Source organism: Macrobrachium nipponense, chromosome 30, assembly GCF_015104395.2.
Source record: "Macrobrachium nipponense isolate FS-2020 chromosome 30, ASM1510439v2, whole genome shotgun sequence".
NCBI classification, from domain to species: Eukaryota; Metazoa; Arthropoda; class Malacostraca; order Decapoda; family Palaemonidae; genus Macrobrachium; species Macrobrachium nipponense.
This window is the reverse complement of record NC_087218.1, coordinates 1,445,011-1,517,099: the sequence shown is the minus strand read 5'-3', so window position 1 is coordinate 1,517,099 and position 72,089 is coordinate 1,445,011. Positions and strand designations below refer to the sequence as shown.

The 72,089-nt window shown below is 42.7% G+C and overlaps 1 protein-coding gene and 1 long non-coding RNA gene across 2 annotated transcripts in view; both read right to left on the bottom strand.

Annotated features, from left to right (window-relative positions):
• The window catches only part of LOC135202220 (uncharacterized), a 10,969-nt gene extending 6,895 nt beyond the window's left edge, over positions 1 to 4,074 (bottom strand). Inside the window, exon 1 of the long non-coding RNA XR_010311684.1 lies at positions 1 to 4,074. This exon is cut by the window's left edge and continues 5,740 nt beyond it. This is a non-coding gene — a long non-coding RNA (uncharacterized LOC135202220).
• Positions 4,075 to 28,904: 24,830 nt separating this feature from the next.
• On the bottom strand, positions 28,905 to 71,306 carry LOC135201954 (UPF0764 protein C16orf89 homolog; the record flags this gene model as incomplete). Its single annotated transcript, XM_064231234.1, has 7 exons — positions 70,898 to 71,306; positions 67,274 to 67,375; positions 66,599 to 66,775; positions 55,686 to 55,840; positions 53,896 to 54,067; positions 46,851 to 46,997; positions 28,905 to 29,077 (listed from the first exon to the last, which is right to left on the bottom strand). Coding segments are annotated over exons 1-7 (1,248 nt in total), but the record flags the coding sequence as incomplete, so codon positions are not given.
• Between the last annotated feature and the right edge of the window lie 783 nt (positions 71,307 to 72,089).

Below are 72,089 nucleotides of genomic sequence, written 5' to 3'. Positions count from 1 at the left end.
CTTTGTGCCAATTTCTAACTGTGTGTGTGTGTGTGTGTGTGTGTGTGTGTGTGTGTGTGTGTGTGTGTGTGTTTGTTTAACAGCACACTGTGCTATAAATTTAAATTTTTTTACATAATTGTTTATGCACCTTGCTAAATAATACTTTGTTTTTTATATTCATTCCATTCTCTTTGGTCTCTTCCTTCTGGCACCCTTGAGAAGTTACAACTGTGAATCTTTCCTCTAGTTAGCCTACCCAATAATTGGGGGTTAGGTGTCTCATGACTTTCCTCCCCTCTGTTTTATCTTGCATTCATTTCCTATCTAGCCCAGATTTCATCTTTCACAATAAGAAAATCCTTATTTGTCCTTAGTTTGATTGATTGATTATGGAATTTTGGGCATAGCCCAAGCACTGGGACCTGACCCTCATTACTTTGCATATAGTACAGTCATTTCATTACCAATATCCCAAATTTTTTTACCAGAGTGCTACACGTCCTATCTCAACAAATACCTAAATCATCTCAAGTGTATTTTTCCACTCTACCTGCATTAAGTCTGTTAATCAGCTTGCAGTTGGAAGACCTAGAAATCACTTACAACAAGAATTGTTGTCACTCATTTTCACTCACTTTCATTGTGTTTGGGTGCTCCAGCAACAAAGCCTTGAGTATTTCATGAACTGATTTTAAACTTAGGGGACCTGTTCTCATATACCGTAGAAAATTAAAATGTTCTGTGCTGGTTTTATATGCCACACTTACATTTCAGTCAGTGATTAGCTTCTGATATTCTGATGTTTGTTTGTTTGTATGGTGCTTTTACATTGCATGGAACCAGTGGTTATTCAGCAACGGGACCAACGGCTTCACGTGACTTCCGAACCACGTCGAGAGTGCACTTCTATCACCAGAAATACACATCTCTCACTCCTCAACGAAATGGCCGAGACTCGAACCTGCGACCACTGAGGTGGGACGCTAATACCATACCAACCACGGCGATGAGGCGCTTTGATATTCTGATGATTTCACTTCTTAGCAAATGTTTCCATCATTTAGTTACCTTCATCACATATATAAAAGTGCACTGGCTTATTCTATGAGCATTTTCCTTTAAATTACTGAAGTAATCTCATTAAGACACTTCTACCTATAAGAAGGACCATTAAATTTAATATTTTATCTTTCAGTAAATGGGGAACAGTGGATCACTAAACTGTGTTACGGGCTCCAGTCCATCTCCTTCATAACTCCCTTCGTTACCTGATTAATTACTGTTCAACTATGTGGTTGATTTTACTATGATTAATTACTGCTCAACTATGTGGCTGAACTGTTATCTACTATAGCATACCACATTACCAACTAGCAATAAAGTAACCATGACCTGAACTTTTGAGCATACCTTCATCCTTGAGTTGGCTGACAACACATCACAGCCTTCTAGAAGGTTATTGGGACCCTTGGCTCTCACCTTCCATGCTAAATTTCTAAGGACAACCTTACCAACCTGAACTATCTGCTCTATTGCCAGGAAATATCTTTCCAAACTGAAACGATATAATACAAACCTAGTGCAGTTTTCTGTGAAAGTTAGCCATTTGACTAACTTACACTCACAACTATTTTTACCTACAGATCATATCCCAAAAGAAAAAGTTTATCTTTGTAAATAATTCAGTTTGTCATCTCTCTAAATAGTGGAGTGATAAACTCATATACTACAGCAAGCAGGTTTTTTATCAGTGAAATACATTTTATTTTATAATCATTACCAGCCCCCAGACTGTAAGCGCTAGGATTAATACACAAAATTCCTAAGTAAAAGATATTGTGACAGATTAGCCAGCATAAATATATATTGAACTATGATGTACGCACAGTACATATGAACTCCTACATAATAATGCAGCACAGAGATAGTCAACAGCAGTCTCTCTTTAGTATAACTGACACCATCAGTCTTTCTCTTAAAAATACATAGGTAATATATCATATTTTTTAATAGTAATATTTGGTGAGTTTCACTTCTATAATACGTACATGTAATAATAATAACAGCTGTTTCCGTGGCATTTAATTTGTAATGTTCTCTATTCATCTTACAATCTTTTCCTCAGCATGTAGCTGGTATATCACGTTTCCTAAGGACAAATAAAGATTTCTGTTGCCTTAGGTTTATTTCCTCTAATGTGTCAACAGCAAACTGTTGGTCATCTATGAGAATACCAAAGCGAATGAATTGAAGTACATAAGGTACAGGTATTTATAGCAGGCAGTATGTTTACAATTGGTGGGTTGTTAGTAGGCCGACTTTTCATTATAGTTACAAACCTATGACTTAACAAAATTTGGCCTACTAACAACACACCAATTGTAAATACACTGCCTGCTATAAATAAATACCTGTACATCATGTATCTCAATTAATTGGCTTTTGTACTCTTAGATGACCACCAGTATGCTGCCGACACGTTAAGAGGAAATAAACCTAAGAAAACAGAAATCTTTATTTGTGCTTAGTTTGATTGATTGATCATGGAATTTAGGGCATAGCCTAAGCACTGGGACCTGTAAAGGCCATTCAGCACTGTAGTGGTATATGTGATTGAATGAAGTGGATTAAATGAATGAATAAGTGAATCAATTAAAATCTTTTATACAACTGATCAATTAAAACTGCAATTAAAAATACCCAATGATACACAACAACTAAAATTAAGATCTAATTATACACAGCAATTAAAACCAAGACATTCACTCTCATTCAAAACCATTTACACCAAAATAAAAAAATCACATAGTTGAAATTACAACAATTTAAAAACTATCTGACATGCATACATTCATTTAGCACCATTTACACCTTAATTAAAAATAATTAGGTACTTCAAATGATAACTATGAAAAAAATCAATAGGTTAAAATTTATCATGCTACTAAATTTCATACAAAATCTTAATACATTTTAAAAATCTCACTAGTGCAGGAATATCTGCCTTGTCGTCTAGATTATTATAACACCTACATGCTGATGAAAAGACTTTAAGATAAATTGAGAATGCTGTACAAATTAAATGCCATAGAAACAGCCATAATTTTCAATGCTACTGCCCTCAAAGAAGGTCTCCTCCCTAATAATAATAATAATTAATAATAACAATAAAATATTTTTGGTTGAGTAAGCCCTTCTTTTTGGTACGTATTTGTAAATTTACAAATTTCACATATTCCAAGCAGCAATCGCAGCAATGGCACTTTTTGTGAGTAATGCAGGAATTTATTTTGAAGATCACATTCTCTTCAACATGGATATCAAATGACTAAAGCAAAATTATGTACTTGAAACAGTAAAATAACCATTACATGTGTGTGCATAAGGGTCATTCTATGGACAGCTGTGCCTTATTTTCTTTTAATAAGACTGATTCAAAGTTCTTGGTACAAGATGGTCCTCATTCACAAAACTGTAGAAGCCTCTGAGGAATGATATACATTTGGCAATCACTTTTAAAAAATTCCTTTACATAAAAGAGAAAAATCAGATGATCAGGAGAGCTTCAGTATGTGAAGATCTGGGAATTTTCCTAAAAATAATATTTAAAGTGAAAAAAGGACTGAATTGTCAAAGACTGCCTATGGAGAGAAGATTGTAAATGCTGGTAGAGGATTGCATTGTCAAAGGCAATACGGTATTAATGAAGAAAACATCTAAAAGATGGTATAACTTACAGCTATAAGAAAAAAGGAACATGTTAATAGACATTACTGAAGATCATAAAAACTTTTTACCAAGGACCAATCTGATAGGTATACTACATGAAAATAATCACTAAAAGCAATGTTACCACAATATTTTTTCCATATAATCCATACTAATACTACTGTAACTAGTACCAATAAAATATCAAAAAGTATTCTATGAATACTTGTATATATCTACACATCTACACCCAAGCCTGAGTGCACATAATAAAGTGTTTTAATCTACAGGTTTATATAGGCTACCAGCCTCAAAAGGGAGCATTAATTCATGCTAAATATCACATTCTTCACCTCTCCTTTTTGGTTATTACAGGGAATTATAAAAATCTGAGCTTCCCTCTAAATACTAAAGGGTTTCTTCTTTTATTATGATTATACCTAATTATTCCCAACATTACCAAAATTATGCTAGCAATAATAAAATAAAAAGTAGATGCTGAATATTCGTTTGGTGTTCCTACCATTTTCGTTGATACTAAATATTGAGCAAAAGGACTGGACTGGCTAGGAGGCTATGGTTTATTTTCGAGGTTCCAACTTCATCTGCTACACTTGAATTTTTTTCCTTATCACTTTGGAAGCTGGAAAAAAAAGGAGTTCTTTCACTGAGTAGCCTCATCACAATATCTGCTTTATCTTCTAGAGATTTGTCAGGAACTACTGGCCTGTAAAGTCAAAGAGTTTGGTATTCTGGTTAATATTTGCTGTTCAGTTCAATGATAAAAGGTACATTAAACCATTGAAAGGTTATAACTGGCATAAGTTTGCCAAAAGTGACCTAAGGAAGTGTTTTGCTTTCATCAAAGTATTTATAGTACAGTAGATGATTTTAAGACTTACCACAAATTTTTCTACTCTACATATTGGTAATAGACAAAGAAATGCATACATAACTCAAATTAGAAAAAATGATATTGTTAAACTACAATAAAGTTTTGTACATACTTACCTGGCAGATATATACTTAGCTATAGTCTCCGACAGAATTTCAAATCTCGCGGCACACGCGACAGGTAGGTCAGGTGGTCTACCTTACCGCCGCTGGGTGGCGGGGCGTATGAACCAATCTATCTCTCCAGCCAGATTTTTTCTCTTTCACCTGTCTCCTGAGGGGAGGCTGGGTGGGCCATTAGACGTATATATCTGCCAGGTAAGTATGTACAAAACTTTATTGTAGTTTAACAATATCATTTTTGTACATGAACTTCCCTGCCAGATATATACTTAGCTGATTGGCACCCTTGGTGGAGGGTAAGAGACAGCTAAATAATAAGGGAGATAAGAAACACTGATGTTGTAGGATATAAATAACCTTGGTCTTACCTGTTCAGGCAGAAGACTTCATTGATATTATCTCTGAGTCTGCGTTGCCTGGAGAGCTACAGCTAGGACGTGACCTGATGCTGAAAGACACTCGGATCTACCACTGGGATATGTGATCCTTTGTTTGTGGTAGAATCCAAGTCGGATCCTGTTAAAGGGAGTTCGTCCCTATCTTAACAGGCCTCCATAACCACTACTACTGCAAGGAGCCACACTCATCAGACCACCTAACCAAACTACTAAAGATTAGTATTACGACCTAAAGAGATGCCTTCAGCATCCTCTTAAGGGGCAACAACAACAAATACAAGGGGGAAAAATTTATACTACTACAAACAGGATGAGTTCCAGCTCCCTGCCCCAGCACTGAATCCGCAGATACGTACGGACCCAAGGCGAAGCATTTTTCGTAAGTGATTCTCACATCACGTAAAGTAGTGGTTCGCGAACACTGACTGACATCTCCAGAATGTTGTCTCCATCAGATTTCGCACGGACATAATTCTTGTTGAAAGCAAGAGAAGTTGCTATGGCTCTTACTTCGTGTGCTTTCACTTTAAGAAGCCTAAGATGTTCTTCTCTGCAGGATCCGTGTGCTTCTTTGATGAGGCTTCTCAAGAAGAAGGACAATGCGTTCTTCGACAATGGACGAGTAGGCTCTTTTACTGAACACCACAGGACCTCTCGGTTGGCTTTCAGTTGCTCTTTTCTTCTAAGGTAGTATTTCACCATTCTCACTGGGCAAAGAGTTCTCTCGGGTTCTTCTCCTACCAAAGAAGATAACCCACGAATCTCGAAGTTCTTGGGCCATGGACTTGATGGGTTCTCATTCTTTGCAAGAAAACCAGGAAGGAAAGAGCAAATGAGAGAGTCCTCCTTAAAACCCACATTACCATCAATCGCCTGAAGCTCACTCACTCTTCTGGCGGAAGCTAGAGCCATCAAAAACAGAGTCTTCCTGGTAAGTCTCTGAATGAGGCTGAATTAGGGGGTTCAACCTAGAGGACCCAAGGAATTGAAGGACTACATCCAAATTCCAGCTAGGTGTCTTAGGATACTGCATTTTCGTTGTATTAAACGACCTAATAAGGTCCTGTAGGTCCTTATCTTCCGATAAGTTGAGGCCCTGTGCCTGAAGAACATTCGCCAACATACTACGATAGCCTTTAATCGTCGAAACGACTAAGCCACATTCTTGTCTTAAGAATAAAAGAAGTCTGCAATTTGATTCACGAGTACTGGAAGAGGAAACGTTATTCCTCTTGCACCATCTTCTGAAGACATCCCACTTCGATGGTACACTCGTAATGTGGAAGACCTCCTCGCTCTAGCGATTGCCTTAGCAGCTGCTGACGAAAAGCCTTTCGCTCTGACCAGTTTCTGGACAGTCTGAAGCAGTCAGACTGAGAGCGGGGAGGTTTTTGTGGTACCTGTCGAAGTGGGGCTGTCTGAGTAGATCGCTCCTTAGAGGAAGCGATCTTGGAAAATCCACTAGCCATTCCAGCACCTCTGTGAACCAATCCAAATTTGTGCTGGCCAAAAGGGAGCTATCAAAGTCATCCTCGCGGAATCTGACTCTGCGAACTTTTTTAAAGTCAACCCCAGAATCTTGAAGGGGGGAAACGCGTATACATCGAGTCCTTTCCAATCGAGTAGGAGAGCGTCTATCCCTATTGCTCCTGGATCCGAGATGGGAGAGCAATACAGATCCAGTCTTTTGTTCTTTGAAGTTGCAAACAGGTCTAAGAGAGGCCTGCCCCACAACTTCCAAAGGCTCTGGCAAACATCTTGGTGCAGAGTCCACTCTGTGGGAAGGACCTGATCTTTCCTGCTGAGGAGATCTGCCCTTACATTCCTTTCTCCCTGTACGAATCTGGTGAGAAGTTTTATCCCCCTTTCTTCTGTCCACAGGAGATCTCTTGCTGTTTCATACAGAGAGAAGGAATGCATCCCCCCCTGTTTCCTGATGTATGCCAGAGCCGTGGTGTTGTCCGAGTTTATTTGCACAACTGCTCCTGTCACATCTGACTCGAACTCCTTCAGAGCAAGCCACACGGCTATTAGTTCTTTCCTGTTGATGTGCCAGGAAGACTGGTCCCCCATCCAGGTTCCTGACACCTCCTTGGTTCCCAGAGTCGCCCCCCAACCTGTTTCCGACGCATCGAAGAACAACACCAGGCTGGGTTTCTGGGATTGAAGAGGCAGTCCCTGCGAGAACTTGTCGGGATCCGCCACCATGCTAACTCCTTCTTGATTTGAAGAGTAATTGCCAGGGAGAACTTCAAATCCTGAGAAGGACGACTCCAATTCCGATGAAGAAAGAATTGGAGCGGTCTCAGGTGCAACCTTCCTAGGGAAACAAATTGCTCCAGTGAGGAGAGCGTCCCCAGCAGACTCATCCACTCCCTCACTGTGCATACTTCTTTCCCTAAGAAGGTTGTTACTTTTTCGAGTCCCCGGGCTATCCTCTCCTGTGACGGAAAAGCCCGAAAACTCAGAGAGTTCATCCGGATCCCCAGATAAACGCACTCTTGAGCGGGAATCAGACTTGACTTCTGCAGATTGACCAGAAGTCCTAAGGAATAAGTCAAATCCAGGGTTTTCTTCAAGTCCTTCAGACAACGATCTCTGGAATTGGCCTTATAAGCCAATCGTCGAGATAGAGCGAAATCCTCACCCCTTCCAGGTGAAGCCATTGAGCCACATTCCTCATGATGGCCGTAAGACTTGGGGGGCCGTGGAGAGGCCAAAACACAGGGCCCTGAATTGGAAGATTCTTCCCCCCATCATGAATCTTAGAAACTTCCTCGAGGAAGGATGGATTGGTACGTGGAAGTAAGCGTCCTGTAAGTCCAAGGACACCATCCAGTCCCCTGGACGGAGTTCTGCTAACACGAGGCAGTGGTCTCCATCGTGAACTTCTTCTTTTCGACGAAGAAGTTCAGGGCGCTTACATCCAACACCGGTCTCCATCCCCCTGAGGATTTCGGAACTAGGAACAGGCGGTTGTAAAAGCCTGCCGAAAGATGATCTGCCACTAGTTCGATCGCCTCCTTTTCCAGCATCTGATCTACCGCTAGTCGGAGGGCTTGATTCATGATGGGGATCCCTGTATCTGGCCGTCAAACTCCCTCGGGGTATTCGTCAAGGGAGGCCTCGAAGAGAACGGGATTAGATAGCCCTTCCTCAAAATTGACAGGGTCCAGGCATCTGCGTCTTTCTGGGCCCAGACTTCTGCAAACTGTAAAAGCCTGGCGCCTACAGTTGTCTGAAGGACTTGAGTCTTACTTGGGAGGTTTGATTGACTTCGTAAAAGTCCTCCCTCTTCTGTTTGGTTTCCGACCTCTGAACGAAGAGGATCTAGAGGTAGATGCCCCTCGAAAGGGTTCCTGAGAGGTCGGCTTAGCTTTCTTTGTCTTAGTCTGGAAGGTAGGGCGGCGGCTTCCTTGCAGACTGTGCTAGAAGGTCCTGCGTAGCTTTGGCAGAGAGAGCCTTCGAAATGTCTTGAACCAGGTGTTTAGGAAACAGCTGTGTAGAGAGAGGGGCAAAAAGCAAAGACGATCTCTGAGCATGTGAGACCGACTTTGTTAAAAATGAGCAAAATACTGATCTTTTCTTCAAGACCCCTGCTCCAAACAGTGAAGCTATTTCGCTGGCCCCATCTCTCACCGATTTATCCATACAGGATAAGACACAATTCAAATCCTCCGGAGAAAACGTGTCCGGTCCTTGAGTTTTCTTGGCTAGGACTCCGAGGGACCAATCGAGAAAGTTGAAAACTTCAAGACTCTAAAAATGCCTTTTAGAATGTGATCCATTTCATTCATTGCCCACGTTGTTCTGGCCGAATTCAACAAAGCTGATCTTCTAGTGGCGTCTACTAGTGCCGAAAAATCTGCGTCAGCTGAAGACGGAAGGCCCAGTCCCAAGGGTCTCCTGTCTCATACAAAATCCTGTCCTTCCTGAAAGCTTCGACGGAGGGAAGGCAAACATTGTTTTCCTCCCCGCTTCCTCTTTAGTACGCATCCATGAACCGAAACTCTTGAGCGCTTTCTTCATAGAAAGAGTCGGCTTCATTCTACACACGAAGATCCTTTCGTTGCTTTCGCTGTGGAGAACAACGAGTGTGGAGAAGGAGGAGCAGTAGGGCTCAAAGACTCTCCGAACTCCTGAAGGAGAAGCTCTGTGAGCTTCTTGTACGAAGAAAACTGCTGCCGATGTATTAGTTTCTTCCTCAGAGGCTTCCTGGTCTTCTTGAAGAGGAGAACGAGGATGAGGAGAACGAGGATGAGGATCCTTATGAGAATCCTTAGATGATTTCCTAGCTGGGTACAGTGCGATGAAGGAGACAAACGTCTTGAATGAGGAGAAGATTCCAAAGTAGAGAGGCGTACAGGAGAGCGACGAGTTGTAAAAGACGGACGCTTATCCGAAAATTCTTGTACTAAACTCGCATTCCTTCCTAAGTGCAGACAAACTCTTAACATCAAAAGAGGAAGGACTCCTTTCTCTAGAAAGACCACGTCTATCCCTAGGGAAAACTACGAGAGGGAGAGCGCCTGCTAAGATCCTGGCGCCGATCGAGAGAGCGGCTACTAGGCGCCGAGCACTATCTGTTACAGGGCGCTTAGTGGAATCCTGGCGCCTACCAAGCGGCGAAACGTTGCTAAAAATAGGGCGCCTTTCAGGAGCAGGGCGCTCGAGAGGCTCTTGATGCCTACGAAGCGGAGAGCGGCTGCTACGCTCCGAGCGCTTAAACGGAACAGGGCGTTCGGCGAGATCTTGGTCCTTACCGGGGGAGGGGAGAGCGGTCTGTAAGGCTCCGAGCGCCTAACAGAAGCAGGGCGCTTGAGGCGTTTCCTTGACTTCTAGCAAGAGGAGACCGATGAGGAGTAGGGAGGGAGTCTCGAGAACGAAGATGCGCCTACTAGGAGAACGAAGCAACGAGGATCACGGTGTCTTTCTCCAGGCGAACAGCTACTAAAAGAATGACGCTTACCAGAGCAGGGCTCCTACTAGACTCTTGATGTCTTACAGGGGAGGAGCGAACTCCATGCGATGAGCGCCTACCAGTTCACGTTATCCGACGCCCGACTACAGTAGTCGGAAGGAGAAGTGCGCCTACTTTCAGAAGGGCATTCCCTAGGTTCTCTGAGAAGACGAGGAGAAGAAAGAAGAGACGGCGACGACGAACCAAGTCTTCTATGACCATGAGCGACTCTCTCTTGCACGAACTCTAGAAGAAGGAGAAACAGAAGGGGCTGAGCGTCTACCCGAGGCAGGAAATCCGATTTGAGGAAATATCTTTCATAGTCAAGGAGCGCCTATCCGTCGAATGGCGTCTCGACACCTCCGAGCGGGAGTGGTGTTCCTTCCTCGTGAAATGTTACGATGAGTAGAAGAATCCTCAAAAGAAGGAGAACGCCGATTACAAGGAAGAGCGCTCTTCCGACGAAACGCGCCTCGATCTCTTGGATCGGGAGAGACAAATCCTTCCTTCTACGCGATCTCGATGCCAAGGAGTCCGCCAAGGCTGTGATCTGAGCTTGTAGGCACCCGCTAGTACTCGAGAAGGAAAGTCCCCAGGATCTTCTTCCGAAGCAAGCTCAGCGCGAGGCCGGGAGAAGGAGGGCGATCGCCGGGATCTCCTAGGCTTCTTTGCTTGCAAGGAAGCTACATCAGAAAAGTCTTCTGGGCTGGACGCATAACGTACTGAAGGGAGCCTCCGCAGCCCTCTTCAACGGGCGTGACGCCTCCTTAGAGCTCCACCCACGCTTCGGCGAAGGAGAAGAGGATGACGAAAAAACACTGGCGAAGAATATTCTTCTTCTTACGATCCAAGGCAGCCTGGAGCGAACTTCAGGATCTGCCGAGGGGACGCCTGACCGGTGGGGGCTCTCCCTAGCCCTCCTGCGGCTTTCGACTTTCCTCCTCCACTGGAACTGGGAGTCTGGAAGAGGTCTAGGCCTGGAGGCACTAAGGAGCCGGTCAGACGCACCCTCCACATTACTGGGTACACTGCACTTATCATCACTGACACTCTTACCTTGCTCAGTACGAAGATCTTGTCTTCCTTAGACACAAGGAAGCTTTTGAGGGCCGCCGCCTCCGAAGACGAATCTACGGCTTCGGTGCGGGGAGCAGGAGCTGAGACCTGGGAGGAAGGTCTAAAACTACATTAATGTTAGTTTCATTCTCACTCATTCTCGACCTGCTCGAGCTCCTTGAAGAAGCTTACGTACCCTATCCCTTTCAAGTTTCCTAATATAAGAAGAAAGAGCCTTATATTCATCTTCGTTCAAAACCTCACACTCTTGACACGGGTTACTAAACGAACATTCATTCCCCCTACATTTAACACAGAAAGTGTGAGGGTCCACCGCAGCTTTCGGTAACCTCACCTTACATCCATCGGTCACACATACTCTAAACAAAACCGGAGTTTTGGAAAACAGAATCAAAAATCAGACATTCTACAGGAAAATCCAGCGCAAAGTCAATAACGGTCCACAATCAGCGTATGCCAAGCCAACATAGAGCGAATACGTCACCAAAATGTTCAAATCAATCTCCAGGCAAGCGAGAAATGAAGAAGATATCGGAAGAAACGACAACAGTTGTTATCGCTTCAGCGACAGAAAAAAAATCTGGCTGGAGAGATAGATTGGTTCATACGCCCGCCACCCAGCGGCGGGGTAAGGTAGACCACCTGACCTACCTCCGTCGCGTGTGCCGCGAGATTTGAAATTCTGTCGGAACGTCGGAGACTATAGCTAAGTATATATCTGGCAGGGAAGTTCATGTACAAAAACAGGAAGCTTCAAAGCTAGTTTTAAATATGGTATTTTCATTTTAAAATAAGTTTTTAAATATACTTACCTGGTGGTTACATATATATATAGCTTTATCCCGCCGATTCGTCGCGCGCACGCCAGAAATTCAAAATTCGCGGCTATCGTCAATAGACGGTCTGGTGATCATACCTGTGCTCCCTCTATCCAGGTACTTTGAACCATTCCCATTTGCCCTCAGAAATTCCATGCCCCTGTTCTCAGAGGGGAGGAGGGAGGGGCCTTTTATATATGTAACTACCGGGTAAGTATATTTAAAAACTTATTTTAAAATGAAAATGCCATTTTTAAATATCTAACTTCCCTGGTAGTTACATATATATAGCTGATTGACACCATTGGTGGTGGGTTAGAGAACCGCAACACCGTTGGGAATTCGTATGATTATTAATCGCTATATATGAGCTGTACCAATAATCTGGTTCCTACCTGATAAGGAAGCTGGCTTCATAGTTTTCCTGCCTCATTCGCCTGGATTCCTTGAGAGACCCAGCGATCCACCCAGGGGGCTGTATAGTCTCTGTGGGACTGTCACACGGTCCTCAACCTTAACATGACTAGACCACCACCCTTGCTATCCTGGCATAGCCATGGACAATGAGCTGACCACCTGACCCACTAACACACTAAAAACACACTCCATAAAACCTAACTTAGACTTGCACCCCAGACCGTGGAAGGTTGCAACAACCTTCACAGACAATCTGTGAGATCAAGTTCAAGAAGATGCAAGGGTATAAACAAGGTTATAGGTTAGAGGCAGTAGTACCTTCTCCAACTACAGCGCCGGAGGCAACGTACAGACCCAGGGAACAACAATCCTCATATTGGGTCTGTACCTCTTTTAGGTAACAATCTGCTAAGATTGACTTGCTTCGCCAGAATGTCGGTTCCAAAATTGATTTCATAGACTTGTTGTGTCTATAAGCCATTGAAGTCGCCACAGCTCTTACTTCGTGTGCTTTGACTTGAGGATTGGGAAGCTTTCTCGTCACAGTTCTGGTGAGCTTCCCTTATTAAATCCTTGATAAAGAACGCTAGTGCATTCTTTGACAGGTTAACGAAGGTTTCTTCACCGAGCACCAGAGGTTGTCTGCCTGTCCTCTCATGTTTTTGGTCCTCTGCAGATAAAATTTTAGGGCCTTCAGTGGACAAAGGCCTCTCTCCTTTTCCTGTCCTACCAAATGAGTCCTGGTATGGTAAAGGATCTGGGCCATGGCTGAGAAGGATTCTCGTTCTTGGCGAGAAAACCTAGTTGCAGCGAGCAGACTGCATTCTCTCCATTGAAGCCTACATTTTTGCTAAAGGCTTGCAATTCTCCTATCCTCTTGGTTGTTGCCAACGCAACCAGGAATAGGGTCTTCTTAGTGAGATCCTTCCACGAAGCCTTGTCGAGAGGTTCAAACCTGCTCGAGGTTAAAAACATCAGGACTACATCCAAATTCCGAGAGGGGGTTGGGTTGTCCTTACTCTTAACTGTCTCAAAGGACCTTATGAGGTCCGAGAGATCGTTGTCTCCCGACACGTCAATACTCTGTGGCGGAAGACAGAGGCTAGCATGCTGCGGTATCCCTTGATGGTTGATACAGCTAGTTTCTCTTGGGTTCTTAAGGGGACCGTCCGCTATGGCGGATGACATGTCAACTTGAAAAAATAAAAAATCGAGTTATTACTTGTATATATGCAGAAACATGCCGTGCATGCTTTCCAGAAGTTTCAGCCAATTATTTTCACAAATAATGAAGATATAGCGGTTTTTAAATGATGATGTCATCGTAACTGCGTCGTCTGTATGACTTGAGTTTGACAGAATCGTTTTTGCGTGTTTATTTTTGCATATATACAGCGATTTTTTAAAGATTTTTTTCGAAATACTCATACATCTGGTAGCAATGAAAGGTACTGTGACACTGGGTGAGAAGCGAGCTGCTCAGAGCGGTTATTTATAGGCGAGACTCGGAGAATGACTCAGTTACGCCACAGACGTCAAAGCAGTTACACGCACGTAGGCACTTGCGTTTGGTTACTAGCTATTTACGTTGTTTTTATAACTTCTTAGTGAACTTATAGCAATGCCGAAGTTACCTAAGATCAAGAAGGCTACTCAGCAACTATGGCTAGCAAAATTAGCGAAGGCCAGGAGTGTGCTGAAAGAAAAACACGAAAATTAATTGTTTTCAGCTGCCCTCATTGTCTCATGTCTCGCCGTCAACATCATTATCTGGTGTCACGCTGAGGGTACTAACACCACTTTTAGGGGTAGGACCACGATCCTTGATGTAGAACTCAACAATAAAAGTACAAATAAAGTAATTATAATAATGTTGTTTGATCTTTTATAAGAAAAAAGCAAAAATTTACATAGCAAATCTTTGGGAGCTCATAACTCAAAAACATACTTATGCGCATGTCGGTAACCATTACTCGGTTATTTATTATCCAATTTTAGAGAGAAAGATATCATTGGAAAGAGGAATAAAAATCCCATAATTCTGTGTGACAGAATTTTGATTTCTTTTTTTTCTTTTTTTTTTTTTAGAATTTTTTGAGTGTCTAGACTAAAAAAAAAGAAAAAAATTCATAAAAAATAAAAAAATTAAAAAATCAAAATTCTGTCAGACAGAATTGTTCTGTATATAAAGAAGTTTTTATGGTATGATTTTCAATACAACTGATGTCATATTAGCGGAAAAAACTCTACCAATTATTTTTTTTTAAATCAGGATTTTTGCTAATAAAACGAAAAGCTTTTGATCAAATGACTTGAAATTTTTATATGATGAAGGTGGTATATATATCTAAAACATATATGAAAATTATGTATTTTGCGTAATAAATAAAAAAATAGACATCATAGCGGACGGTCCCCTTAAGTGTAACAGAAGATCTGCCAGTTGAGTTAGAGAGGTACAGGAAGAAAAAATGTTGTTAATTCCGCACCATTCCCTGAACACATCCCACTTTGACTGGTACACCTTGATTGTGGACGTCCTCATCGCTCTCGCTATTGCTCTTGCAGCTTCCCTCGAAAAGCCCTTCGCTCTTGCCAGTTTTTCAATAGTCGAAAGGCAGTTAGATTGAGAGCGAGGAGATTTTGATGGTATCTCTCTATATGTGGCTGTCTGAGTAGATCGTTCCGACAAGGTAACGATCTGGGGGTGTCTACTAGCCACTCCATCACTTCTCTGATCCAGGGTCTCATGGGCCAAAATGGAGCTATCAGGGTCATGCGGGTGTTGTTCGACTCCCTGAACTTCTTCATGACTCAGTCTAGAATCTTGAATGGGGGGAAGGCGTACGTGTCTAGTCCTTCCCAATCCATGAGGAAGGCGTGCACTGCCACTGCTTCCTGGTCTGGGACTGGAGAGCAGTAAACAGGTAACCTCTTTGTTCTCTGCGTCTCAAAGAGGTCTATTGACGGTTCTCCCCACAGATTCCAAAGTCTGCTGCACACCTCGTGATGTAGGGTCCATTCTGTCGTGAGAACCTGTCTTCCTCTGCTGAGAAGATCCGCTCTGACATTGTTCTCCCCCTCTATGAAGCGGGTTATCAGTTATATTGTTCGCTTTTGCCCACAGCAGGAGATCTTTTGCTGCCTCGTAAAGGGAATCCGAACAAGTGCCTCCCTGTTTCCTGATGTAGGCCAACGCTGTGGTGTTGTCTGCGTTGACCTGTACTAACTTGTTCTGGACCTCCTCCTGGAAGCGTATTAGCGCTAGATGAATGGTCACCAGTTCCTTCACGTTTATATGCCATTTCTTCTGATGGTCTTCCCATAGACCCGAGATCTCGCCCTTCCCCAGTGTTGCACCCCACCCCACGTCCGATGCGTCTGAATACAACACTAGGTCGGGATTCTTCTGTTGAAGTTCGAAGCCTTCTTGTAGTTTGTTGGTGTCGTCCCACCAACTCAACTGATTGTTCTGGAACAACCTACTAAGTCCACAGCGTAAACCGTAAATGAATCGGGCGCTCTGACAGCTGCCTACTGACTGCGTTCGGTAGTGAGGTAAGTTGTCCAAGCATCTGAGCAAGTCACGTGATCTTTGCCTTTTAAAGGGTTATGCCGAGACCATAACCAAATTGTCTATTTGTTTGTCACTGATGCTGGAACGGCAAGGTGGTGAATCTCTTAATGAGGTGATGATTCTCTTAAGGCATGTGCCAATAGGCAAAAGTCAATTTGGCCTCTAAGACCGAGGTCCTTAATGGCAAGACATTCTCATAGTAGTTGAATCTCAGCTAAAACAAAAACAACACTATGTTCTATTGAAGACGAAGGTGGAAAGTGAATGCAACCTACCTCTTCACAGCCGAATCGAGAGAATGATTCTCAAGGTTCTGAACCTGTGCTTACAAAGGACTGAAAACGCTAACAGCTATTTCATTGCTGTAAGGTGAGGGGTTGTAGTTGCAATGAAAGCGGGCTGGTTTCCAGTCATGAAAAACACATGGAAGTACTACTTCTCATGGGCTGATCATTTGGAAGTAGAGCTGGAAGGGTCGGGGAGCAGGCGATGTCTTCCGTATATATCTGTCAATTCGGGGTGAACAATGAACAATTACACCCCTCCGAATACGAGATATTTTGAAGACAAACTCAGATGTCTGAAGAAAACATTCCGCATTATCGCAATGCGATGCAGCGAGAGACTAGTAAAGACTTCTGTTACCGTGCGGTAAACATAAAGATGAAAGAGTCCAGAATATATATCTCTGTTGAAAATTCTCGCAATATTCAAGCGGATGCAGAAGATGTCATTCATGTATGCGAGAATCCCCGTTAATCAGAGACCTAAGTCCGATATTGTTGGACAGAGAAAAGGTTCGTTAGTCAATCATTGTAGGGGAGAGAGACATAAGCAGACTGTGCATCTCGGAGAGCCAGCTGGTACTGGGTTGTCTTTCTGCAGTCCCCTACTCAGTGTTTCTTGCTCACTCGCTATCCTGAGTTGCCAGGTAATCCATTCCTCGCAGGAATGCGTTCGGCTAGAATAATCGAGCGTTAAAAAAGGGATCTATTATGCTCGAGCAATTATATTTAAACAAAAACGGATTTCGGTAAATACAAAAAACTGAGGTGGTGTTGTCGTGACCATACCATAAGTATCTTAAAAATCGAAACTGGTAACTCCTGGGAAGATGCATACAGTCCCGAGTTGCAGTTCCATTAGGATACTAGCCGTCTCGGTCACAAACCGTAGAATTAACTACGGTATGCGACTACCCGCCGGACAATTCAACTGCTTAACAGAATCATGTCTCGAGGGTAATATACGTCGTGTATTTGTAGGTTTCTGTACAACGACTTCCATCCTAAATTCTTTTCCCTTAGAGGAATGAGAATAAGGATTGGAAATCTACACCCTTCCTTCTCTAGTCAAGAGAGTGAAGGAGAAGTCTTCCCCTAAGGAAAGCTTCAATAGTGAAAACAGAAAACCCGAAGACGAAAGTTCAAGCCAAACTGGATGTTCGCGTTCGTTCTTCTGTATTCCAGGGTTGGTCGTCTACTGAGAGAGATCCTTACTTCAGTAGAAGTTCTTCTTACAAACGCTAGAAATTCCAGGAATTCGCGCATTCGGCGAGGTTCCCGATTATCGTAAAAACAATTATCGGGGATTTCGATATAAAGTCCTGCGTGGCCTTTTGGGCTAAGGCAGAGGAGACCTCATTCTTGAAGGAGGAAGACTTCTGGGGTCTACCCTTCATAAACTGCGAGAGCAGGCTCCAAGGTACAGCCTGCTGAAAATCATTCGGATATAAGTCCGCCAATACCGCAAGTAATCTTTTCAGATCCGCCGCATGAAGAGTTTCTTGCGTCTCCTCCTCTGAGATCTCTTCCAAAGGATTGGCGATTTCCGATGTCGAACGAGTGGGGGAATCACGCGCATTGTCCTGCCTGCGTGCGTCATGCATGCCTCCAGCATGCTGCGAGGGAGCGTCACGATCCTTGTCACCTCCCGTCACGCGTCTAGCTTGCTACGAGGGAGCGTCTATGAGTGCTACAACTTGCAGCGAGTCCGCGTCTTGCTGGCTGTTAGCGTCTCGCTGTCCTAACTCTGGTCTTATCCTATTCCTGGGTCTGTTGACGTCCATGGGTTCCTTCTTGCGTGCTTCCTCTTTTAGTCCTTGCGACTTGTAAACGTCAAACAGAGACGTAATGGACTGCTGAAGCTCTGACAAGCACGCAGCTTGCGGTGCCTCTTGCTGCTGGGGAACAACTGGAGATGGCACTGCATGTACGTCTACAGCTTCGGAGACTCTAGCTGGGGTCTTCTGGCGAAGAGGTGGTGACGCCCCTTGCGACACCTCCCAATCCGGGGGAGGGGGAGAGGTGTGAACTGACGTAATGTGCACGTCTTCTTCCTTCGAAGAGCTATGCGTCCTATACCTCTGTTTAGGCATGGACGCGTCGTCCTCCTCCGACAGGAATCTCTCAGGAGAGCTCCAATTGGTACAAGAGGGTTGCTGGAAAGTAAAGGGGGACCTGCAGCTCTTGAGAGGTCTCGATTCTTGAGGTTGTTGCCAACCGCGTCTGGGTCTTGCGTCGTCCGAGGATGACGAACGCTTCCTCATCTCGCCTTTCCTGTGGCGAGGGGGAGCGTCCTGGGATGTGTCAACAGGATCGCTCGAGGGGACGTCCGCTCGCTGTTCAACATCTCTCACCTCCCTTAGCCTGTCGACGTTCCTTCTCCCAGGGGTTGGGGAGCATGGAACTAGGGCTAGGAGCATGACAGACACGAACGGACGCACCCTCCACTGCACTAGCACTGTCTCCGAACTTGCGCTGCAAACCATGCACTGCCCCCCACATCACTTCCTTATCCGAAAAAGCAGCCATGAATCTTTCATAGTAGGCTCACTTACCTCCGACTCCGCAGGTGGATCTGGTACTACTACCTTAGGGCTAGGATCAGAAATATTGGTGTTAGACAAGTTAGAAAGGACTTGACTATCAGAAGATCTAGTTGACAGAACACTCGAAGATCTAGCTCTCCTAATTCTGTCTTCTCCAATCTCCTCACATAACGATCATATTCTCTCCATTCTCTCTCCGACAACCTTTCACACTCATTACATCTGCTATCAAATGTACAGACATGCCCTCTACAATTCTTACATACTGTGTGGGGATCAAGAGCAGCTTTTGGAAGCCGGGTCTTGCGCCCCTTCACACACATTCTAACAACAAGGTCAGCCATCTTGAAAATTCAGAAAACAAGTTAAAAAGTCCAAGTCGGAAAGCAACAAAGTCTATCTTATCTGTGTGAAAAAGAAAAGGAAAATCCAATATCAGCGAAAGCCATCAACGAAAAACCAAGCAATGGGCACTTCACCAATTTGTAGTTAAAGCAAACCCGAACAAAGTAGAGCGAATTTCCAACGTGTTGCTTGAACGATGGCAGGGAATTTCTGAGGGCAAATGGGAATGGTTCCAAGTACCTGGATAGAGGGAGCACAGGTATGATTACTTGACCGTCTATCGGCGATAGCCGCGAATTTTGAATTTCTGCCATGCGCGCGACGAATCGGCGGGATAAAACTATATATATATATATGTAACTACCAGGGAAGTTAGATATTTAAAAATGTTATTGTTATTATACAATTAAGTTTGTTCATACTTACCTGGCAGATATATATATAGCTGTATTTTCTGACGTCCGACAGAAATTTCAAAACTCGCGGCACACGCAGTGGGCGGCCAGGTGGTAGTACCCATTCCCGCCGCTGGGAGGCGGATATCAGGAACCATTCCCATTTTCTATTCATATTTTTATTAATGTCTCTGTCTCCTGAGGGGAGGAGGGCGGGCACTTTAATTATATATATCTGCCAGGTAAGTATGAACAAACTTAATTGTATAATAACAATAACATTTTGTTCATGCCACTTACCTGACAGATATATATAGCTGAATCCACCTTCGGATGGTGGGAAGAGACAGAATAGGATTTTTTAGGAAACTTAAATTAACGTAGATGATATACATCTTGGTTCCTTACCTGTTTGCAAAGTAGACTATGTGATTACTGTCACGTAAGGCTGCTTTTGCTTAATCACAGAGTTGCCAGCCAGGTGGAGACCTGTAGTGCTGGTGCGCTCTGGATGATCTGTCCAACGGGTGCGAGACCTCAGCGTGACAAGACCATCGAGGCCATACAAATGAGGGCAACGAAGCAACTGACCACCACCTGACCAACTATTCACAAAAACCCCTTAAAACTAACTAAAGGATGGGAGATCTTCACATAAGACTCACCACAACCTAAAAACACAACAACCTAACTTAAACCTAACTAAGGGAAAGGGAAAGAGCTACTTCCGGACCCCAATACTGTGTCCGCAGAAACGTATGGCCCCAGTGCATTACAATCGTCATAGATCGTTCTCACATCCCTTAGGTAATGTGAGGCGAAGACGGAGTTACTCCTCCAAAAGGTGCAATCAAGGATGTCCTTGATTGACATGTTCGTTTTGGAAGGCAAGAGGAGGTAGCGACGGCTCGTACTTCGTGCGCTTTTACTCGGAAGAGGCTCAAATCAGTCTTCTGGAAAGATGAATGAGCCTCCCGAATGGTGTCCCTTAGAAAGAAAGCAACAGCATTCTTCGATAAAGGTAACTCTGGTCTCTTCACAGAGCACCAGAGGTTACCTGAGGGACCTCTTACCTCTTTAGTTCTATGCACGTAGAACTTGAGAGCCCTGATCGGGCACAGGACTCTCTCTGGTTCTTGGCCCCCACCAAGACTTGACATACCTTGATCTCGAAAGTCTTCGGCCAAGGGTTCGAAGGATTTTCATTCTTCGCCAAGAAAGATGGGTTCAACGAGCAGACAGCATTGTCCCCTTTGAATCCCATTAACTGCTAAACGCTTGAATTTCACTAACTCTCTTAGCCGTCGCAAGAGAATTTAGGAAAAGAGCCTTCCTTGTCAGGTTTCGAAGAGACGCTGTCTGAAGCGGTTCGAAAGTGCTCGACATAAGGAATTTAAGGACTACATCCAGATTCCATGATGGAGGTCTCATTTGAGGAACCTTCGAGGTCTCGAAAGACTTTAAAAGGTCATGAATATCCTTGTTGTCAGACAGGTCTAGGCCTCTGTGCCTAAAAAACCGCTGACAACATGCTTTTATATCCCTTGATGGTAAGGGGACCGCTAATTTCTGCACATTCCTGATAGAAAGAGCAGAAAATCAGCTATCTGGTTCACAGAGGTCGAGGAAGAGGAAACTCCCTCCTTTCTACACCATGCCCTGAAGGAAGCCCACTTCGATTGGTAAACAGCTCTTGTGGAAGCACGTCTCGCATGTGTGATTGCTCTCGCAGCTGCTTTCGAAAAACCTCTCGCTCTGGCCAACTTTTCGATAGTCTGAACGCAGTCAGACCCAGAGCGGAGAGGTGTTTTGGTGAAACCTTTCGAAGTGAGGCTGTTTGAGTAGATCTTTCCTCCAGGGCAATGTCCTTGGAAAGTCTACAAGGAAAGACATGACCTCTGTGAACCATTCTCTCGCTGGCCACATCGGAGCGATCAGGGTTAACCTCGTCCCTTCCGAGGCCGCAAACTTCCTCATGACTTCCCCCAGAATCTTGAATGGTGGGAAGGCGTATAAGTCTAGGCCCGTCCAATTCCAAAGCAAAGCGTCTCTACCGCGATTGCTTCTGGATCCAGGACCGGGGTAGAGCAGTAAAAGAGGAAGTTATTTTGGTTCCCTTGACGTTGCGAATAAGTCGAACATGTGACGTCCCCACAACGTCCACAGGTCTCGACAAACGTCTTCGTTCAAGGTCCATTCCGTCGGTAGGACTTGGTCCCGACGACCTGAGAAGGGGTTCTGCCCTGACTTTTTGCATTTTGCACTCCTGCAATGAAATCTCGTCAGGATAGTCACCTTTTTTCTCTTTGCCCACAGCAGAATCTCTCTCGCTAGGGAAAAACAAACTTTGCTGGAGTGTGTTCCTCCCTGGTTTTTAAAATAAGCGAGTGCTGTGGTATTGTCCGAGTTTATCTGAACAATCTTGTTCTCCAAAACTCTTTTCGAAGAACTGCAGGGACAGAAATACTGCTGCCAGTTCTTTGACATTTTATATGCCAGGCTACCTGTTCCCCTCTAACCAAAGCATGACACTTCCTTCCCCCTAGTGTTGCTCCCCATCCTGTGATGGAAGCGTCTGAAACAACACTAGGGTCTGGGCTCAGAAGACTTAGGGACACGCCCTCTTGAAGCTTCTGAGGTCCAACCACCATCTTAGGTGGTTCTTGATTGGAAGCGATATTCTCAATATGGCATTGAGATCGTCTTTGGCCTTCCACTCGTCCGCAAGGAAAATTGGAGAGGCCTGATGTGCAGTCTTCCCAAGAAAACAAACCTTTGCTAGCGAGGAAATGGTCCCCAGCAGAATCATCCATTCCCTCGCCGAGCAAGTCTCTTTCCTTAGAAACGGCTGAGATCTTTTCTAAGCCTAGCCGCTGACGTTTCCTGGGACGGAAACGCTCGAAAAAGCCACTGAATCCATCTGAATCCCCAGATACACGATGGACTGTGTTGGGGTCAGATGCGACTTTTCGAGGTTGACCAGAAGTCCCAGGGACTTCGCTAAGGCTAAAGTGAACTGCAAGTCCTTCAGACACTTCTCTCTCGACGACGCTCTGATCAGCCAGTCGTCGAGGTATAGGGAAACTCTTATTCCCGAAGAGTGTAGCCACCTCGCTACGTTCTTCATAACTACTGTGAACACCATCGGAGCCGTGTCAGTCCGAAGCACATAGCTCTGAACTGCCATACTTTGTTGTCTAAGACAAACCTTAGATACTTTCTTGGAAAGAGGGTGGATCGGGATGTGAAAGTACGCGTCCTGCCAAGTCTAAGGATACCATCCAGTCGCCCGGTCTCAACGCTCCCAGAACAGAATGAGGCGTCTCCATCGTGAATTTGTTCTTTTCTTTTCCACGAAAAGATTGAGCCTGCTTACATCTAGAACTGGACGCCAACCTGACGACTGCTTCGGTACTAGGAAGATTCTGTTGTAAAAACCTGGCGACCCCAGGTCCGCGACTTGTTCCACCGCTCTTTTGTCGATCATCTGCTGAAGGAGATCGAACAATACTTTCTTCTTTTCTCCTTGGTAGGATGGAGAAAGGTCTCTGGGAGTCGTAGAAAGAGGAGGAAGATCTAAAAAGGGGATCTTGTACCCCTGCTCCACGATCTTGAGGGACCAAGAGTCCGTGTCTCTCTCCTCTCAACGCTACCCGCAAAAAAACTTTCAGTCTGGCTCCGACTGGTGTCTGAAGGACATGCTTCTCACTTGGAAGGCTTTGGCTTAAAGGGAGCTCTTCCTCGTGAAAAACCCTCTCCCTCGAGGAGCTGCTCTCGAGGGGGGAGCCCCACGAAAGGGCTTTACTTTCTTCGGCGGTCGAACCGCAGCTGAAGAGGTTGAAGGTACGGATGACCGTCTTGTAGACTGGGCCAAAAGGTCCTGAGTTGCCTTCTCTTGTAAGCTGTTCGTCAGGTCCTTTACCAAAGTCTGGGGGAAGAGATGGTTCGAAAGAGGCGAAAACAGCAAATCCGCTTTCTGAGCTGGAGTCACCGAACGAGCAGTGAAGTTGCACAGCAAAGCTCTCTTTTTTAATAAAGCCGTTCCAAAATGAGATACGAGCTCCTCCGAACCATCCCTGACGGCTTTGTCCATACATGCTAACACGCTGGACAGCTCCCCCAGACTAAGAGATTCTGGGCTTCTCGCTTGCATATCCAGAACTCCCAAACACCAGTCAAGGAAGTTGAAGACTTCCAGCGTCCTGAGCAGACCCTTCAAATGATGGTCAGTCTCCGACGCGGTCCAGGTTACCTTAGCAGAGGGTAAAAGCGACCTCCTCTGCAAATCCACTAGGCTGGAGAAATCTCCTTGAGCCGAAGAAGGGATACGAACTCCCACTTCATCTTTGGTTCTATACCAAATGCCCCCTTTTCCACTAAGTCTAGTTGGAGGCAAGGCGAAGGTCGTCTTGCCTTGGTCTCTCCTTCGTATCATCCAATCCTGGAGCTTTTTAAAAGCACGTTTCGTTGAGAGAGAAGTTTTCATCTCTACAAACTCCGGGGTTTTTCCAGTTTTAGATGAAGAAAACTGCGAAGGAGGAGACTTGGGAGCTGCGGGCTGAAATTTGTCTTCAAGAAGAACGCAAGAGTCGTACGAGGACTTTATTAGTCCGAGATAGACGGGGCTGCAGCAGGTTCCTCTTCAACCGATTCAGCCGAACTACTTAGCTCTCCTTCTTCTCTAAACGGAAGAGGAGACCGTCTGTCAGGAGAAGGCGTCCTAATGTCGGGTCTTGGCTTGATCAAAGGACCCCTATCCTTGCTAGAGGCAGCCTTATTTCGGCTGTCTTCTTTATGACGCTTACTGCTCGATGAAGGTAGAGCGTCCTGAGGAGGACGAGCGTCCTCAGCGCCTTCCGCAGCAGTCTCACCTGCCCGAGAAGCGTCCTTACATTTCTTCTTCGCTGGCATACGTGCCTGTGCGCGTAAACTAGCGTCTGGGTACGACTTCTGATCAGAATCCCAAAAACGTCTTTGAAAAGGCGGCCTGAACGTCCTGGCGAGCTTCCTGCCAAGCGTCCTGCCGAGCGTCCTGGTGAGCGTCCTGCCGAGCGTCCTGTCTAGCGTCCTGGCGAGCGTCCTGACGAACGTCCTGCCTAGCGTCCTGCCAAGCGTCCTGACGAACGTCTTGCCTAGCGTCCTGCCAAGCGTCCTGACGAGCGTCTTGACAAGCGTCCTGACGAGCGTCCTGACGAGCGTCTTGCCGAACGTCCTGCCGAACGTACTCGTACAGAGCGTCCTCCTCAAAAGCGTCCTGACGTAACGTCCTTCTAGAGGATGAACGAGATCGGCGAATCGCCGAAGGAGAAGCGATCGGCGAACGAGACGAAGTAGGTGAAGGAGAGGAGACTGCTTAGTCTCTTGACAGGCAGTCTAAGGTCCTTCCTCCGCTTAGGCTCGACTGCTGCTGGGCGAGTCCTCTGAGCCATAAGCGAGGATAGCTGGTCCTGAAGGGACAAAAGAATGTTCTTCGTCGGGGAAGAATGAACAGAGGAAGCAGGGGACTGATCCTGTGAGAAGACGAGGGGCGACGACCGCCTTCCTTCTCACAGGTACAGCTACCTGCTTCTCAGGTATACGCGCCTGTGCACGCAACCTAGCGTCCTCATCGGAGGAGATCCTACCTCTCTTCTGAGGCGGAAAAACGTCATACGCGTCTTCCGACGAAAGCGGCGAAAGAGGACGTGAAGCGTCCTCCGCACGAAACGTCCTTTTCAAAGGACGAGAGTCTCTCCGAGCGCTCCACCCCTTGCGCGGGGAGGACGCTTCGGAGGACGAAAAGCACTCTTTCAGGACGCGCGATCGTGCACGGTCCTTGGCAGCCTGGGTTCTTTGCTACAGGGTCTGCCGAAGGGACGCCAGATCGGTGGGGGAAGCCCCCGTTAACCCTCTTGCGAGGGCTTTCGACATATATCATGCCCTGGGTCTTTGGGAGTCTGATAGAGGTCTAGGCCTAGAGGCATTATGGGGCCGATCTGACGCCCCCTCCACAACACTGGGGGCACGATCACACACTTGCACCGAGCCAGTTTCTAAGGCTTTCACTTTGGTCTCCAGAGTGCGAAGAGACTCCAAAATCATAGAGAGAGCATTCGCTTCTCCCGACACAGAATCAGAGCCCGAAGGCAACACAGGTTTAGGGGTTGTAAACACTACAGGTGTTAATGCAGGAGAGATGTTAGTCTTACCTTTGGAAGAACCACTCCTGGAGGAAGACCTCCTGATCCTATCGCGCTCCAATTTAAGGCGATAGGACTCATATACTCTCCATTCATCATCGGTCAATTTCTCACATTCATTGCACCGATTATCAATCAAACAATTAAGCCCCCTACAACTCATACATACTGTGTGGGGGCTCTACCGATGCTTTCGGTAGCCTCACCTTACAATCACCTCACACACACTCTGAAACTCACAACACTTGATCCAGACATATCTTATAGAGAAAAGTCAATCCAAAATCAAAAAATGGTCCACTATTGCGCATGCCAATTCAACAATCCAATTCAATACCAAAAAAATCAATCAGATACTTAAAAGCGAGTCAATCCAAAAAATCCTGAGCAGAGGTCTGTAAACAGATGTTTACCGACCGGCGACAGAAAAAAATATGAATAGAAAATGGGAATGGTTCCTGATATCCGCCTCCCAGCGGCGGGAATGGGTACTACCACCTGGCCGCCCACTGCGTGTGCCGCGAGTTTTGAAATTTCTGTCGGACGTCAGAAAATACAGCTATATATATATCTGTCAGGTAAGTGGCATGAACAAAAGGCATATTGTTGGGGATCCAATCAAGATTCTCATCTTTTTACTAAAAGGACTGTCACAGTATTTTGAGATAAATGGGAGGAACTAAATGAAATGATTCATGATATTACTTTCTTTTGAATTACACTGTAGAAGGTTCCACTGACCAACTAAAATATTCCCAAAGAAATGTGTTTTTCCTCACTCAGCATATGAACTAGACATTGGGAATTTTGCAAGAACAGTAATCTTGGTCTACCATGATATTTAACACACTAAATTTCCCTTGTGATCTAAACTACAAATGGGGGCAGTATAAGACTTTTCCTGGAAAAAATAAATAGATACAGTACAGTAATAATTCTTTAGAGGTGATTTTTACATTGGAAGCTCTTCTGATTATTTTCTTCACAGATTATCTAGCCACAAACACCATTTCTAATTGTGGGTGATGTGAATTGCAATAACTCTATGGGGAATAATATACTGCAGAAATAAATAGCAATTACATGACTACTCTGAGTTGGCATTCCAAACTGGTACCTAACATGGTCGCTAATAAACAAAAATATTGTACAGTATTTAAACAAATTTATTGGTTTGGTTTTGTTTGTTTGTTTGCTTGTATGGTGCTTTTATGTTGCATGAAACCAGTGGTTATTCAGCAACGGGACCAACAGCTTTACGTGACATCTGAACCACGTCGAGAGTGAACTTCTATCACCAGAAATACACATCTCTCGCTCCTCAATGGAATGGCCGAGAATCGAACCTGCGACCACAGAGGTGGGACGCCAACACCATAACAACCACGCTACTGAGACACTTAATTATTGGTTTGGGTACATTTACACCTCCCTTTAGATGTGTCATCCCCCTTCCAGACATGCTTAGAGAGAAAATGGTCATATTAAGTGTTGCCTGGAAAACTGCTTAAATCCAAAGAACAGATGACTTTGCCAAAACAGTGCAGTGGGTAATTGTACTGAAGGCATTGTGAACTTGACTGTAGTATTATATTTTACCTGGCATGCTATTCTTGCCAGAGGTCTAAACACAGTTCAGCCTATAAATTGGAAAAGTTGTGTTTTTGGAATAGTACAAATGTTCATTGTTTTGGCACATTATGAATTATAGTAAGCACCAAGTGTCAACATTCCCTTGCACACATGCTGAGACCAGAGATTATAGTGTTTGCAGAGCACTGCCCAAAATAAGTGGGCTACCTTTACTACTGGCCTCCCTCAGTTGGTGACAAGTGCACTTGTTCCGGCAGTGTGGGGAGTGTGTGCATCACTACCATGGTGAGGAGTGTGTTCACACTCTCACAGTGCAGAGAACTCTTGCGTTAATCTATAGGCTCTCTTTTCACTTTACCAGGCATGTTTGGCTCCTTTTGTTGAAGGAAAGCCCAACACAATAAGAATACAAAAAGCCTCTATGGGGCACTGTGCTGATACTAGTGGAACCTCTGCTGTCACTTCTGTGGTTCAAATACTAAAGAGGATGGTAATAAAGGTTACCTCTTATTTAGCAGAAGCCATGGTTGGATCCTTGGGATTCACTTTTAATTATGTACTTTCTGCTCAAACAAGTTCCCATTTATCATTGCCTAGTAGTCTCAGCACTGCTAAATAGGAGAAAACTTGTTCCAGCACTACCTTAAAATCAGGGGATATGTCTGAATCTCGTAGATCTGTTCTCCCTGAAGAAGAAGATAATGATTTCTAGATTCCTCTGGAGGATGAAGTTTATTTTGGGAGATAAAGCACATAAAAAGACAACCAGAATCTCTATGTGTTGCATCAGTGGCTAAATTTCACATATGTGAATTCTAAAGTGATTTTTGGGATTTATACTTTGACAGCTGCTGCTAAGGACACTATCCCCTTGGACTAGGAAAAAAGGATACAAGGCAAAGCTCTAAAGCTAAATACACATTCCTGAAAGTTGATGTCTAAATAGCAGCAATTCTCCCCCCATTGAAACAGCTACCTGGGCAGATCACGGATTTTAGTACCAAGACAAACCACAATATACAAAATGGAATTTTTTTTGGTAAAATATCAATTTGTTAGCAGGTAATTTGACCTCCTCCAGCCCTCACAAAGCTTGCAGGCTACTCAGACAACAGTTGATAGGACTATTTTCTGTCAATAGTGCCTTCTGGCCTGAATGTGCAGACAACAAACTGGATTCCTTTAATCTTAAGCATGTCCGGAGAGGAAATGATGCACCAACAAGCAATTGTAGTACCTATTGGCAACTATAAAGTGATAGATTTTTACCTAAAAATAAAACTTGTTAAAAAAACTGAACTTTTGACTAGTTTACTTCTTGTCTTATTATGTACCTTCCAAGAGGAATTTAGTTACTATGATACTGCTTTATATTTGTTCTTTTCCTCTCCAAGACATGCTTATATTCTGAAAAAACCTTTACTGACTTTAAATGAAAAATGAATGGGTATTTTCTTTCAAACAATAATTCTCACAAATATACATTAAAACTGATGGGTTACATGGCTAGATAATAATTTGTAACTTACTTGAAGGTGCCATCTTGGAAGTCCTCTCTGAATAATGGATGGTTAAATAATTCTCCTGTAGGGGAATATAATAAATGACCTCTGGAGGTAAATGACTGGAGGTGGTGGCTGCAAAACAAAACACGGCAGGATCAACCATCGGAGGTGGCACTTTCTTTTTCACCATGTTTACTCTACTGGGATTGAGCAAATAATGTAAGTGAACTGCAAGGGCTGAAACAGCAACTGTTGTCAGATGAGAGAGGCATCCATCTATGATAAAAGAAAAAAAAAACAGTAAATTACATAAATACAAACTGGAATGTTTTTCTGAAACAATATTTTTTCATATAACCAAATGCAATAATTATAATCCAGCCCATTTCATGAGATGAAAGTATTCCAAGATATTCAAGATCCTTTTTAACTTGGGGTGGCAGTTAACTGGTAGTAGTGCCATGTGAGATCAAATAAAGGGTCTCAAATTCATGGGCTGCAAGAGACTCACAGCCGGTCTATGTTCAAAATTAAATTTGTTTTACAAAATTAAATTATCAAATAATTTAACCAGAACAGCCAGTTAGCTGAGAAGGATGGAACTGCCAAAAGAATTCCCGAGTTAGCTAACCGAGACCTTTGAGGTTTGCCTAAAAGACTTAAGAGTTTGATTTCAACATCAAAACTTACATCTCTCACGAACATACACAAAAAAATGTTCATGAGCCTGAAACTATGATGTGTAAAAGTAAGTCTGTGAGGTTGACTTTACTATGCTTACCTTTTGCTTAAGGCTCGACCAAAAATGCTTCTGATCAGGCAATCTGGATTGCCATAAGGTAACCCTAGGAAGAACATGCAGTTGTAGGGTTTTTTTTTTGCTGAAGGAGATTAATCACTACACTGATTCATTATAAGCATAACTATTTACTAGTTAATATTATCATGAAGACTGACAATTTTGCACCCACATAATTCTCCATGGGTAGATATTGCCCTCTGTTGCACTGTTGCTCTAAGGGGTACATTATGGCCATTCAGGTCTCCAAATGTGTAGAATCTCTGGATAAGTCTGAATTCAAAGGTAAACATAGTAAATTAAACCTAAGTATATCAAGAACCAAAAAGAGTAAGGCTCCATAAAGATGCTGATTTAATGGTAAAAGCACAAAGCACTGTGCTAATTAGTCTTTTTTCATTTTCTTTATGGCTTAAAACAACAGGGTGAATATGAAGTTTTATGTTAAAACAAAGTTTAATGTATACTTACCTGGCATGGTATATATATAGCTATATTGCTCTGTTCCACCTGCAGAAATTTTCAAAACTCGCGGCAAAACGCTAGTAACCTATTAGTAGTTCAGGCAACCACCACCCCGTTACCGTGGTGCTAGCGCTAGGAACCGTTCCCAATTGGGCCAGATTTTCTCTGAACCCTGTCTCCTGAGGGGAGGAGGGTGGGAATTAAATTATATATACCTGCCAGGTAAGTATACATTAAACTTTGTTTTAACATAAAAACTTCATTTTAATGTATGACACTTACCTGGCAGGTATATATATAGCTGATTGGACACATTTGGAGGTGGGTCAAATGACAGCAACATTATTAGAGTATAAAAATATTATTAAAATATTATTAAAACTCTAGGTTCCTTACCTGCTAAGGTAGCTGACTTCATAGGTCCTGCCTCTAAGCCTGCTTAAACCTTAGGAGCTCTCAACAAGGAAGTGTCCTGTATGTTGAAGAAGCTAAGACTGGAACTGACAACTGGACGTGACCAATGTGTTGACAGACCGTTACAGCCCTCTTATGCCACGGCATTCAAGCTAGTAATAGACATTTACCTGAAAACTACACACACACCCACACCAAGATAATACTAACAAGACTGATAAAAGTACCGAACACTTTTCTCAGACGACAAAAAAACACAAACCATCACCTAATAAAATCAACTAGCTTAAAAGAAGGTTATGGGATAGTAACTCCCTTTGCCCAATACTGTACCAGAGGACACGTATGGACCTAGCGTCTGACAATTATCAAAGGTTGTCTTGAATATCCCTAAGATAATGAGACGCAAATATTGAATTAGTTCTCCAATATGTGGATTCAATAATTTCCTTGAGGGCTAAATTCTTTTTAAAAGCTAATGATAAGTCGCAACTGCCCGACTTCATGAGCCTTCACTTTCAAAATACCAAGCTCTGCTCTGACACAACATATGAGCTTCTCTAATCAACTCTCTCATGAAGAAGGCTAGAGCGTTCTTCGTCATGGGTCTACTGGGGTCTTTAACTGAACACCAAAGAGCATCAGAATTCCCTCTGATCTCTTTTGTTCTTTTCCATATAAAAACGCAATGCTCTCACTGGGCAGAGAACTCTTTCTTGCTCGTGACCCACTAACTCAGACAGACCCAAAACTTCAAAGGATCTTGGCCAAGGATTAGCTGGATTCTCATTCTTGGCCAAGAAACCTTCTTGGAATGAACACACTGCGTTGCCATGTCTCCATCCCACCTTCTTCCATATGGCCTGAAGCTCACTAGCTCTTTTAGCGGTTGCCAAAGCTACTAAAAAGATAGTTTTCTTAGCAACATCTCTCAGAGAGGATTTCTCTAAAGGCTCGAATTTGCTAGAGGTTAAAATACTTCAAGACCACATCGAGGTTCCAAGCAGGTGGCCTGCATTGGGGTTGTTTCTTGGTACCAAATGACCTAATCAGATCTCTAAGGTCTAAGTTATTCGAGATGTCTAGATCTGTGTCTAAACACTGAGGTTAGCATACTTTTATAACCTTTGATTGTCGAAACAATGACAACCCCAATTCCTTCCTCAAGTATAGAAGGAAAATCTGCGATTTGGGTCACAGAGGTACTGGATGAACACTTTCCTGTTCTTACACCATTTCGGAAATTCTCCCACTTCGACTGATATACTGTGATTGTGGAGGTTCTTCTGGCTCTAGCCACCTGCACTGGCCACCTCTCTAGAATATCCCCTCGCTCTGACAAGACTTTCGATAGTCTGAACGCAGTCAGACCCAGAGCGAGGGTATTCTTGTGAAACCTGTCGAAGTGGGGTTGTCTGAGTAAATCTACTCTTAGAGGAAGAGTCCTTGGCGTATCTATTGTCCATTCCAGTACCTCTGTGAACCAACTTTGGGCCGGCCAAAACGGGGCTATTAAGGTCATCCTCGTTCCTTGGCTCTCCCTGAACTTCTTCATAACTTTCCCCAGTACCTTGAACGGAGGAAAAGCGTACACATCTAAGTTTGTCCAATCCATCAGGAATGCGTCGACCGCCACTGCTTCCTGATCTGGAACCGGAGAGCAATAGGTTGGTAACCTTTTTGTTCTGGCTGTCGCAAACAGATCTACTACCGGACGGCCCACAACTTCCACAGGCTCTGGCAAACCTCCATGTGCAACGTCCACTCCGTCGAGAGAAGTTGTTCTCTTCTGCTCAACAGTCCGCACTCACATTTTTCTCTCCTTGTATAAACCTGGTGAGCAGCACGACGCTTTCCTCTTCCGCCCAAAGCAGAACTTCCTTTGCCAGCTTGTAAAGGGGAAAAGAATGAGTCCCTCCTTGTTTGCGTATGTATGCCAGAGCCGTGGTGTTGTCCAGTTGATCTGCACTGTCTTGTCTCGAATCAACTCTCTGAAGTGCTTCAAGGCCAAGAAAATTGCCATCAGTTCCTTACCTGTTTATGTGCCAACTTGTTTCTTCCTTCTGTCCAAAGTCCCGACACCTCTTGAGGGCCTAATGTCGCTCCCCAACCTGCGTCCGACGCGTCGGAATACAAGACGAGGTCTGGGCTCTTCTGCTGAAGCGACATCCCTCTTGCTAACCTGCCTGGAGTTAGCCACCACTTTAATTCCTCCTTCACTTCGGCAGGAATTAGAAACTGGAAGGAATCCGGTTGCAATTTTCTTGCGGCCATGAATCCTTCAGGAAAAACTGTAGAGGTCTATGTGCAGTCTTCCTAAAGAAATGAACCTCTCTAGCGAAGAGAGTGTGTGCCCAGTAGGACTCATCCACTCTCTTGCTGAGCATCGGTCTTTCTTTAGAAGTCCTGCACCCTTCTGAATGCATAGGGCTTGGCCTTTCGGGGGACGGAAAAGCCCGAAAAGTCACTGACGATATCTGAATCCCCAACCTAAACTATCTGTTGTTGGGGATTCAATTGAGACTTTCCCATGTTTACCACAAGACCTAGGTCTTTTGCTCAAGTCAATGTTTGATCAAGTCCTCCAGACATTGACTTCTTGATTGGGATCGTTATCAACCAGTCGTCCAGATAAAAAGACACTCTGATCCTCTTAAATGCAACCATCTCGCCACACTGGACATCATCCTCGTGAACACTGGGGGCTGTGCAAAGGCCGAAGCACAGGGCCTTGAACTGAAAGACCCTGTCCTGAATCACAAACCTTAAATATTCCTGCTTCCTGGATGAATCGGAATATGAAAGTATGCTCTTGTAAGTCCAGGGTCACCATCCAGTCCCCTGGAGTACGCTGCCAGTACTGAATAGTTCGTTCTCCATAGTGAACTTGGTCTTTTATACGAAAAGATCAGTTGACTTACATCCAGAACTGGCCTCCAACCTCCCGAGGACTTTGCAACCAGGAACAACCGGTTGTAAAATCCCGGAGATTCATGATCCAGAACAGGCTCTATGGCTCCTTTTCTCTAGCATGGAGCTACTTGCTCCCACAGAGCCGCTTTCTTCACTAAATCGTTGTAATTTGCCCCGAGGGCTCTCGGAGATGTTGCGAGAGGTGGTCTCTTCAAGAAAGGAATCTTGTACCCTTCCCGAGCTACGTTGACAGCCCAGGGATCTGCCTTCATGTTCTGCCAAACTTCCCAAAAACCTTGAAGTCTGGCTGGCTCCCACTGTCGTCTGGAGGACTGATATCTCATTCTTTAGAGGTGGTCTTGGCTCCTCTTTTAGTGGTACTCTCTTACCCCTAAAGGCGGGTCGAGCGAATGTTCTGCCTCGAAAGGGCTGTTGCGAAGGCCTAGTTTCCTTTGGAGTTTTCTTAACAACTTGGATGGTAAGAACTTCTAACTGAAGAAGAGAGAAGATCTTGAGTGGCCTTCTGAGAAAGGGAGAGAGCTATATCCCTAATCACCTCTGAAGGAAACAGCTGTTTCGAAAAAAACAAAGGGGAGAGAACAGCAACTCCGATTTCTGAGAGTTTTGTGAAACCCCTTTTGAAGCGAAAGAACACAACAGCGATCTCTTCTTTAGGTACTCCTGCTGTGAACAAAGAAGCCAGTTCATTCGATCCGTCTCTCAGAGCCTTGTCCATGCAGGACATAATGCTCTTAGCTGCTTCTATATCCTGCGAATCTTCTTCTTCTAGGGAGTTCGCCAGTGCTCCCAAAAGACCAATCTAGGAAATTGAAGACTTCGAAAGTCCTAAAAATCCCTTTAAAAAAGATGGTCAAACTCGGACGAAGTCACCAGACCTTAGCAGGACTGTAACGCCTGTCTGCGTGAGCTGTCTACTATACTGGAGAAGTCCCCCTGGGAGGAGGCAGGTACTCCCAGGCCTAGACTTTCTCCAGTAGCGTACCATACTCCTGACTTCGATGCTAACTTAGCTGGTGGAAAAGCAAAAGAGTATTTTTTCCCGCTTCTTTTCTTATCCTTCATCCAGTCATTCACACGTTGAAGGGCCTTCTTCGCCGAAATTGACAGAGGTCATCTTAAGGAAAGAGGACTTCTTTGGAGTCCTAGTCTTTGAAAACTGCGATAAGGGAGATAAAGGAGCTGTCGGTTTGAATTCCCCTTCAAAAATAGAAAGAAGACGTGAAGTCAGAACCTTGTAATCTGAAGAAGGTTCCGTATTCTTTTCCTCAACTAATCCAATTCCTCTTCTGCTGAAGAATGTCTTGCAAATCACTGTCGTGTTGACGCTTCGCTGACGGAATAAACGTCCTGCCGCCTGCGTCCTGCGGCTAACGAAGAATCGGCGTCCTGCCGCCTCTCGATGTCCTGCCGCCTGCGTCCTGCGTTCCATCGTACACACATCTGCTTCCTGTCGCCTGCGTCTTGCGTCCACAATTGATCCCGAGTCCTGACGTTTGCGTCCTGCTTCTTTCGAAACCATTTTCTTCTTCCTGCGTTCTGCGTCCTGAATAACCAAGCGATCGCCTGTTCTCGTAGCGCCAGTGCGTCCCGCGTCCTGGGATGTTTTTTTATTCATCGCGAACGTAATCGTGTAGCTTAGGATGCGGAGAATAAGTATGAGCGCAAAATAGAACGTTGGACCCGCCCAGGCAAACAAATTTTCCCCTTGTTTTAACCATTGAAAAAGGCCGTTTCATTGGCTATAGGTGGTTGTCTGGAACTGTGTAATGGACGAAAAGTTGTTCGAAAGCTAGTTAAAAGTGAAGTAGTATAACCTCGGTCATGTATCTTATATATATAAAGTATCATGTATCCTATATATATATAAAGATAATACGATGATATATTTTTTGCATAAATAACGCATAATTTTTTCTCTATATAAATGATCATAAATAACAGAATCAAATAAATATCTTTGCGTGTACGCAGTAGGAATCTATTTAAAGTGCACATATATTAATCATAATTATATGAATCCATATACTATGTTAAACAATCAGGTAGCCTATAATCATCAGTTATTTTATCTAACAATATCCAGATAATAACAGTTACATAAAAATCAAACGATGGAATCAGCATAAACATTATATTTTAATCAATCAGTTACCTTTTATCTTAACAATATCCGCCAGATATATAACAGTTAGCATAAAAATCAACGAATGAATCAGCATAAACATTAATAATTTTATCAATTCATATATGAAATTTTTCATATTAAAATATGATTTTTATCATGTTAATCTTCATTCTATGCAATTATCAGAGTACATTAGTATTTCTGTTAGCATATGTATCTTAATGAGATGAAGTGAAAAAAACTGTAATCATTATATATCACGTGATCACTATTATTTACCAATATCATTGTTTTATATTTTATTACTTGAATCAATTCATGTACACAATGAATTTTATTTACTTATATATATATATATATATTCACATAGTGTCTGTATCACACTCTTATAAGTCAAATGCAAGTCAAGTTTGAGTAATATTCAGTAGTTGGTTTTGGTAGCTGACCGAGCTAATGTAAGTGTTTACATAAAAATATGGAATGTTAGTCCATATATATAAAAGACCAGATTGCTTGCAGGAATGTGATCAGACTAGAGACGCTAAAGATGACGTATACAATAAGTATGTAGGCTAAGTTGACATGCCGTCACCTGTAGTCATTCAATTGTTTATAAACATTAGTCCAAGCTCCCTGCTTGAGACAACTACGCCTACGTGATCTGTAGCGTGTCTCATTTGATTGTGTGTTCGTATGAAACATGATATTGTTAAGATACAATAAAGTTTGTTCATACTACTGGCAGATATATATATAGCTGTATTCTCTGAAGTCCGACAGAATTTCTAAAAACTTACGACACGTAGTGGGAGTATGGGTGGTTAGTACCCATTCCCGCCGCTGGGAGGCGGGTATCAGGAACCATTCCCATTTTCTATCAGATTTCTATCTCCACTGTCTCCTGAGGGGAGGTGGGTGGGTACTTAAAATATATATATCTGCCAGGTAAGTATGAAACAAACTTATTGTATCTTAACAATATCATTTTGTTCATGAACTTACCTGTCAGATATATATAGCTGAATCCCACCTTTGGCGGTGGGAGAGACAGAAAGGATTTAGGAAACATATATATGTAGATGATTGACATCTTGGTTCCTTACCTGTTAGCATAGCTGACTTCGTGATTACTGTCACCCAAGCCTGCATCTGCTTCACTAGAGTTACCAACAAGGTAGAGACCTGTATAGTTGGTGCGCTCTAGATGATCTGCCAACGGGGACGAGACCACAATGTGGCTAGACCATGACCATACTCAAGAGGACAACGAGGCAAAACCACCACCTAAGTTAGCCTAAACAAATACTCCCATATACCAAAGGCTAAAGGAAGGGAAGACCGCCTCGGCGGCCGACCCTACAACCATAAACATTGCGAACATTAAAAAACTCACTACCCTTTTCTATGGGAAAGGATGAGTGCTACCTCTGCCCCCAAGATAGTGTCTGCGGCGACGTATGGTCCAAGAGAGTAACAGTTCTCTATGTCGTTCTGACCTCCCGTAAATAGTGCGAGGCGAACACCGAGTTACTTCTCCAAAAAGTAGCACTTAAAATATCTTTGAGAGCCATATTTTTCTGAAACGCTATAGACGTCGAAATAGCCCTTACTTCATGAGCGTTAACTTTTAAAAGCTTAAAGTCACTATCTTGACAAAAAGCGTGTGCCTCCTTAATGGTGTTCCTCAGAAAAAGAATGCCAATGCATTCTTAGACCATGGGCATATTAGTGGCCTCTTAACTGAAACACCATAAATTTACTCCGCAGAAGCCTCTACACTCCTTTGTCCTATCAAGGAGAATTCTTTTAAGAGCCCCTAACAGGACACCAGGACTTCTTTCTGGGCTCTTGACCAATGATTTCTGCCATACCTTTTATTTCGAACGTCCTAGGCCAAGGGTTGGAAGGGTTCTCATCTTACCAGCCAGGAATGACATACTCAAAGAGCAGATTGCATTATGCCCTTTGAAGCCGACGTGTTTACTAATCGCCTGTATCTCGCTAACCCTCTTCGCCGTCGCCAGAGCAGTTAGGAATACAGTCTTCTTCGTCAAGTCTCGCAAAGAGGCAGAGTAAATAGGTTCGAAGCGGCTTGACGTTAAAAACTTGAGAAACCACGTCCAGATTCCACGAAGGCAACTTAGCCATCGGTACCTTGGTGGTCTCAAACGATTTCAGTAGATCATGAAGGTCTTTATTATTAGCAAGGTCAAGACCTCTATGTCGAAAAACTACAGACAAGACACTTCTGTAGCCTTTAATGGTAGACACTGCGAGCTTAAATTCTCGTCTGAGATAAAGAAGGAAGTCGGCGATCTGGCTCACAGAGGTCGTGGTAGAGGAAACTCCTTTCTTCCTACACCAGCAAGATCCTAAAAAGCTGCCCACTTCGACTGGTAAAACCGCGGATTGATGAAGGTCTTCTCGCATGGTGGGGGATAGCGGTTTAGCCACAGGGTTTCGAAAAAAAAAAAACATCTCGCTCTGGCCAACTTCTGGATAGTCTGAACGCAGTCAGACTCAGAGCGGAGAGGTTTTTGTGGTACCCTCTCGAAGTGGGGCTGTTTGAGTAGATCTCTCTTTAACGGGAGAGATCTCGAAAATCCACCAGGTAGGACATCACCTCTGTGAACCATATCGCTGCAGGCCGGGGAAAAGGGGGCGATTAACGTCAACCTCGTCCCCTCCGAAGCTGTGAACTTTCTCATTACTTCCCCAGAATCTTGAAGGGGGGAAATGCGTAGAGGTCTAGGCCCGTCAATCCCATAACAGGGCGTCTACTGCTACTGCCCCCGGATCGAGAACTGGGGAGCAGTAAAGAGGGAGTCTCGTCGTCCTTGCGGTTGCAAAAAAAACGTCCACCAAGGGGCAGTCCCCACGACTCCACAGTCCTGGCATACGTCTTGATTGAGGGTTCCACTCTGTCGGCAGCAACTGACCTTGTCGACTGAGGAGATCCGCCCTGACGTTCTCGACTCGGCAATGAACCTGTCAAGATCGTGATCTCTCTTGCTTTCGCCCAAATCAGAATTTCCTTCGCTAGAGCGAACAGGGAGCGAGAGTGAGTGCCTCCTTGCTTCCTCAAGTATGCCAGGGCTGTGGTATTGTCCGAGTTGACTTGAACCACTCGACGGGAGACTTTGTCCTGAAAGAACTGGAGCGCAAAGAGAATCGCTGCCAGCTCCTTGAAGTTGATGTGCCAGGCCACCTGTTCCCCTCTCCAGGTGCCTGACACTTCCTCCCCCCTAGTGTTGCTCCCCACCCCACCCCGTGGATGACGCGTCGGAGAACAACACTAGGTCGGGTTCCGAAGCTGAGGGATATGCCCTCTGAGAGCTTTGAAAGGATCGAGCCACCCATCTTAGATGGCTCTTCACCTCTTCTGAGATGGAAAGGATCATATCGAAGTTGTCCTTCTCTGTCCAATTGTCCGACAGGAAGAACTGAAGAGGGTCGGAGATGTAGCCTCCCAGGGGGAAACAAACTTCTCCAGCGAGGAAATGGTCCCCAGCAGACTCATCCATTCCCCCTCACCGAGCATGAATCTTTCCCTAGAAAGGCTGACACTTTCTCTATGCCTTGTTGCTGACGTTTCCTGGCTGGGACGGAAAAGCCCGAAAATCCACTGAATCCATCTGAATCCCCAGATACACGATGGACTGTGTTGGGGTCAGATGTGACTTTTCGAAGTTCACCAGAAGTCCCAGGGACGCAGCTAAAGCCAGAGTCGTTTTCAGGTCCTTCAGGCACCGGGTCTGCGAAGAAGCTCGTATGAGCCAGTCGTCCAGGTAGAGTGAGATCCTGATGTTGGAAAGATGGAGCCACCTCGCCACATTCTTCATTAAGATGGTGAACACGAATGGGGGTGTGGGGCCGTACTCAGACCGAAACAAAGAGCCCTGAACTGAAACACCTTTCCTTTCAGGACGAACCGAAGGTACTTCATAGACTGGGGGTGTATCGGGACGTTGAAAGTATGCGTCCTGAAGATCGAGTGATACCATCCAATCCCCCGGTCTTAAGGCCCCCAGAACTGACTGAGGTGTCTCCATCTTGAACTTTTGCTTTTCTATAAAGAGGTTCAGACGACTTACGTCCAAGACTGGCCGCCACCCTCCCGAGTGTTTCGGAACAAGAAACAATCTGTTGTAAAATCTGGCGTAGCCAGGTCTAAGACCTGTTCCACTGCTCGTTTCTCGAGCATCTGCTCGAGCAGATCGAAAAGAATCCTTTGCTTCTCTTGAGGATACGACGGGGACAAGTCCCTGGGAGTGGAAGTCAGAGGGGGAGGTTTTACGAACGGAATCTTGTACCCCTTCTCTATGATGTTGAGAGACCAGGTGTCTGCCTCTCTTTCTCTCCAGGCTCCTCCCCAAACAACTGCAGCCTGGCTCCTACCGGTGACTGAAGGCACGCATTCTACTTCTTGCCCCTGGACTTAGCCGGGGCTCTACCTCTAGGAAGACCTCTTCCTCGGGGTACAGATCTAGCTGAAGATCCTCCACGAAAGGGCTTCTGCTTCTTAAAAGAACTGAAGTCCTGAAGACTGGACGGGACAGCAGGACGTCTCGACGACTGCGTCAAAAGGTCTTGAGTAGCTTTCTCCTGCAGACTTACTGCCAAGATCCTTCACCAAAGCCTGGGGGAAGAGATGACTCGAGAACGGCGCATACAAAAGTTCTGTCTTCTGTGCCGGGCGAGCAGACTTAGCCGCAAAATTACAATACAGCGATCTCTTTTTCAACACTCCTGCTGAAAAATGAGATGCTAATTCCTCGAGCCATCCTGACGGCCTTGTCCATGCATGACAAAATACTGGACCGCTCCCCCAAGCTGATCGAAATCTGGCTTACGCGACTGATTGTCTAGTACTCCGAGACACCAGTCTAAGAAGTTAAATACTTCTAAGGATCTAAAAAGACCCTTCAACAGATGATCCATCTCTGACGTAGTCCACGACACCTTCGCTGAGGCTAACAGAGCTCTTCTTGAAGCATCTACAACGCTGGTGCGAATCTCTGAGTGACGTCGGAACCTTCAAACCTAACTCCTCACCGGTTTTCATACCACATCCCTGCCTTACCGCTAAGCCTAGACGGAGGCAGGGCGAAAAGTGGTGCTTCCTTTAGCCTTCCTAGTCTTCCATCCAAGTGTTAACTTTCCGGAAAAGCCCTCTTGGTAGACAAAGACGTTTTCATCTTAACACCCTGGTGTCTTCTTAGCTTTCGACGACGAAAACTGCGAAGGAGGAGAAGGCGGAGCAGCAGGAAGGAAGGTATCTTCCAAAAGAATCACGGAGCAGCCGAGCCAAAACTTGATAGTCTGAAGAAGACGACGACGAGGGTTGTTCTTCATCCATCTCCTCCGAAGAACAGCTCAATTCCCCTTCTTCCTTACCCGAGTTAAACTCCGAAGAAAGAGGAAGAAGACCTTTCACTCCAAGTCTCCTATCAGACCGGTGACGAGAAGAAGAGGGTAACGTATCCTTAACAGAATCGTTAGCCGATACAGGAGCAGCAATCACAACTTGAGTAGACCGCGAAGTAGAAGGAAGACGTGTAGCGTCATCTAAAGACTCGGGAATAACGTCCGATCGAGAGCGAACTTCCGTATCGCGTCCAAGACGCTCTTACGACGATGTCTATTAGCGTCCATCGGAGCGTCAAACCTAGCGTCCCTCCGACGTCCAGTGAAGCGTCCAAATCAGCGTCCAAGTGAGCGTCCAACGAAGCGTCCACAGAAGCTAAGAGCGGAGCGTCCCTCCTAGCGTCCCTCGAAGCGTCTCTACGATCGTCCCGCGAAGATACAGGAACTGACACTTGACGAGCGTCCCGATGCACGTCAACACAAGCATGACGAAGCGGGGAGCGGTGCGTTCCAAATTCCGTCCTCAGAAACTAAAGCAATCTTCATCAGAAACGTCGATGTCGGAACGCCGAGCGTCCTCACGTCGAGAAGAGAGGGCAGCCTGGAGAAACCTCTCTCTCTCCTGACGTTTACTTCCATCTCTAGACAAACGCTGGGGAGAACGAAGTCTAGACGCCGAAATACCCTGAAACGGGGACGAAAGACGAGCAGTTGGATAAGACTGTCTTGATCTCTTGATCGGAAGTCTATCATCCTTCTTACGGCCCGAAACCGTTTCCTTCTGCTTAAGTAAAGCATCCAGTTGTCGCTGCAAATAGCAGGATCCACCTCCGTCTGCGAAGGATCTCATACACGAGGAGAAGAGCCATGCCTGCGAGAAGGTGAGGGGCGAGGGACGCCTTCTTCCTTCTCCCGGAACAGCCTTAGCTCTAGAGCGACAGGGGCGCTCAAAGACGTCTTCATCGGAAGACGACTTAGCCTTCTTCTCGGGGCGGAAAGGACACGCTTTCGGAGAATGAATGCCAATCCGACAAAGCATGACGTGAAGCGTCCCTGATTCTTGAAACGTCCTCTTCAATTCAACGGTCGCGAATCCGAACGAGATTCCCACCCCTTGCGCGGGGAGGACGCGTCGGAGACGAGAAACAATCTTTAGGACACGTGCTCGAGCACGCTCCTTAGCAGCCTGGGAAGCGTCAACAGGTACTGCTGAAGGGACGTCAGATCGGTGGGGGATCCCCGTAACCCTCCTTCGGCCTTCGACATGCCCTCTCCCTGAGTCCTGGGAGTCCGGCAGAGGTCCCAGCCTAGAGGCGCTATAGGGCCGATCTGACGCCCCCTCCACTTCACTGGGGGCACTATCACTACACTTAGCACTTTCCCTGTTTTCAAGGGCTAGAACCTTAGATTCCAGAGTTTTCAAAGAATCTAAAATAAGCGAAAGGGCATTACCCTCCGCCGACACCACTTGAGGGCCCGAAGGCAACACTACGGGGTTAGGAGTCACAAAATCTAAAGAAGGGTTAGAAGGGGTTACATTATTACCCTGTCTACTACCCGATTTACTCCTGTGGAGGAAGACCTCCTGATCCTATCACGCTCTAATTTATTTACATAGGATTCATAAGTCTTCCATTGAGCATCATTCAAACTTTCACACTCCGTGCAGCGAAGATCATACCTACACACTTGTGTGAGGATCCACCAAAGCTTTTGGTAACCTCACCTTGCATTCGTCTTTCATACACACTCTGGCACTAGCCGAACTAGAACCTGACATATTTAAGGAAAAAACCAAAAAAAACCAAGCAAAATCAAAAACAATCCAAAGTCACGTATGCCAAGCTATCGATCCAATAACAAATAACCAAAAAGTCAAGAGGATACTCAAGCAAATAAAGTTTTCCAAAATCCTGAGGCGGAGGTGCTGTAAACAGATGTTTACAACACCGGCGACAGAAGAAATCTGATAGAAAATGGGAATGGTTCCTGATACCCGCCATCCCAGCGGCGGGATGGGTACTAACCACCCTACTCCACTACGTGTGTCGTAAGTTTTTAGAAATTCTGTCGGACTTCAGAGAATACAGCTATATTATATCTGACAGGTAAGTTTCATGAACAAATATGTCATTTGTATGTATGTTCATATGTTCGAACTACTGTCTGTTCCTTCATAACTTGTAACAGAGATGGTAGACGGGCAGAACAGAGTTAGCTATCGTCATTAGAAGACCTGTACCTCTTTACCTAAGCTTTATCATGTAGAGGATAGGATTAGCCATCATCATTGGCAGAAGCGATCAAGCTATCGTTATTAGAAGACTTGTACAATCATACTGATCTTCACCATGTAAAACTTCAGAAGAATATATAATTTTTTATACTTAAGTGTTTTTCTACAAGAAACCTCACCGAACCATGAGTTTAACACATCGTCGTAAAGATAATACCGACTTCGTAAGTGATCTACAAAACCCCAGACACTCCATTGAAGATGGAAGTGCAATACCAACCGACTTAGCGTATAGATTATCGCAAGTCTAACATTACCTCATAGGGCGCCTTATCTTAGAAGACTTAACGGGAAGGAAATCGTCCTTCCGCCTCGAAGATGCCTGCACAGGCGCATCCCAAGACTTCACAAGAACTGCCAGCTTAGACTGCATTTCCCTTAAGAAACCCTTCGTACTATCTTCCTGAATAGCAGAGAGACGGAAGGAGGAGGATTACGAGCGGGACTGCGAAGTAACGGAGAGCGATCTTGTACTCTACTACCCGACGGAGATAGACGAGGGGAAGATAAACAAGAAGATGGAGGAGAGTCTCTCATCGAAATCCAAGGACGAGAAGGCCGTCTAACGTCCTCTTTAGCACGAAAAATCCTCTTCCTCTTGATCGGAACTGCTTCCCGTCTTCCGAGGAGGACAACACCTCAGGACTACTCCAAGCCTCACGATCTTGAGCATGTTTCTCGAGAGCGGTCGATGTCCTGAAAGTCCTCTTGAGGGGGCGAGACACAACTGCATACCGACGTTCCCGCTCGGAAGTCGAACCATCCGAGGACGCACACTTCCCAGTTACGCTTTTCTGCGGCGAACTGCAACAGCCTGGGAACTTGCAACAGGACTGTTCGAAGGGACGCCTGACCGCGACAAAACCTCTCTCGCCTCCCTTCGACTGTCGACATGCCTTCTCCCTTGGGTCTGGGAGCTTGACAGAGGTCTAGGTCTAGGAGCACGAGAGACGATCAGACGCCCCCTCCACTACACTTTCACTGACATCAAAAGCACTAACTTTATCCGTAAGTCGCTGTATCTGGTCGCCCATGGACGCAAGGGCAGCGAACACCTTCACAATTTGTGTATCGTTCGCCTCTCCGATACAGCAACGGGCGCAGGAGATACTGGGGAGAAGGAACTACAATTCACTACGTTAGAAGGAGCTGGAGAGGAAATACATTCACTCCTTTTACTAGAAGAATTCGATTCTCACTACGAGAAACAGATCTCCTTACACGATCTTTCTCAAGCCTTTCAACATATTTTCATAAATATCTTCCATTCCTTCTCTGATAAATTCTCACATTCAAAGCACCTATTCTCCAAGTACACACATTCTCTCTACACTTCTTAACAATGGTATGAGGGTCGACCGAAGCTTTCGGCAACCTTACCTTACACCCCTCTTTTACACAAACTCTAAACATACTTCCAGTATCAGACATCTTTAAAGAACAATCCAAAGCGAATGCCAAGCTAACGTTTCCGAGTACAATACCAATGATCCATGAAAAGTCAGCAACGAGAATGAAAATCCTAGCAGGGAACCACCAACAATGTTGCCGGTTCGGCTGGCAGAGAAAATCTGACCCAATTGGGAACGGTTCCTAGCGCTAGCGCCACGGTAACGGGGTGGTGGTTGCCTGAACTACTAATAGGTTACTAGCGTTTGCCGCGAGTTTTGAAAATTTCTGCCAGGTGGAACAGAGAATATAGCTATATATATACCTGCCAGGTAAGTGTCATACATTAAATTAGTAGTTAAGGAGGCAAGCTTGGTTTGGGATGAAAATATTTTACTGAAATATGGCTATAGAATCTATACCACAAATATAATTATACATACCCTCATATATGATTTTAACCCGAAAAAATCCATTGTGACCTTAAAAAATTCAAATACTTACCCTATGCTAATTACTCTACATGAATGGCATTAATGCATCATATAGCCCATGTAACAGCATTCACACAAATACTGTATGGATTTTTCTTAATAAATATTAATTTAACTTCCACCAGCATAAAAATGTGCCAAACTTAGACTTACAGATATAAAAAAAAAAAAACATACAGCAGTCCCTTATTTATCTATTATCACTTTATCCAGACCCTGACAAACCCCTCAAATGTTCAATCAGAGATAAGACACTCAGCTCCCCCAAAAATGTGCAGGGAGTGCCATCGCTCCCTAGATCCTTGGCCTCTACAGTATCTGGAATCAGTGTTGGGTTCTCTATGCCCCAAGAACAAGCGTCCCCCAGAGGACAACTCTTCCTCCAAGAGAAGAAAGGTTCCAAGAGGGGAACCCAGCAGGCCATTCCTGCCATTGGATTTCTACCAAAGCAATACAGTAGGATATAGCAAAGGGAACCTAAACTCCCTTGGAAATGGCAACAGCAGGCAGAAGTTTGGTATGAGGGAGAAAGATATCAAAGACAACATTTGGTGTCACTTGTGGAGTATCATTAAACTCTGATGACACCTGGGAGACCTTCTCTCTCTTCTTTTTCCTGGCAAACATCATCCACGTCCAGACACGGCACCCTGAACGTGGACTATACCTTGATTGCCCTTGTGCTCTCAGCATGAGGCACATAGCATATATGGGTCTATTTCTACTGAGAAGAGGAACCTATTACATGGCCTGTTATTCCTTGGATAGCTCTAAACACCTGAGACTACTCTCTAATGTAGCAGGGTTTGCATTCTGCAAACTCAAAAGTTGAAAGGGAATGGCAAGTTGGGCAGAGAGCACAGAGATGTCCTCACAACAGCTGCTAGAAGCAGAGTAGAGTGCAGACAGACAGATGAGTGGGCTTCCCCCTACCTATCAGTAGTTAATGACCTTGTTTGAAAGTTAAATGGCTGTTCCAGCTCTCATTTGCAAGCACAATCCTTATGTAAAGAACAAAGGTTTGTATTCATGTAGGAACAAATCCCTTAAATGCACATTCTACAGACTGCAAGTTTGAAAGGGAGAAATAAGTGCACTCAATCTAAAAATGTAGACAACAATAAATATGTTTGGTGAGATGGAGGGTGCTCTGTGGCAAAGTAAATCTATTTTACCATGAAACAGGGGATATTACTAGGAGGGCAATATTGACTATGAAACCTAAAAGTGATATTTTTATAATAAAATAATGTTTTATTCATACTTACCAAACAATTATCCAGCAGTAGGATTCCTATGCGTAGGAATCCTACAGCAGAATAACTGCTTGGTAAGACTGAATAAAACTATTTTAAAGAAAATGTAAATCCTAATTACAAGAAAATATCCTGAAAACACTTTCCACATATTCAAATTCAAGAAGGGAGCCAAGATGTGAAAAGGAATTGAAGATTAATGTATGCTGACAATGAAAAAGAGCAGGAATCATTTAAAGAAAAGTTCTGGGGAACAAAGTTGACAGGTCTTTCCAGACTTTCAGAAATGTCTGATATGCTAGAGACAGAGAAACTTAGGAGCTTGGATGAGCAGAATGTAAGCTGGATTCTTTATTGAGTATGTCTTCAAAGAGAGCCAATGCACCTGAAGACAATCATAAAGTGAGGGGTTTTTAGTGCCAGCACAGATGATCAATGCTTAGAACCCGAGAGTCTTGAGTTAGAGCCATAAACCGTGTCTTTTAATGCACACTAAAGCAAATAACATACCAGGTAACTCTTCTTCCATGAGGAGTTTGCGACCTATTGGCTGTTTGGTAGATGGGAAACATCCACTATCACTTTGCCATTTGAAAATACCAAGTAACCAGTCTCTTCGTAAAAACTCCACATACCCCAACATGCCACAAACAAATTCTGAAAAAAAAAACTCTTTAGTTTTAAAAAAATATACAAGTTTGTAATACTCAAACAAACCACTGACATATGCAGCCTTAATTCTTTTTCCACTGGATAACCAGAGTTAATCATCTATTCCCTTTAATCTCTCATCACCTAGTTGTTTGACTTCTTTATCTTCATCCTTAATGCTACTTTTTTCATGTGGTTAACCAGAGTCAAACCTCTGTTCCCTCTGATCTCTCTCCACCTGTACTGTTTCAACTCATCTGTAGGGTGTACTCACTTCAGACAATGAGAGAAAAGTGCTGGAGTAAGGGCACAATAGCAAATAACAATGAGCTTTTGTGAAAGAGACAAGAGAGAAAACAAACAGAGACCTTACCTTACCTTACAGACCTTACATCTTGTTCGGGTTGCCCCAGGTCCCTCAGTGTGAGGCACCTCTAATGTCTACCAGAGAGTTGCTAGTACATCTTCCGGTATATTTTGCATCTTCCAATCTTGGATGGTCTGGGATGCAGTTTAGTATTTGTTCGGAGCTTATTCTTAAACACATCTACGCTCACTCCTGATATATTCCTCAGATGAGCTGGCAACGCATTGAATAGACGCTGCATTATCGATGCTGGTGCGTAGTGGATTAATGTCCTGTGTGCTTTCCTTATTTTTCCTGGTATATTTGTTTTTTGGGCACTATTAATCTACCTCTGCTTGCTCTTTCTGATATTTTTAGTTCCATGATATTTTCTGCTATTCCTTCTATCTGTTTCCATGCCTGAATTATCATGTAGCGTTCTCTTCTCCCTTTCCAGACTATATAATTTTAAGAATTGTAGTCTTTCCCAGTAGTCTAGGTCCTTAACTTCTTCTATTCTAGCTGTAAAGGACCTTTGTACACTCTCTATTTGTGCAATATCCTTTTGATAGTGTGGGTACCATATCATATTGCAATATTCAAGTGGACTACGAACATATGTTTTTATAAAGCATATCATGTGGGTTCAGCTTTTCCTTGTTTTGAAGTGCCGTAACAACATTCCCATTTTTGCTTTACATTTTGCCAAACAGAGTTGCTATTTGATCATTGCATAACATGTTCCTATTCATCATCACACCAAGGTCTTTAACTGCTTCCTTATTTGTGATTGGGTTCTCATTGATTAGGGTCACCCTTATTAAATGCATATAGCTTTCTTTCTCTGTCTCCATAATTTATTGATTCAAATTTATCAGAGTTAAATACCATCCTATTTACCTCTGCCCAATCATATACTTTGTTAAGGTCTCTTTGTAGAGCGTTCCTATCTTCATCACAAGTAATTTCTCTACTTATTCTTGTATCATCTGCGAAACTACTCACTACCGAATCCTTAACATTATTGTCTATGTCTTCAATCATAATAACAAACAGTATTGCAGCTAACACCGTACCTTGCGGCACACCGGATATTACCTTGGCTTCATCCGATTTCTCGTCGTTTGCAATAACTATCTGTTTTCTGTTGTGTAAAAATTCTTTTAACCATCTTCCTACTTTATCCACGATATTGGTGTTTTCTAATTTTCTTCGCTAATATATTATGGTCTACTTTATCAAAAGCTTTTGCAAAGTCTAAATAACCACATCTGTTTCATTTTCGCTTTTCATATTTTTGAATATGTTTTCACGGTGGACTAACAGTTGGGTTTGTGTACTTTTTCCGGGTACGAAACCCATGTTGTCCTTTATTAAACAAATTATTTTTTTATTAAATGTTTCATAATATTTTTCTTCATTACCCTTTCATACACTTTCATTATATGTGATGTTAGACTCACAGGCCTATAATTACTTGCCTCTAGTCTTGATCCACTTTTGAAAGTAGGGGTAATATACGCCTAATTGTGCTCATCATATATTTATCTTGCCTGTATCTACACTTTGTCTTAATAATATTGCAAGTGGCTTTGCGATAGAATGAACTACTTTCTTACAAAATAGCAGGAATTCCATCAGGCCCTGCAGCAGCTCCATTTTTAATTTCATTAATAGCCTGCACAATATCAGCTTCATTAATATCTATGTCAGCTAAATATTCACTATTTTCATCCCTTACTTCTATATCATTATCTTCATTATCTATTCTAGGGTGAATTCTCTCTTATATCGTTCTGCCAGTATGTTGCAAATTTCCTTTTTTTCATTCGTTAATCTCCCTTCAATTCTCAGAGGGCCTGTTTCTATTCTTCTTTTATTCATCTTCTTCGCATATGAGTATAATAGTTGGGGTTTTGCTTGATATTTAATAGGGTTTTTTCTTCCAAGTCCCGTTTTTCATTTTCTTTTGATTGTATAAATCTTTTTTTTCTGCATTTTCTATCTTACTTTTTAGTTCTATAACTTTCCGATGCATTTTTTTTTTTTTTTCTTTGCAAGACCTTTTTTCCACTTTCTGATTTTCTGGAACAAGATTCTTCCTGTCTCTTGGTATGCATGAATGATGTTTACTTTTCTTCTTCGGTATATATTTTTCCACTATTATCTCCAATATTTTATATAATATCTCCGTATTTACCCATTATGTCAATCACTTACGAAAATGTTATCCCAATCTTTGTTTAATTCTTCATTAATTTCTGACCATTTTATATTTTTACTGTAGAAGTTGTATTTTCCATATCCTTCCCACTTTTTCATTTCTTGCTTATCTCTATTTTCACTTGCTTTGGAATGAACTGTTAATTCTATGACATTATGGTCTGAAATACTCGCATTATAAAACTATTATTTCTTTAACATAATTCATCTCGTTCACAAATACTAGGTCTAAAGTATTTTCCTTTCTTGTTGGCAGGTGATTTATTTGTTGAATGTTGTATTCTAGTAGCATATCCTAATAAGCTTTTCAAATTGCCTCTTATCTTCTGCACTACTATTACTCTCTTTTTTATATGTATAAGTACAACCACAATCTCCTATTCGTTCTTTCCATTCTACGAAAGGAAAGTTGAAGTCACCAGATAGTAGAATAGTCCAGTCCTTGTGATTTCTACATATATCATCCAATTTTTCAATTATTAAGTCAAACTCTTTAGTATTAGGAGGTCTATATATTACTATGTTCATCATTTTTCAGATTCAAATTCTACCGCTATTAGTTCACATTCTGAGTTACTATTATTTTTCCTCATATATTTTTCCTTGTTTTTGTCTTTCCCATCATTATTGCGGTTCCCCCTTGATTCCTATTTTTTCTATCTGATCTATAAGTTTGGAACCTTTTAATTTGATCATCATTCCCAGTCTCTTGGGAATACCAGGTTTCACTTATATTCATTATATCTATTTCTTTTCATTTTGGGGTTAGTTTCTAAGTACTCTATTTTTTCTTTTTTGAGTTACTCGTAACTAAACCCTGCGCATTCATCACTATGATGGTTTGCGTGTTTTCTCCTTCATTTAATACTGATAGTAATAAGGATTTTCCCATGTCTCTTTCCTGTTCTGGTATGTTGTTCTTTTTTTCATTTCCAGAAATTCTGACATTAAAAATCCAACTTTTCCATAATATTTGATCTTCCTTCATCATAATTATTCATTTTGTGTCTGAATCTGCAATTTTCTCCGTTTCTGCAATATCCTCTTGCATAATAAAAACAGTATTATCTCTTGAGTAGAATTTCGGAGCTGATGCTTTGAAATTCTTTGCTGACACCTCTGCATATCTCATTGGTGGTTTGCTTTTCTCTTTTACCTGATATTCTTGATTCTCTCTTTATTTGTTTCTTTCTTATTTTGGATTTTATTACTTGGTTGGTTATTTATTTGATTATGATTCATGGCTACAGGGTGCATATATTTGCATTTTTTGTCGAACTTACTATCCTTTCTTTTTAGGTTTTTACATATTTTTGGATGCAGATCTCTGCAATCATCCCCATATCCATCTAAGTATGCACATTTACCATATATTCATAGTTTGACATATCTTAGGATGTTTGTAGTAACATCTTTCTCCAAATCTGCAATTCCCTCTTTTCAAAAGGTTGCAGATTTTGTCTTTCTTGTCTATTTTTTCCTCTTTCCCGTCATTGTATAGATCTGGGTAGAGCCTCTTCGGGATTTGCTTTTCTGTTGTCATATCGTAATTTATTTCTTCGTAGGTATGCTGCTTTATTGCCTCATATGTAGTATCAATGAGTTATCTCTGCATCCATACTTTTATCTTGTTCTTTGTTTTCCTTATTTTTTCTGTCATTTCATTTTTGTTTACTTCTCTTTCCGTTTTTTCCTTTTCCTTCTTCTTTTTCTTTTTCTTCTTCTTCCTCTTCCTCTTCTTCTTCATCCTCAACTATTTGTACATTCAATCTTGATTTAATCAACAATTGTCTATCCATGATAGGACATGTTGAACAAAAAATTCTTGTATCTTTTCTCAAATCTTGTATTACCTCAGCACACTGTGGATGGGTCGGAATGTTGCATGCAGACACATTTTCTGATTAGGTTTTTGTGGATTGACTATGCTATACCAAACCTTACACAGTTTGCATGCTTTTGGCATTTCTTTTTCCTAATGCATCAATTAGTATATTCACAAGATTCACCTTATTCATTTTCTTTGTCGGAATATGTTGGTTTATGTATATTTTTTTCTTTATGAGGTCTCTTGACCACTTGGATTTTATTTGGAACTTCTTCAATTATTTTCAAGATGTTTTCATTAGATTTGTTCCAGTTTGAAGGATTATATCCTTCTAATATATCTATGAATGCTTTTGTATCTTTTTGGTTAGGACTGTTGCTGATTTCATAGATGAGAAATGCCAGTTCCCTTCCTGCTACCTCATCGTTATTGCGAATCTGCTAGACACGCCAAATTACGCCACCTTTTCCCGCAGTTGGAACTTACTGCCATCTTGTTCTGATTTATAGTATTACACTTGATAAACTAACTTAGAAGACGCTTATCCTACTATTTTCACACTAATCTTATCACCGATAGTTCAAGAAAAACACTTCTAGATATTTCTCAAATTCTAGTCGTATGTTTAAACTTGTTGAGATCTGTTGATTATTGTGACTTCACGCGGGTACGTCTCACCAAGCAAGATGGCTACTACGAGAGAGAGAGAGAGAGAGAGAGAGAGAGAGAGAGAGAGAGAGAGAGAGAGAGAGAGAGAGAGAGAGAGAGAGAGAGAGAGAGAGAGAATTAATAAACTGTTGGAGAGAAAGAGAAATAATGGTAATCCCATTGCCATGAAGTGTAGTAAAGGATGCTTGGGTAACATATATTGCCGTATAATAACAAGACATTTTAAATTAGATGGGTGCAGACTACCACATTGGGCAGCCTCAGCTAAAGCTCTGAATCTGAATATAAAATTAGATCATTTCCCCTTGCCCGTCTTCTTCTCTGGTTGTTTGTATACTTTCACTTGTACTTCTTATTGGTACAACCATCAAAAGGTGATGGAGTAAAATTCTTTTTGTATTGTCCAAAACCTCATATGCAACATAAAATGATGCGCAATTGCCAAGTGGTGTTAAAATTTCTTTTATTCCAGTGTCATACTACTCCCAGTCAGAGAAGGTTAAAAACTCACCAATGATTACTTCAATAAACTGCTGGAAAATGCACAAACAATTACAATGGCAAAAATAAGAAATCCTAATGGTAAAATAATGATAATATGAAAAACTGTGAAGAATCAAGACCATAAGAACTACAAAAAGTCTGGAGCTGAGACAGCAAGGCGCTACTTACTAGATGGATATGTAGAGGTATGACTTAATTACCACCCACCAAGGATACTTGACCAGATGTGGGTTCATCTTATTTTGCTGTGTTCAAGGTGCTACTGGTTACAGGATTGGGCACATTCAAGGACCAGGTGACTCAAGGGTGAAGAGTGCTGCTGGCTCATAAAAAGTATGCAATTGATTGATAACTGACTGAAGGTTCATGTGGCATGTGCTATGTGTCCACACTACAGTTGAAAATGTCATAAATACAAATTGTCACCTAATCATGCACATCACAAATGGGCCAATGACTTAGTGTACTTCTACCCAGTGTGACCTATGCTTATCCAGCATTTGCTGAAGTTCATTCTCCACCTACAGTGGCTGACTTTGTTCAATGTTTAACATGTTTGTAACATATAGGCAATAAGTTCCGAAGTGTGTTTACCATTTTTTATGGTAATGATGCATTCTTTGATAAAAAAAAATAGACTGCTGAGTCAGGGAGCATTTGAGACTACAAATATGACTGCATACATGATTGATAGGGCTGTAATAAAAAAATCTTAACTATATCCTTCAGTAAATTAAACTTTTTACAGAAATGACATTAACTATATTGTTCAGTAAATTAAACTTTTTACAGAAATGACAGAGTAGAATGCATAATAAAAAACACTAAACAGAAAAAATAAATCCTCAAGGTAACACCTAACTGCCAAGTATCACATACAGTAGATATATCACTTTGGGTAGAGTTGTTATTTCTCAGGATTGATCCCTGAGAACCAGCCCGAGAAGAGTCTACTTGAGACTCAGAGGTCTGGAAAAACTAACACCTATTAATAATAATGGGTAGAGTTGTAAAGAAATATACAACAAATTAGGATAACTATAGAATGTTACGAACTACAATTTTAACATCATTCCTCTTCTCGTTTCTCAGTGACTTGGAAAACAGGATGCCTGCTTGGTTCCTTTTCAGTAAATCCTTGTCAAGGGCACCGTGAAGTATGCACGTCCTGTGAAATTACTTGACAGGTAACCCTCCCTTGACACAGTAGTAAAACCATCTTGTTACTCTGCTTGATTTTGTATTTCAACCAGATCACTGCTTTTTAGTTATTCCATTAGCATGCTGTTCTCACAAATTTTAATGATGTTCCATAAAAAAGACAACTTACTTACCCATCTCTACAGTTAAATCTCTAAATGTAGGCACATCATCACTAAATGTAGTAGCAGCTAAGGCAAGAGCTTCTGAGTACAAATTTGAGCACATCTCTTCTTGAAGCTGCTCCAAGCTTCCACTTCTTTTGTGTTTCACTAACCATTTCTCCAGTCGACTCCCGCATCCACTCTGATGAAAAAGATTTGGCCTTACCAAAAATTCTCTCGCTTATCAAGAAGCTACATGTATAATCCATTGTTTTCTGTTTAAGGAATTGTATCATTACAAAGTGAAACCAATAGATATACAAACCTAAAAAATTATACTTTTCCTATGATTATGCTAAGTTGCCCCTGGATTTATGGTTTAATGTATTAGTTTTGTGCCTATGAAATTTGTCATGAATACACCTTTAAAGAATAAAAACCATGCAATATAAAAAATGATGATTTAAAGAAAAATTGACAAGGAATGCAAGAACAATGTGTTATAAGCTACAGTACATAAACTATAGAACCATCATATCAGATATACTGAGAACCAGGAAAAACAGAGTGAGGCATCCTGTCTTGAAATCAGACTAAGCGTCACTAACACAAATTTTCATGTTCTGTTGAATAAGGCAAAAAAAGCACTCAAAATTATCTCCACATGACAAATTTTCTGGATTGAAAGGGTTACCTCCAAGTTCCCTGAATGCTTTCGTTTACTGAATACCCACGGCCAAGTGCTGCAATTAGTATATGCTACTGTACTTTTGTACTCATTTGGTACATACTGTGTTCTATCATTTTTTTAAAACATACCTGAATTTGTTGGTATAAACCTATTACTTTAAGACTGCCTCTAAGTGCTGATTCAGAAGTGCTTAAAAAAAATCCAGCTTGCTGCCTACACATCCAGGCTCTGAAGTCCTTTATTGGCAGAAAATTGTCAAATCAAGTACTACCTGATTACAGGTTTAAAAGCTCACAAGGTCAAGAGTAATACCTCACAAAGTGATGGGTCTATATCGAAAACTTCATTTAAAATTTTTTTTTTGGGGGGGGGTTTTGGAATAAAAAAAACAACCACTATGATTGTCTGAGTGGCTATTTTACAAAGCAACATACTGCTACTAGGACACCATCCCCTACGCACCCAGAGCCATTGGACTACAGTGAACATCAATTCTGGGGACAAACAAGGTGTTGTGAAATGAGCTAGTACCATGTTAGTACCACTATAGCGCATAGTTGCATATGAACAATGCAATTATTTTTCATCTGCAGTGTAGACAAGTACCCTTGTTGTACTATTCCTTTTTATCAAGGTGAAAAGGCAAGGAATGACAAAACAATAAGGGTGAAGGATGAGGTTATGAGGAGGTTGTCTGCATCTTTGCCAAAAATAACCAGTCACTAAGGTCAGGCCTATACTCCTCTTGTTTTTTATGTGAGAAATCTTTCTAGGGTTATTTAGAATACTGTCTTCAGGATAAGATCCCTAAGAGAAGCATCCACTAAGGGTTGGTACACTGAACTCGATAAGTTTTTTAAACAATAGCGACAAAGTTTTGGAAGGGATCATACAGTATTAGGTGAAACTTTCCTACATGAGACTACACACAGGATGGAAATAACTGGAAGAGCACACAAGTTGAAACCCCTGTTCTTGAATCCCTCCAAGGAGGCAGAGTAGCAACTCTTTATGGCAGCCAGGGTGAAGAGCCTTTCCTATACGTATAGGTAAGTTATACCTCCATTAAAACATGTGATTAGTAACAACACTATACAGTACATGTACATAACACTCATGTATAACTTACCATTTCTGCAACAACTGAGTAAAGAATCTGGTGACAAAGAATGTATTTTTCCATTCCAGGCTTTGTCATCACACGCTGGCAGTACTCGCTCATTCTACACATCATTCCATCCACTGGTTCAAGAAGCTCAGCCAAGCACTGATTACTTTCCTCCTCTGAAATATTCTGGTTACTAGTATACTCTTACTGTACAGTTATGACTATGAATTAACTATTAAATCAACATAATCGCATAACTAACATTTTATTATTAATAAATGGCTTCATAAAACCAGTCTATTTACATATTTACAAAATTCATATTTAACTGGGTGAAACTGGAGTTCTCATGTTAATCCAAGTTTAGCATAATCAACCTTATCTTTGCTGGTGAAGTTATTGTTGGTAGATTGACTTCCTCAGTCACTCACCAAACAAATCAACATTATTCTGCATTCAAGGTAACAGAAACACACCGAGCATTGCTTTTTCTACGAAAAATATTAAGAAAACTTAATTTTTTGCTAATAAAAAAGGAATATTTCACATATTTAAGAAAAATAAAAATCTTTATAATAGAATTATTTGGATATACTTACCTACTGCCAAAGTTAGCTTATATCCTCTCACCATTATGTGCGATCGGCATTAAAAATAAACAAAACAATTCTGGGCTAACTTGCAAGCACAGTCTCTGTATAGAGAATACAGTAGTGCCTCAGGTTACGAAATCAATCCATTCCGAAGCGGCCTTCGTAACCCGATTTTTTCGTATCTCGAACTACGTTTTACATGTCAATTGCCTAATTTGTTCCAAGCCCTACAAAAAATACTGTACATACGTACATGTACGAGCGTATGTAGTAAAATGTGGAACCTTACCTTTCGAGTGAGGCGATGTCCAAAAGTGGCGACAGAGGAGGAGGGCAAATGGCAGAAAACATGAAAACTTAACTTTACAAAACACATTAAAAAATGGCACAAAACATTAACACTAAACTTTATGAAACACATTAACAAATGGCAGAAAACATTAACACTTCTTGATTATCTCCATCTCCATCTCCACAGAAAGCATCCTCTTCTTTCCGTGAACTTCAGCAACATTCTTGAGACCCATGGCTAATACGTAAGTAATTAAGTTCACATACAACACGATAAAGTAACTTACAGTACAACGAAAGCAAAATCACTAACACGAATTGGCGTTAACAACGAAATCTATGTGAACGAACGAATCCCAGGTGTTTAGGATAACGCTGCTGCAACGAAATGGTCAAGGAACGCCTTTACATAGAGGCATGATGGGACAGATGCTAACCAATAGGAGAGCAGGATCTTATGGTGCTGACTAGCATCAGGAACCAATGGGAGAGCAGGAGGATATTGGCGAGTCTACCAAGTTGGTGGCGCGCGAGTTTTAAAATTGTTCTCCGCGGCCCAGGTGAATCTCGGACTTTACAGTACATACACCCTTTTGCAACCTGAATTATTTTTGTACACAGAAGCAAAAAAATCTTCGTCTTTGCCTTTGTAACTGGATTTTTGGTACGTAGGGACTTTCATATGTAGGGGTATGACTGTATCTAAAATATGTACGTAGGTAGTTTAGATCAATGGGACACGTATACATACTATCTCCAAGCAGAAAGAGAAAGCAATAGCGTCTTACTCTCTAAGGCAGTTAAGAAAAGACTAAAGACGTCATGAGGTAGTGCGTGGTCTCTGACCAGCTATCACCTCGTACGAGCAGGAGTTGCCAGATCTCACTGATTCCTTGCTTACAATCTTTTATTGTGTTTTACTGGTTACCAGCTGGCGCTTGGAAAATATCCTATTGTTAAGACCAAAGGTTTGTCAGCTATTGATTAAAAAATTTTTCATGTTTGTTACGTTGTTAGTATTTTCGTGATTACATACCAATACATTTACAATTTTAAAAAATGGTTTCCTACATTAAGTTCTGGGTTTATGTTTTTTGTGGTTAGTTCTCACCATCTCCCATAAATTTATAAAAAAAAATTCTTGTCATCCTCTCTCTCTCTCTGTCTCTGTCTCTGTCTCTGTCTCTGTCTCTCTCTCATATAAGTACTGTACTGTAAATGTCCTTTAATGAAAATGTATTTCCAATTACTGCACCTTATACATAAAAATTAAAAAAAATAAACAAATACAGCAAGTTCATGACAGACTAACAGAGCCAGCATTGCCATATTTTTTGCTTTGTCTGATTTATTGTATCTTACTTCTTTACAAGTTTAATTTACTATAATTATCACATATCATAACAGTAGAATTTCATACTTAGGCAACTCTCACCCCAGCCATAGTGCCTTTGAATTTTCATCCCAAGCAAGTTACTGTACTTCAGTTTAATGAAAAAATGCAGTTGCTCTCTCTCTCTTTTTCTCTCACACCTCTATCCTCTCTCTTTTTCACTCTCTCTTTCAGTATGTCTATATATTTACATGAAAAAACTACACTAATTAGTGAATATGCAGTGTTGCTCTACAAAAAAAAGTGAATTAGGGATAATTTTAGATACAACTCAAAGAAAAATATGTTATTGTTATAATACAATTAAGTTTGTTCATACTTACCTGGCAGATATATATATAGCTGTATTCTCCGAAGTCCGACAGAATTTCAAAACTCGCGGCACACGCAGTGGGCGGCCAGGTGGTAGTACCCATTCCCGCCGCTGGGAGGCGGATATCAGGAACCATTCCCATTTTCTATTCATATTTTATCAGTGCCACTGTCTCCTGAGGGGAGGTGGGTGGGCACTTAATTATATATATCTGCCAGGTAAGTATGAACAAACTTAATTGTATTATAATAACATTTTGTTCATGAGACTTACTTGGCAGATATATATATAGCTGAATCCCACCTTCGGATGGTGGGAAGAGACAGAATAGGATTTGTAGGAAACTTAAATTAAGTAGATGATATACACCTTGGTTCCTCACCTGTTAGCAAAGTAGACTCTGTGATTACTGTCACTACAGCCTGCTTGTGCTTAATCAGAGTTGCCAGCCAGGTGGAGACCTGTAGTGCTGGTGCGCTCTGAATGCTCTGTCAACGGGACGTGACCTCAATGTGACAAGAGCATAGAGCCATACAAATGAGGGCAACGAAGCAACTGACCACCACCTGACCAACTAACAAAGACCCCCTGAACACTAAGCTAAAAGATGGGAGGTCTTCACCAAAGCCTCACCACAACCAAAAAACACATCAACTAAAAACTAACCTAAACCTAACTAAGGGATAGGGAGAGAGCTACCTTCAGCCCCCAAGACTGTGTCTGCAGAAACGTATGGCCCAAGAGAAACAACAGTCCTCGTATATCGTTCTCACATCTCTCAAGTAGTGTGAGGCGAATACTGAATTGCTCCTCCAAAAGGTGGCGTCAAGGATGTCCTTGATCGACATGTTCCTTTGGAAGGCAAGCGAGGTTGCAACAGCTCTGACCTCGTAAGCTTTCACTCGCAAGAGGCTCAAATCGATCTGTGTGGAAGACGAATGAGCCTCTTTAATGACGTCCCTCAGAAAGAACGCCAAAGCGTTCTTGGATAACGGTATATCGGGTCGTTTAACCGAACACCAGAGATTATCTGAGGGACCTCGTACTTCTTTAGTCTTGTGGACATAAAACTTTAGAGCCCTGACAGGGCACAGGACTCTCTCAGGTTCTTGGCCCACAAGGCTTGTCATACCCTTGATTTCAAAGCTCCTTGGCCAAGGGTTCGACGGGTTTTCATTCTTTGCTAAGAAAGTGGGACTCAAAGAGCAGACAGCATTGTCCCCTTTGAAGCCCACTCTCTTACAAATGGCCTGAATTTCGCTAACTCTCTTCGCCGTCGCCAGAGCAGTTAGGAAAAGAGCCTTCTTAGTCAAGTTCCTAAGAGACGCTTCATGTAGAGGTTCGAAAGGACTCGACATTAACAGTCTAAGGACTAAATCCAGGTTCCAAGAAGGAGGCCTCGCCTGAGGTATCTTGGATGTCTCAAATATCTCAGGAGATCGTGAAGATCCCTGTTATCAGACAGGTCTAGTCCTCTGTGTCGGAAGACTGCCGACAGCATGCTCTTATATCCCTTGATGGTCGGGACCGCCAGCTTCTGCACATTTCTTAAAAATAGCAGGAAATCGGCTATCTGGCTCACAGAGGTAGAGGAAGAGGAAATTCCCTCCTTTCTACACCATGCCCTGAAGGAAGCCCACTTCGACTGGTAAACAGCTCTCGAGGACGTTCTCCTAGCATTGGCGATCGCCTTTGCAGCTGCTTTAGAAAAACCTCTCGCTCTGGCCAGTTTTTCGAATAGTCTGAACGCAGTCAGACCCAGAGCGGAGAGGTTTCGGTGATATCTTGCGAAGTGGGGCTGTCTGAGTAGATCTTTCCTCCAGGGCAATGTCCTCGGGAAAGTCTATGATGAATGACATTACCTCTGTGAACCATTCTTTCGCTGGCCACATCGGGGCGATCAGGGTCAACCTCGTCCCCTCCGATGCCGCGAACTTCCTTACTACTTCCCCCATGATCTTGAATGGCGGGAAGGCATATAAGTCCAGGTTCGTCCAGTCCCAGAGCAGAGCGTCTATCGCGACTGCTCCTGGATCCAGCACAGGAGAGCAATAAAGAGGCAACCTCTTTGTTCTCGACGTCGCAAATAGGTCGACTAACGGACACCTCCACAGTCTCCAGAGCTCTCGACAGACGTCCTGGTGCAACGTCCATTCCGTCGGCAGGATCTGATCTTGTCGGCTGAGAAGGTCTGCTCTGACGTTCTGGACTCCTGCGATAAATCTCGTCAGGATCCTTATCCGTCTCGCATCTGCCCACAGCAGAATCTCCCTCGCTAAATAAAACAGAGGACGGGAGTGTGTACCTCCCTGCTTCTTTAGGTACGCAAGGGCTGTGGTGTTGTCCGAGTTGACTTGGACTACTTTCTCTGCAACCTTTTGTTGGAAGAACTGTAGCGCCAGAAAAACCGCCGCTAGTTCCTTTACATTGATGTGCCAGGACACCTGTTCCCCCCTCCAGTGCCTGACACTTCCTCCCCTCCCAGTGTTGCTCCCCATCCCGACACCGAAGCGTCGGAAAACAACACTAGGTCTGGGCTCAGAAGCTTTAGGGACAAACCCCTCTCGAAACTTCCGAGGATCTAACCACCATCTTAGATGGTTCTTCACCGATTTGGTGATGAAAAGGGTCGCATCCAGATCCTCTCTGACTCTCCATTCGTCTGCTAAGAAAAACTGGAGAGGTCTGAGGTGTAGTCTTCCCAGGGAAACAAACTTTTCCAGCGAGGAAATGGTTCCCAGCAGACTCATCCATTCCCTCACCGAGCAAGCTTCCTTCCCCAGGAATGCCGAGACTTTCTCTAAGCCTTGCAGCTGTCGTTCCTGGGACGGAAACGCTCGAAAAGCCACTGAATCCATCTGAATCCCCAGATACACGATGGACTGTGTTGGGGTCAGATGCGACTTTTCGAGGTTGACCAGAAGTCCCAGGGACTTCGCCAAGGCCAAAGTGAAGTGAAGGTCCTTCAGACACCTTTCTTCTGACGATGCTCTGATCAGCCAATCGTCGAGATACAGGGGACACTCTTATTCCTGCAGAATGTAACCATCTCGCTACGTTTTTCATGATCATGGTAAATACCATCGGAGCCGTGCTTAAACCGAAACAAAGGGCTCGGAATTGCCAAACTTTGTCCCTTAGCATAAACCTCAGAAACTTTCTTGAAAGAGGGTGGATAGGCACGTGAAAGTATGCGTCCTGTAGGTCCAAGGACACCATCCAGTCGCCCGGTCTTAAGGCTCCTAGAACCGACTGAGGTGTTTCCATCTTGAATTTTTTCTTTTCCACGAAAAGATTCAGGCTGCTTATGTCCAAGACTGGACGCCCCCCACCCCGACGACTGCTTTGGTACCAGGAAAAGTCTGTTGTAGTATCCTGGTGACCCCAGGTCTAAGACCTGCTCCAACCTGCTCTTTTCATGATCATTTGTTCCAAAAGATCTAAAAGAAACCTGATGTTTCTCCCCTTGATATGACGGGGAAAGATCTCTGGGAGTCGTAGACAGAGGAGGAGGGTCCACAAAGGGGATCTTGTACCCCTGTTCCACTATCTTGAGGGACCACGCATCTGTATCTCTCTCTCTCCACGCACCCGCAAAGAACTTTAGCCTGGCTCCGACAGGCATCTGAAGGACTTCTTTTCACTTAGAGGATTTAGGTTTGAAGGAACCTCTTCCTCTTGCAAGTCCTCCTTCCCTCGAGGAGCAGCTCTTCGAGGGAGGAGCGCTACGAAAGGGCTTAACCTTCCTAGGAGGTCGTCCAGACGACGACGTGGTAGGGACTGCGGGACGTCTTGAAGACTGGGCTAAGAGATCCTGGGTAGCCTTCTCTTGTAGGCTCACTGCCAGGTCCCTTACCATAGCCTGGGGGAAGAGATGGCTCGAAAGAGGGTGCAAAGAGAAGCTCTGCCTTCTGCGATGCGGAAACAGACCTCGCTGTAAAATTGCAGAACAGCGCTCTCTTCTTGAGGAAAGCAGTGCCGAAATGAGACACTAACTCTTCCGAACCATCCCTGACGGCCTTGTCCATGCATGACAACACATTGGACAGCTCCCCCAGACTCAAAGAATCAGGACTCCTAGATTGAAGATCCAGGGACTCCTAGGCACCAGTCTAGGAAGTTAAAGACTTCCAGAGTCTTTAACAGACCTTTCATGTGATGGTCGATCTCCGTTGGGGTCCATGAAATCTTAGCTGACGATAACAGTGATCTCTTCTGGGCGTCCACCAGACTAGCAAAGTCCCTTGTGAAGAAGGGAGGGCTTAACTCCTACTTCCGCCTTGGTCTCGTACCAAATGCCGCCTTTCCCACTGAGTCTTGAAGGAGGAAGGGCGAAAGTCGACTTGCCCTGATCCTTCCGACGTTCCATCCAATCTTGCAATTTCTTGAATGCTCTCTTAGTGGACAAGGAAGTCTTCATCTCCACCACTTCCGAAACCTTGCTCGACTTCGAAGACGAAAACTGAGAGGGAGGAGACTTAGGAGCTGCAGGCTGGAACTTCTCGCCAAACAAGGAACGTAAAAGGCGAACCAGCACCTTGTAGTCGGAGACTGACGACTCTGACGGCTGTTCTTCCTCCACTGAATCCGCTGGACTACTAAACTCTCCTTCCTCCCGAAGAGGCAAAGGAGATTGAACCTCTGGAGAGGGCGTGCGCCCAACGGGTCTAGCCTTCAACAAAGGCTTTCGAGGAAGACTAAAATCAGTCTCTTCAAAGCGACCGACCTTCTGTCGATCTCTAGAGCTCGAACCACGACGAGCGTCCTGACCGCGCTGCGCGTCAAGAGAGGTTATTCTTAGTCTCTCACGAGGAGCGTCCTTACTTCTCACGCTCAAGCGTCCTGCTTTCGCTTTCAAAGCGTCCTTCTGAGCGCTCTCGAAAGTCTTCTCCGCAGGCAAAGCGTCAAGCACATCATCCCGACGAGCGTCTTCGAAAACGTCCTGCCGAGCGTCATCAAAAGCGTCCTCCAAGGCGTCCTCCTGACGTACGGGTGGAGACAGAGACGAACGAGGAGACGGAGAAGGAGACTGCCTCGTCCTCTTGACAGGCAGTCTAGCGTCCTTCCTTCGTTTAGGCTCAACTGCTGCTGGGCGAGTCTTCCGAGCCATCAAGGCCGACAATTGGTCTTGAAGCGACGCAAGAATGCTCTTCGTAGGTGAAGAACCGAGAGGCGGTGAAGGGCTGCGCCTGCGAGAAGACGAGGGGCGGGGGGACGCCTCCTTCCTTCTCAAAGGAACAGCAACCTGCCTCTCCGAGGCGCGAGAGAAGCGTTTCTCAGCGTCGTCCTCGGACGACGTCCTACCTCTCTTCTGTGGAGGAAACGCGTCATACGACGCAGGCGAAGACCGCAACGAGAGCGGAGAGAGGGGACGTAAAGCGTCCTCCCTAGGAAAAGTCCTTTTCAGCGGACGCGAGTCACTCCGGGCGCTCCACCCCTTGCGCGGGGAGGGCGCCTCGGAGGACGAAAAACAGTCCTTAAGGATGCGAGCCTGAGCACGCTCCTTGGCAGCCTGGGAAGCAGCAACAGGTCCTGCCGAAGGGACGCCAGATCGTGGGGAGCCCCCATAACCCTCTTGCGGCTTTCGACATGCCCACTCCCTGAGGTCTGGGAGTCCGACAGAGGTCTAGACCTAGAGGCATTATGGGGCCGATCTGACGCCCCCTCCACAACACTAGGGGCACGATCACACACTTTATTCGAGCCGTTTTCAAGGGCCAACACTTTGGACTCTAGAGTACGTAACGACTCTAGAATCAGAGAAAGGGCATTACCTTCTCCAGACACAGAACTAGGGCCCTCAGGCAACAACACAGGATTAGGTGAAGCAAATTCTACTGGTGTTAATATAGGCGAAATGTTACTTCCCTTACCTTTCGTAGAACCGCTCTTAGAGGAAGACCTCCTGATCCTATCGCGCTCCAACTTACGCCGATAGGATTCATACACCTTCCATTCATCCTCAGTCAAACTTTGCATTCAATGCAACGATCAACCAGCAACAAACAAACATGCCCCCTACACCCCATACATACTGTGTGGGGGTCTACCGATGATTTCGGTAGCCTCACCTTGCAATCACTTCTCACACACACTCTGAAGCTCACTGAACTTGATCCCGACATCACGTTCAGAGAAAAGCCAATCCAAAATTCAAAAACAGTCCACTATCGCGTATGCCAATCCAACAATCCAGAGTCAAAACCAAAAGTCAATCCAGATACTTATAACGAGTCAAATCCAAAAATCCTGGGCGGAGGTCTGTAAACAGGTGTTTACCGACCGGCGACAGAAAAAAATATGAATAGAAAATGGGAATGGTTCCTGATATCCGCCTCCCAGCGGCGGGAATGGGTACTACCACCTGGCCGCCCACTGCGTGTGCCGCGAGTTTTGAAATTCTGTCGGACTTCGGAGAATACAGCTATATATATATCTGCCAAGTAAGTCTCATGAACAAACTGCAAATTAGTGAAATCTCCTCCACGGACAAGTGAACGATATTCTCCACAAAATTCTGCAATAAAATGAAATGCGGAAATGTGAAAGTCGTAAAAACGGGGCACTGTATATATATGAATACACACTTGGAGGCTAAGGCTAGTGAAATCGCTGAAGATCAAACATTTGCTGCAAGACATGGATGGTTTCATCATTTCAAAAAACGTGCTAACTTGCCTCACATGTCCGTTACTGGTGAGTCAGTGAGCACCAACAAAGAAGCAGCCGAAAAATATCCTGAGATACTCAAGGAAATGATTGATACAGAAGGCTATACCCCTCAGCAAATTTTTAATATTGACGAGACAGCCCTTCTGGGAAAAAATGCCAGAAAAAGTGTACATACATCAGCCGTGAAGAGAAGACGATGCCAGGATTTAAGGTGGGGAAGAATAGGCTAACTTTACTGCTGGGTGGCAATGTATTGGGAGACTTGAAGCTAAAACCTCTCCTCATGTATCGTGCAGCAAATCCACTGGCACAGAAAAATATCACAAAAAGTTCTCTATCTATAATCTGGATGTCAAATGTCAAAGCCTGGGTTACCCTTGCTGTATTTTGTTGAAAGTCAAGTCAAGCCGTTGTGATGAGAGAATGGGATTCCTTTTAAGATTCTCTTAATTTTGGATAATGATTTCCATCCAGATGTTAACAACTTCTTTCACTCAGCCAATGGATCAAGACGTAATGGCAAATTTCAAGAAATATTACACTCACCGTACATACAGGCAAGCATTAAAGGAGATAAATGACCCAGATGTGAACTTACGTGGTTTCTGGAGGGGTTACAACATTTACAATTGTATACAGGATGCTGATGATGCATGGTGTGAGATAATATAAACATGAATGAAGCATGGAAGGCCTTATTTCCACAGTTTGCAAATGATTTCAGTGGGTTTAATCAAGAAGAGGAGTCAAGAGGAATCGTTAACAGTTTTGCTGATACAAGTGAAAAGTTACAGCTTGACTCAGGGGAAGAGGACTTTGAAGAGTTGTTGAGAGCCACTCAGAGAAGTTGACAAATGAGGATTCAATGGAACTGTAAGAAATGCAAAAAACAGCAGAAGAACATGAGACAAACTTGTTCCCTTAAAGAAGCTTGAAACAAAATTGATGGGCGCAGGGTTTTCTCTTATAGTAAAAGCACTGACAATTTTTGAAAATTGGAACCCCAATGTTGAGAGATTCTCAAGAGTAGAAACAACAATTAATGATGCTGTCCAGTGTTATTGTACTTTATATGATGAAAAAAAAAAAAATGCAAACTTCCTTAGACAAATTTTTCAAACCAGTGCCTTCAACCTTCAAGTCTCCCCACCTCCAATGATTGCTTCCTCCACAAATGAAGAAGAAAGTGATGCAGATGAAATTCTTCCTGCAGAAGGGACGTTGACGACCCACCACCTTTATACATAATTCCACAATACTTCTCCCTTCTCATTATCCATCACATCAAGCCTACAACAGCAGTTTCAAAGGTAAGAAAAACTGTACTTTACTGTGTTACCATAATTTGTTTAATGTTAGGTTTTGTATATCATTCATATCAATAAAATGTACTCAGTAAAATACAGTACAATACTGGTATTGTGCTTTAGTATGAAAAAACACAAATACTAGTACTATATGTATTGACTTTGCTCATAACAAGTTGAACTTATGAACAAATTCGAGATATGAACAGACATTTGGAACGCAACTCATTCTTAGGTAGAGGAATGTCTAATGGAGAGCTAAGGTTCATTTAAAAAATTTGTCCTACAGCATGAAATCAGGTCTGCAGAGTATCATAAAGTAAACTACAATCAAGTAATATACCAAGGCAATTAATAAGAAATACCATTAAATGTGAGTGCTTGAGCTTGGAGATGTAGATCATCTGACCATGTCAAACCTAAGTCAACCAGGCGATGTGAATGTCCGATGTCCCATGACAAATAAAAGAGTCTTCTCATTTGCCTCATTTGTCCTGGATATTTTACATAAAGATGTGGCATAGCTTGCTTCACAATGTGACCTATTAATGATAAAGAGAAGAAACTAAATTTGGTTACATGGATTGAATACTGATGACTACTATGCAATTGAACAAAAAATGCAGTAATATTTCACAGTACAGCATTCAGCAAATACATTACAAGTTTTTTTTTTCAATTCACACCTAATCAGCTACTATGCATTGTAAATTAACCATCTTAAGAATGATGGGATCATTACAGATATACAAATTGCTTAAAAAGATCCAAAACTGATTTTGTATATATTAATTACAACTTTAAATTTTACATTTTAAAAGTAATTTGTTTCCTTCCTGGGTAAAAAACCTTGGCCTTTCATATATGGAGTATCCTTCTGCGCATACTACCATACAAGCAAAAGGGAGTCATCCCTTTTTCTTCAATGTTAAATACGCCTAAACTTGGATAATCTTCCATTTCCCTGAACATAAACTGAGGCTCTTATAAAATAAAGACATGTATTTTAATGTAAACATTGTACATAAAAACTTTATTACCTGCTCTTGCTGCAATTTTAACTACATCATTCTTCATACTGTCATCTATTATATCACTAAGAAATCCTTTGCTATATTCAGCAACAACCAAGTTCAACTGCCCTGCAATAACAAAATCATAAGCAAATATCAATATTAGGACTAAAAAAGAATTCAAATGACATGAATGTTACTTAAGGCAAAAAATGTACATACTCATCCTAAAAAAATAATCCTTTCAACCAAATTTTATTCTTTGAATACAATGTTCAGATCATTGGCTAATCAAAACTTGTTCACTTTTGTATGAATGGGGATGACAGGTTAAATATTTACCAACAATAAAATAATTCTTGTATGCCCTCAGGAAAACAGCTCTCTTTGCGTGGAATAAGACATTCACATGTCTCACATCCTGATTTAGTTTGTAACTTTATCTCAAACTTGCCTTGCTTTTTAATGGGAAAAAGCTAGACAAGGTTAGGACAGTCAGCTGAAAAGTCCAATGAGTGTGATGCATAGTATTCTCTGGTGAATAGAAAGATGAGGTGAAGGAAATGAGATGAAACTGAATTGGCTACAGGAAAGTGGTCCACCAACAATCACACCTATTTTCATAAAGAGAGGGGAGAGAAAATATGATACTATTTTTTTCTAATATAATTAAAACTCAGCTCACTTTTCTATGGAAAAATTCATAAACATTTCTAACTTGTTAAGCATATTTCCAAAAAGATTATTAAGTATATTTCCAAAAAGAATATTAAGTCCACATAAAATAACAAAGACAAACATAGCAGATATCACTACATACAGTAATATACAAAGAAAGAAACAATAAAGATAAAACAATCACATAATATATATCAAAAATAAAATTTATTTATCAAAGACTTATCACTACTATGATTGAATAAATCTTGATCAATTAACAAGATCACTCATTTTATACTGTCTGTACGTACATCCACCCACTGGTTCAAGCTTCTATTGTTTTCAGTTTTTTTCTCCTTCTCAGTGGGGAGGTTGGGAGGTAATTTCATAAAAGCTGTATGTATTTAAATATTGCAAATCCTAAAGTAGTATTTTTCCTAACATACAAACCTGCAAGTCTTACATACGGATTTTGCTTGCGAACACAAGCTGGAATGGCCGCTATGTTTCAAACAATATGTCAATAGCTACCAGGGCAACAAGGAAAACAGTTTTGAAGACTCTTGTAAAGGCTCGTAGGGTGCATGAGTCAGGCTCCATAAGACAAGAGTCACATCCCAAACAGGGGGCCTGAGTTTCCTGGGAGGGGAAGACTGTTTGAAGCCTCTCAACAACATGGAGATCTCCTACAAGGAAGAGAGATTGATACTCTTCAAGTGCAAAGATCTCCTACAAGGAAGAGAGATTGATACTCTTCAAGTGCCAGACTTGACCAAGGGCAGCTCTGTGGCCCTTAAAAGCTCTGATGGAGAGAAGCTTCTCTTGGTGAAGAAAGACAAGAAAATCTGCTACCTGCTGAAGAGTAGCTCCGACAGGAGAGATACCCTATGATGACACCAACCAAAGAACACAGCCCATTTCCCCTGCTACACAGCACAAAGTCTTTACAAAGGTATCCAGATATCTATGCCACTGTGTGGCAAGAAAAGTCTCTCACTCGCAAGAGATGCTGGATAGTCTCCAGGTGTCCAGTGACAGACCTCTCACAGCCTGTTGATACTTCTCTAAGTGCGGCTGGCACAGCATGATACAAATAATGTTTGAGTGTCTACCTCAATTGAGGAGAGGAACCGCTTACAAGGCCTGTTTTCCCCTAGACAGCGCCTGAGTACCTGCGGCTTCTCTGATATAGGAAGCTCATATGATCAAGGGGATTATATATATCCAAACAAATAATCAAGCATATATTTCAAAACACAAAAGCAAAAAAGAAAAAAAAAAGGCATGAAAGAAAGCGAATGGCAAGTCAGGCAAAGTGTTAGAGATGGCTTCATTCAATGGTGGCAGGGCCGTTCCAACCTGCATTTGCTGACTAGATTGAAAGTTTGTATTGATCTAGGAACAAATGACAAATTATAAAATTTTTCCAGTGGATACAAAATTCTACTTGGTAAAGTATTAGACAAGGGAGAAGATAACAATTTCAACAAACCTAATGAAGGATTTAAAGTTGATATGGAAAAACTGACAAAACTAAAGGAAGAAGAAACAGAAAGAAAGCATAAGTAAAACTGATTGGGTTAAAAAGAAACTATAAAAGTTTGAAATCATGGCAGTGAAAACAAACACTGTAATACAGAAGTATAAGCAATAAAAACAGTGCAAATCTTAAGAATAGCCTATTAAAATACATAAGAACCTAGCCTAAAAGCAGCAAGCAAAAATTGGAGATTGCTATTCAAGAAATAAAGCTTTCTTACAGAAATATTTAAACATAACCCTGTAACATAAAAAAACTGAGTTCATACCTATGTCATTACAGGATCAGGCAATAACAACTAAATCTATAATCATCTATATATTAGTGTGTTTGCTGAAGTAGTTACTAGACCATAGCGCCAATCTGTGTGTGACAATTCCTCGCCCATATCATTATTAGAACTTTAGCAATTAAGTTTCTGCAACTTTAATCATATGTGGGAGTTTCATTTTAAATAATGTTTAATCACCGCCAAATTTGAGTCTTATGCAACATTAATTAACAAGTTAGGTTAAACAGCTAGATTGTCATTTGAGTTGCCTCCAAATTGGAAGCATTTTTCATTAGAGTAGTAACTAATGAATAAAAAAATCTTTACTACAGCCTAAATCAGAATAGAATGAAACATACAGGGGACTGTTTTACACACCACGTGAGTACTTGGGTAATATGATGACATCACAAATCAATATGGGATAGGCTAGCATAAATGTTTCCCTAATACCTATAACAGACGTAGACTTCCCACTGCTTAAATCTGAAGCAATCTTACGACAAGAAGGTACTAGGTATAGTAGCTAGCTAGTAGTACCTACTAGGGTAAAAAACCGCATGGTACATGAGTGGACCTTGTACGATCAATGTGTACAACCCCAAGAAAAGTATATACATTATAACGCGTCCTGACACTGGAGTAGAGGTCTTTAGCTCCGTTTCTCACCAACAACAAGTCGCGACTGATGCCCATCTCCGATGTCAGCACGCGTTATAATGTACTTTTTTTGGGGTTGTTCCTGTTGATCGTACATGGTCCACCCCTGTACCATGCGGTTTTTTACCCTAGCCTAAATCAGAATAGAATAAAACATACAGGGGACTGTTTTACACACCACGTGAGTACTAGGGTAATAGGTAGGTATGATGACATCACAAATCAATATGGGGTAAGCTAACATAAATGTTTTCCTAATAACTATAACAAACCTAGACTTCCCACTGCTTAAATCTGAAGCAATCTTACAACAAGAAGGTAGGTAGGTACCTATAGTAGCTACCTAGTAGGTAAGTACTAGGTAGGTAGGTACCTATAGCTATGTAGTTGGACAATCAACTGGAAATGGAAGCAATAAGTTTGCCTATTACACCACATAGGGCTGTCTAGGGATAAATGAAGCACTAGACAATAATTTTCATGAGTTGACAGAGACATGCAACCTAGGTACATTACCTACCTTCGACAACTTTGGCACCAAATATCCCATCAAAGTTTAATAGAGCGTAATTTTTTTCGTAGTATCCAACAGTCTTGTCTATGGCGCCTATCACTCTCAGAATTAATTGAGGATCTGCTGACTGATGGTAGAGCCTCAGACCCTCCTCTAGCAAGTTGCTTTCAGCTCCCGTTAATTTTTTCCTTCCCAGAGAGTTCTCTTCTGTCTTTTGGACTTTGCGATGAATTTGTGGATTTTGCAAACAGTGCATTTCATTCCAGGTAAGTCGCCAGAATATAACATAGTATAATAAACACTTATTAACACACATAATATATGTCATTTTCTATAACCACTAATGTATGAGAAGATTAAAACTGCGACAAACTTAAAACTAAGACGCCTATCAATACATGTACTACGACTCTATTTGTTTACAAAGTTTTAAAATGGTTTTTATTTCTCATCCCGGGATAGTTTAGCAGAACAAAAATGGGCAGTGAGACGGTAAAATTGAAATATATTTGTATTAATAATAATTAAACAGATTATAAATTTAAATTATATTTCAAATATAAATTATGCACGTATATTTTCAATCATAAAATGTGGATGTATCAGCGTTTACATCATAATTTTGTTCACTGTTATAAGAAACGATACCAAAGAGCACCACGTTTACTATCTCTTTCTGGGTCGGAAGTTTCTCTTTTGGTTGCAACACCGGTCTTTCGTGATAAGGGCAGACGCTGGAATTGGGGCGACTATTCTGAAGAGTAAATGGTACTTTTAGAGTAACTGATTACAATTATTTTGCTTTTAATAAATGACCTGATAATTTACAAACTATAATAAGATTCAATATTATTGTTACCATACCATTCTGGTGCATGATACAAGACATGAAATAGGCTACCATGCAAAGGAATGGTAAAAGACAAGGGCGTTGTCAGGAAGTCTCTCTAAGTGGGGGGGAGGGGCAGTGGGGCACCTATTATAGACATGGTTGATGTGTACTAAGACCTAATTGCAAGGTCCCGAAGAAGTATTAGATAAATTTTAAGATAAATCAATATTGACTATCTGATAGGAAACAACAATGAACATAAAATGGTAAATGCACGTAACAATATATCACTGACGTTTCAGATAATCTTGTATATTTTGCCAGAAATTGGCTTATGCCTAAGCACACCACACACACACACACACA